We start from the raw sequence: 58,827 nt of genomic DNA on the forward strand, positions 1-58,827 counted from the left end.
CCGACTGTCTGGAGCATGGGGCTGCTTTAACCAGAGGAAAGTTTCTTCTTTCCTGTGGGGGAAACGACGCTTAAACAGCTCCTGGCATTTGTGTGTCTTCAAAGGAGAGGCAGAGTCTCGATCCGTGTAGGCGTTTAAAGTTCAAACTGGCACAAAATACGCACTTCTAAACAAACAGTAGCCGTAATCTGCCCTTTTCAGTTCGAGCAGCAGGTCACGCTAAGTGCCCATCCGTTAGTTAAAGTGTACTCATTGAGTTTATTATCCGTTTACGGCCAAAGATAATTAACTTGTCGCACCTCTTGACGCGAGCCCCGTTCGCCGAGGCTGCCCTTGTTTCAGCTAAGACGCGTTGCGCAGACTCCGCGGTAATTTACACATTTACAAGCGGCTGAATTTTAACCAAACAAAGTCTCAGCGGAGCATCCAGGCATGTTCCAACACAGTGATGGAGCGCTGCCCTGTGTGTCACTGCTCATCACATCAGCACTGTCTGTTCCTCATGAAGCTTTTCCTCTCCCTTTTTTCTCTCCCTCGCTTTCATGCAGACATGACTACAGCAGCCGATGGAGGCTCACTTTCACAAAAAAAAAGGCAAAAAAACAAAGCCCGAAGCAAGAGTCAAGCTGGCTATTTCTTCATTAAAACCGTATCTTTGCAGTTAAAAAGATTTTTAAAAGGAGCTGGAAAAGGCAAAAGTTTCATCACGAGAGTGCCAGCGTGTTATCTCTGGTATTTAAGAAGCAGCAGTTATTGCTAAGCAAAGAAATGTCTAGCCTTGGGCTTAAAAGGATTTAGTCATAAGGAGTGGGGATTCCACCGGGCAGTTGCACAACTAATGAGTACAGCTTTTGACATTTCATCAACCTGAGGCAAGATAAACTAAGATAATAATCCTTTAATAAGCCTGGTGGCCTGCCGGGATGGTGCCCAATTTAAATGCAGTGGCTCATTAAACATAACAGCTGCAGATGGACAGTACGTACGGAGAAGTCTGAAAAAAAAAAAAAAAAGGCTGCACGGAAATCAAACTTACACCTGAGACTGAGGGGGCTTCTGAATGGAGGCTAAAGGAGGCTGCGGGCCCGGAGAACGAGATCTGGTGTGGGTGGACAGCTCGAGGCTGGAACACTCAGCTGGCACAATCGTTCGCCAGCTAGGCAGGCATTTGCTGTTCGCCCACTCCTCATCGAGACTACACCCATCCTGAACTGTCTGGGCGGAAGGAGGAGGGAGGAAATGGAAGAGGGGAAGAGAACAAGGCCGCCAAGAGGACTGTAAGATTTTACTGCAATGGCTTGAAGACATGAAATATCTTTTTTTTTTTTTCCTCTTCCTGCACACTTTAAAACTACCCAGCTCTTTCAGAGTGTTTGTTTTTTTCAAATGCGCAACTGCCCCATGGCAGATGTGCATTTCAAGACTTGCTTTTTGCTTTATAGGTATACACATAGCCTTCTTTAGCATTTAAAGATGGCGATGTGACAGATTTGGCTGGTGTTTGCAGGCTGGAGTGTGTCCTGTGATGCAGCCTGACTCAACAGGATCTTAAAGGAGCAGTGTGCAGGATTCAGTGACATCTAGTGGTGAAGTTGGAAAGTACAATCAACTCAATATTCCACCCTGACGCCTCCCTTTCCAAGCATGTAGGAGAGCCTGCGGTGGTCAAGACTCTGTCATGAAGATGTAAAAGGCCCTCTCTAGAATCAGTGTTGTAGACACGTGGCAGGCTTCCAGGAGGAGGACACGCTCCCCGTGTAGAAATAAAGGGCAGGTGAATATACACCAATATATACACCATTAAAAGATAATCATGATTCAATTTCTGCTTATGAATCCCTCTAAATCCTACACACTGGTCAAGTTTTCCAACATCATCACAAAAAAATTAAATTGCTTTTACTGGCCTCAAAAAAAAAAAAAAAAAAAAAAAGTTATGCATCCACTGAGACCACAGTAAGCCAGTTTATTCTTCAGCCGTACAATTCTGTCCAGTCTTCATTATTGCAGCATTGAAAGGCTGCAGAAAGAAAAAAAACAAGAGCCATTTCAGCATCTTTTCTATGGTTCATTGATCCTTAGGGCAAGGCCGTTCATGACGGTCTGACAAATTTGTTTACTTAAAGAGCAAAATAGGTTGCTGGCATCCTTCCAACACAAAGACCATTAAAACATGATGGAAATGGTTGTTTCGCATTTAGACGCTGGATGGAAATTGCGATTTGTGTCAATGCCCTAAACTGATAGATATTTAAGAAGGCAAGAAAATAAAAGAATTAACACCTTTTATTTATTTATTTTTTGAATATATATATATACCGATCAAGCATAACATTATGACCACCAACAGGAGAAGTAAATAACATTGACCATCTTGTGAATATTCAGTGTTCTGCTGGGAAACTTTTGGACCTGGCATTCATTCATGTGGATGTTACTTAGACATGTGGCACCCACCTAGACCAGACCAGGCACACCCACCCCATAGCAATGACACTCCTTGATGGCAGCAGCCATCCCTAACAGGATGCAGCCTGACACACAAAATGAAGAACAGCACGAGGTGTTGACATGGCCTCCAAATTCACTAGATCCCAAACTGATCAAGTATCTGTGGGATGGCCCCACCTACTAATAACAACATCCTGTTGCCAGACACCACAGGACACCCTCAGAAGGCCCATGTCCATTCTCTGATGAGTCACAACTGTTTTGGAGGCACAAGGGAGACCTACACAATATTAGGAAGGTGGTCATAATGTTATGCCTGATCGGTGTATATGTATATCAACATTTTTCATTGTTATTGGTTATAAATGCTACACTTTTTAAGATGTTGTTGTTTCCTTGCTTTAAAAATGGGTATTTGATAGCAACAAGCCCAAATCACTGACCCTATTTTATGAAGCCTATTTGTCTTCCTCTCTCTTATTTGTGTGATGTGCCACTATGTATGTATGCACCGTAGTTCGGAACGCAATTAGACATTTTTTTAAAGCATGAAATTATTTCCAGCATTTTCAGACTGAAACAGTCAAAATGTCCAAAAAACGTGCCACGGTTGGAGCAGGCAGATCAAACCGCTGCATATCAGGCTTGTGAAGCGGAGCAGCTTGAGGCAGGGATGTTGTGACAATAGCTGTCTTTCCCAGCAAAGAACACCCAAGGTGGGAGAGTGATGGCTCCTGCCTCTCTCCGTAATCCCTTGCAGGGAGGGAAATCCCAAACTGAATTCGCATTAATTGGACTTCAGTGCCCAGAGTGACAGGTCAGAGGCTCAGCGGCGAATGCCTCCCCGCTGCTGCTTTGTCACCTTGTAATTGATGAGGAGCTGGAGACTGATAGAGAATCCGAGGGTGCAGAGAATAATGTAAAACGGTGTTGTAGTATTCAACTGGACGTGACAAGGCCAAGTTTTCCCTGACAAACAATGCGCAGCGAGTGATAATTGCATGCATGCAAACACATTTTGTGTTCATCCATCAAATGCAACCTTCCCGGCGTCCAAGGCTCGTGGCTGATGTTTCTAATGAGTCCTGCCGAGGGTTTACTGAGGACAAACAGGTTAGCTACTGCTTGACAGGGACAAACATGTGCCTTTCATTATGGGGAACTCAAAACTCTTGGCATTAAACAAGCGCGACAACAAACCCTGCAAGCTAAATCTCGGGGCTCTGAGAGGCAGTCATGTTTAATTTCCACACAAACAAGAAACGGTTTGAATTTAGTAGACAAGGAATACTTGGACTGTTACCGGAGTGAAAATGGATGCTTAAAAGGCACATATGAATCATTACAAACATAATCAGCATGCTACGCGGAGTGTCCAACTTTTTATATTCGCGAACGTCACGGCTTTTTAAACCCACTGATCTCTTTTTGCGTATTCTTCTAAAATTGGCTCAATTAGTCTGCACACATTTCTGATAACTGTACGATCAGAGGAAAAATGCAACAGCCCGGTGTCGGATTTTAGCAATATTTCTCCCGTGTCCATGGAAACTGTGTGGAGCCAGCAGTGGTCAATTTGTGAGACTGGCACACATGCAGAGCAGTCTGCTTTGAGACTTGAGAAGTCTGTGTCAGCTTATGTTTTCACGGTGTCCTTCTCAAAACTCAGTCAAGAGATTAGAAGAAATCGTTTTCATTGGTGCGATTAACGTCCTTAGATCCGGTAATGAAACTTGATCAAGGTAGCAGGGTTGCGTAACAAAACAGGTGGTGGTATTTCTTTGTTGTTGTTCTTTCTCTTGATTAGAAACAGGTTTGGGTTTTTAGTTTCAATAGACGTTGTTTATTATATGTTGATTGGGTTCATTACGTCCCTTTCTTTTAATAATAGTATTTATGCCAAAGAAGAATTTTATACTTGATGCAGAATAATGTAAGGAGGGACTCACTTGGAAGTCAAGTCAGTTGCTGTGCTGGAACGTCTTGGACTGGAATTTGACTCCTCTGTGGAAGAGGTCACAATGAAAACACCCTCTAAAAGGGTAATTCAGTTTATTTGAACTGTGTGTTTTCAGTAGCTGCAAACAGCTACACCGATCAGGCATAACAGTATGACCACTGACACGAGAATTGCCTTGTGACAATTCAGTGTTCTGCATTCATTGGTGTGGATGTTACTTAGACACGTAGCACCCACCTAGACCAGACCAGGCACCCCCTACCCATAGCAATGACACTCCTTGATGGCAGCAGCCATCCCCAGCAGGATGCAGCCTCAACAACGGTTTAGGAACAACTCAAAAAAACATGAAGAACAGCACAAGGTGTTGACCTGGCCTCCAAATTCACTAGATCCCCTACAGAGCCCCCTCCCCTCAACCCACAGGACCCAAAGCCCCCCCACTAACAACATTTTGTTGCCAGCCACCACAGGACACCCTCAGAAGGCCCATGTCCATTCTCTGATGAGTCACAACTGTTTTGGAGGCACAAAGGAGACCTACACAATATTAGAAGGTCATAATGTTATGCCTGATCGGTGTATATGTATATCAACATTTGATCGGTGTACTCACTTTTCTGCTCATTTCAGTAAAAGTAACTGTGGTTGAAGTTCATTAGCTTACACAAAGAAAATCAACACATAAATGTGCCATAAATGCTCCCCACGCCGTCGATGATTAGATCCGACGCAGAATCACAAATCCAGCCTCAAAGCCTGATTATACAATATGTCGGCTTGTTTTTGCTGCTCCCTAACGGGCCAACAGATCAGTAAATCCACGTCTCTGATGGCTAAAGATTACCGACCTCAAGTCGAAAATCCGTGAAAGTTACTTTTGCTCACATTTTTAAAGCAAATCTTTTCACTCAAGTGTGAATTACAGCTTGTCATCGTGCACAGTGAGCTGTTTATTCAGGCCAATTGAGAGAAAGGTTCTTTGGAAATCTGTCTTTTGCACTGGCTGCAACCTGCCTTATATGGTTTTCTACTTTCTTTGGCTCCTGTGTGATCCTTGTGGAAACTATTACATTTATCATAGCTCCTCAGTTATGGACAATTTATTATTGTCCGTGCAGTGGCTGCTCAGACTATCGCCCCATCAGAGACCTTTGGCGAAGCAAAGGCTCTTTATCTATCCATCACGCACTCAGACCTCAGGCTGCTCTCAACAGTTTAACTACACGGTGGCCTCGGTCCCGATTCAGCCCGGGCCGCTCCTCAGTTTCCTCCCTGAAAACATTCGCTTCCTGAGCACCTGCGATTCTAATTCTATTGTCCACATTCACCGCGGCTGGGACAGGTTCCAGCTGGACGTGGCCGAAACAGGCCAGATGTTCGCGTCTAATAACAGCTTTTAATGTGAATGGCACGAGAATCCTGATGGAATAATGAATATGCATATGAGCGCAATCAAATCCAATAAAAAAAGGTTGTTTGTTCTTTATTGCCAAGCTGTTTGTTTGCTTTAAAACGTTTACAAGCGGGGAAAGGTTAGCGAGGATGCCTTCAATTCGTCATCAAGATCTGTTAGTACAGCTGCATTCAGGAAGTTGGCGGTAAAGCGGGGTTGTCTCACGTCCTGCGGGCATTGTGAAGGACACCTGTCAGCTTCAAGACGACGGTCCGCACAGGCGCGGATGTAACCACATTAGAATTCTTCTCTGTCCCTCTTTTGAAATGCTTGGCTGGAGTCTGAGGTGAGAGCTAACGCAGAGCAACGACCCCGCGTGCAATGAACCTTGCTGAACAATGACACAACCACCGGGGCTGCGAGAGGCCGCGGAGGACGGAACAAAACACGGATGAAACAGCTGCCTCAACACATCCCCCATTGTTGAGAATTTGCTCCGATAAAAATAGCTGAATCGATTAATTCAGCCACGTGAAGACCTGCCAGCGCTAAGCAGAACCATCGGGACGGGTAATTGGGACGCAAACACGCTTGAGAGGACTTTCTCAAGGTTTAAGTGCGCCTTTTATTTTGATGCCGCGTTTCTAAAAGTTTTCAAAGAATCAACATTTACGAGAGCACGGAAAAAATTCTCACTGCCTGAAACCATCACAATAGCGTCTTAGCTTAGCTTAGGGAGGCTGTGTGAAGAAATAAGCGGGGCAATCAGCGATCGCGAGCTTTGCCAGGGGACCTTTTTCTGTTACTTCAGAATGCGTCCAAAACAGATAAAACTGCATAGCTCTTTATATCACAAGCAGATGGTCTGAGTCCTTCTAACAAATGTTTCGGAAAGAGAATTGAACAGGGCGTGCAGGAGTCTTACTTACTGGATTACTGCAAATAATATAAAGGAGATTGATTGCTGATTCCTTCTCATCTGTCTGATGCATGATCATTTTTATTTATTTTTTTTCCTCTCTGTGTTCCTCGCTTGCTTCATCATCAGTGGGCATGACTGAGCCTCACACGGCCTCTCCGGGTATAACTGGCAGGCTATCAGAGCACTCAATCAGCATGATGGATAGCAAATGTTTGTTGCATAAACTTGTTTATGCGGATCTTTCTTTCTTGTTATCTCAAGAAAACGCACCATTAATCACTGACAACAATAAGACACAGAGCTGTGATACAGAAGGGGATTTATTTAGATTTTTTCCAGAGGTACGTGCGGATGCTGGTGGTCTTGAAGGCATTTTCTACTCTGAGTCTGATCCCGAAACTGCCCTCACAAGAAGGATAAGATCCACGGCACGCCGGAACATCATTAACATGTAATCTGACCCGAGCGCGATGAGATGGAGGAGGGCAGACAAGATACTTGATGAGGAGCCACCTCTGCTTCAAACCTTATCCAAACTGACAGAGGAGAAATCGACCTGGAGTAAATTTCGCCCAGTCACATCCAACCTCCTGTTGTGACTCACATAAGTGTGACCTGAAACGCTCTCCCAACATGTTACAGGTTCAGGGACTCAATTGCCATGCTGCTGGCGTCGAGACAACTTTTCTTTTCTAAGGGGATTCATTTGTTCCTTTCTGCAAAGAAATCACACAAAAAGACCAAAAACAGCATATGCTTTAACTCTGCATTACTTTCAAACCTTTCTAGACTGTCTGCAGCTTAGTCACCAGCCCACTGGTTCCTTCTGAGGACATGAATCTGTGTTGCTCACATTGATTAATTCCTCAAGGGACAGTCTGCTTTCTTTGAAGTGGGGTTGTATGAGGTACTTATCCATAGTCAGTGTGTTCCCTGCAGTGGATGGTGGTCAGCACGGCCTCAGTTTGGAGGAGCAGATAGGAATAACTGGAGGGGGAGCTTTGGAGTCAGCTGCAAAAAAAACAACTATATTTTTGCCAACTAAAGCAAGTCTTACTCGAAAATAAATAAAAATTGTTCTTAAGTGTGCTGTATATTTGGATTGCTATCACAACTTTACCTTCTCTTCAGATAACCATGAAGTCAATATATCTCCTAAATGATTGTGTGTATTCTGAGGGTGTCCTGTGGTGTCTGGCAACAGGATGTTGTTAGTGGGGGCCTTTGGGTCCCATCATGGGTTGAGGGGAGCGGGCCTCTGTGGATCATCCCACAGATACTTGATCGGTTTGGGATCTAGTGAATTTGGACATAGGCTATGTATACATGAAAATATTTAATTTGTCACTCCTTTGGCTTTAATAAAATGGACTGACATTTGCTGCACATGACATTAATTAGGTGTACCTACATATATTGAACGCACCTTTTACAGGCAGTCCATTTAAAATGTTGTCACTCTTTTAAGTAATACAGCTAAATGCTAAATGCTAAATGCTAAAGACTAGCTGCTCTATGGACATAATATTTAATTAGAAAACTAGCCCGCTAACTGTCCAAATAACCTACACTATATATGTTGCTGCCGGACATGTTTGAGGAGGAAATACCTATGTTTGTGTTTTCCTGTTGCTTTGTTGCCGTTAGCTAGCTGTCAGTTAGCCGTTAGATGGCTGTCAGTTAGCCGTTAGCTAGCTGTTAGTTAGCCGTTAGACGCCCCTGTCACTCAAAGGTCAGGATTTACTGTTGCCCGGATGTAAGCAAGGTAAGCAAGGCTATTTATGCTAACATTAATATTGTTAATATTATTATTGGGCTACTATTTAAGTGCATGTTTGTTGTGTTTTGGGGAACTTAGCAAACAAACAAACATATATTTGAATACTGTTGATTTATGGTGATTAATACTAATAACTAATATTATAATGCTTTGGGTTTTGCTGCATATTTACTGCATGGACTAATCTTTTTGGGGGCAGTTTCCTATTTTCTTGCTGTAGTAAAGAATCATATTTGGTTTTACAGACCTTATGTCACACATGTGATCACAGTCAGAGTTTCTATTCATCTTTTGTGCTAAGCTTTTGTCTTGAGCTTGAGTTATGACTTACTGTTAATGATCATTATTATATTTTGCTTGAGCTGCTCTTTGTGGTTTACACTGCCCCTATATTCACCTGCATTATTCGAAGTATTATCTGCTGCAGACGGCACAGGTTTTGGCAAGCTGAGATGGATTTGTGGGTAGGTGGGGGGGATGCGATTTTGTCAATCAGGAATCAGAGTTCTAAATAAATTGTTCGGGTAAGATATATGCGTTTACATGCACCAAAATATCCATCTGAACTGAGTTTTTGGTGATGCGCAAAGTGGTTCTGCCCCCCGCTGAGTGACAAATCTGAGGGAAACAGAAGTAGAAATCGCAAAAAACATAGAATTAAATCAGTAGAACATGACCAAAATGGAGCCACGTTTTCAAAGTTGCTGCCCACATCAATTCCAGCTCGCTTCATCTTTCCAAAAACACCCGTTTTAACAACTTGTTTTTGCCGCCTCCATCTTTCTGTGCCTCCTGGAACTCGTCACGCCACCTGACGTTTTACCCCATGTGGAGCAAACGTGCAGAAAGGATGGATTTATTCCAGCCAGACACACATGGTTATTCTGCGCTGATGTTTCCCCGCTGAACAGAGCACCAAAAGATTTATACCGTCCCTCGCTCTCATTATCCTTCCTGATCAGCGCAGTCTGTTCTGGTTGAGGTGGTGACACGAGGCATTATTAGAACTGGAATATTGGTGTCCATTCGAACGCAACAATTTACAATGTTCACCAGGATATTTCCTTCATGGTCTGATGTGCCCTTTGCTCTGCTAAGCTGCTTCTGTCCGGCTCTTCCGCTGCACACGGCCGCGGCATTTCATAAGCTACACCCCAGCATCCATCTGCAGGATAACTTCTAAAGTTCCCCCGGGGTGAAGTGTAATATTGTCTCAATATGATATCATCAAGCGATGAACCTAAATGCCAAAAGCTGTATTACCGTTATAAATCCGTTCCATGTGAGCCTATTGACAATACTGCCAGCATCTAAAATGTTCCCCATGACAACATGTTGTATTTTTAGCCTGCTGAAGCCAAAACACACACAGACTACGTAAAGAAATGTGCATCTTAAGGCTAAATATGGGTTTCAGGAAGCCTCTGGAGTTTTCTTACTCAGGGCCTGTAGTTGTCCAGTTTCCTGTCAGTTGCTGTGTTCTGATACAGCGCAGACTAGGATGAAAAGAGGCTCTGATAATATTTGCGAATTCCAGTGAAATTTGAAGTTGGTTTGGAGACGTTCATTGAAGCGTGGTGGGCCTCTTCGGGGCCGCCAGCTCTAAACAAAATATGCAAATGATTTGCCGTTGCTTCCCTTAGGTCAGATTGTCTCTTGATTCCGGCGAGGACAAAGTGGGTTTAAGTTTCCTGTTAATTATGACAGGAGGTTTTACTTTGGTATTTGGGTCAGTTTGTCTTAGTGCGAATGTTAGGGAGGAAGGTTTAAAGACTGCGAGAACGAGGGACATGCAGTTTTTTTTGTAAACCTTGTTTAAAACTCTTTGGCCTCTTTGCTTAAATCACTTCAGGGTTCCTGCATTGTCCTTATTAGGCTCTAATACAACTAAATGTCTTAAGTCTGAATTTCAGCTGTGTATTGTTAAGCATTGTCTGCCCTCTGGTGTAGTGAAAATGTATTTTCCAACTTCAGCACGCTCGTCATCATTTCTTTAATTTGAATCTTTTTGAACACTTACAAATTGCACGTTATGCGTCCCTGGCTTCCTTTTTACTCGCGTTTAGCTGTATCTCTGTCCAAGAAAGGTCTTTTAAGTTGTTACGTAAATGTCCCAGATTTCATAGCCTCACATCCAGTCACAATCATTTTAATTTAAACTTGTCACTAATTTGGTTCATATTCAGTGTTTGCGGCAAAAATTTCAACGGGAAGAGAGGAGATTATTAGATCAGAACTGCAATTACAGCAAATTGACTTCAGACAAATAAAAAGTGATAGTCCTATTGTTTGCATTTAATTTCCTTTTAAACTCTTCTTGCATCCAAACGCAGCATATTGAATTTTGCATTTGAAGATAGTGTTTATTCCCCTGGATGAGTTTATTTTTAGCCTAATCTGTGTGGAATAAGACAGATTTCAAGATTGCAGCTGCATGTATTTTCCAGCAGAGGGTGGTGTTGTTTCAGTAATTGCACGGCACAATTAAAATCTTTCAGTCCTAAAATAAAAACTGGTAATTGTTCTCAATTCTGGACCCAATCCAGTCAACGATTTATAAAAGACGACACAGCTTCGTTTCAGTATCTTCTTTGAATTCACTATTTAATTTTTTGTACATCTGGCCACAAAAAAATAACAATCACTTGAATTCACTCACTCTGTCTCACACACATACACTCAAAACCACCACACTCGCTTGTGCTCTTTTCAATCTTTGATTCATCTCTGCTTTTATAACTTAAAAAAATAATTTAAATAAAAAAAACAAAAAAAAAAACATTGATTTTTTTTTTCTTTTCTTTTCTTCTTCTTCTTCTTCTTCTTCTTCTTTCACGGGGCACTTGAGAGAGATGAAACACCCAAACAAAGAGGGCTGGCTGACGACGCATCAGTGGTTCTTTACTGAAGTGAGCCGGGTCCGGGACGGTCCGCTCAGAGTCTGGAGCCGCTCTCCCAGAGGAACGAGTCATTACGCAGCACTTTCGCCAGTTTCTCATTGAACGGCGTGTAGAAGTCCCGCAGGATCTCTTTAGTGATGGCCAGCATGGGTCCCAGGTTTTTGTCGGCCGGCCTCCTGGTGTTCGACGCCGGACTTCTCGTGATTTCCGACTCTATTTCTTTTGTCAGCGGCCCTGTAAAACACACACACACACACACACAGACCACTTTAGAAAAATGGAACCAAATACTGTGAAAGGACTCTTGAAGCAGAAGAGTCCCTGGGAGGTGATTGCACCTTGGATGCTGTTGGGCGGCTCTTTGAAGAGCTAAATCTGAGCTTAGGGCAATTGCACTGTGGAATAAACCACTGAGGAATAAGTAAGGGTGCTTTTATGCCTACGGGGCAGAACAGATTTTTTTTTTTGTACCGTCATACCCTCAGGGAAGGTTCGCATCTTCGGCAAAGTTTAGAATAATACCGGGTGGAAATTGAATTTTCTTTTCGAAGCTGTCGGTGCATACATAACTGAAGCACTTCATAATTTGTTAAATTAGATAAATGCACTGCTCTTGATTACAGCAGAATGCCCTTTCTTGATTATTTTGCCTCAGCATGCAGACATTTGTGGATGAAATGCACTTCAGAATCGGGTCAAAGCATTCAAAACACAGGCAAAAGAATGCTTTTCCCTCTTTTTCACAGGCTGACATTCAAATCCTAATGTTGACATGCCCTTTTAATATGAAAATGACTGACTGGTATCACATTTATTCAATCAGATCCGTGCACCCCTGCTGCTGATAATCACCGCCGTTGCCGCATTAACATATCCCCTATTTGTATTCAGCGAGCTCTTTTGCCTCGCGCTGATCCCGAGAGGTGGGGGGGGGGGGTTGATTGCACATGCAGCCGTGGGTCACGTTTCACTCACCCAAGTTTAGGAAATCAAAGACTTTGTGCATTGTGTATTTCCTGTTGGAGGCGTGGTCTTCCAACCTCAGGACCAGAATCTGTTCCCTGCCGAAGACGCTCAGCCAGTCCGTTAGGTACACTATGTAAAGGCCAACTTGCAATCTGACCTGAGGGCACAAAAAACACGAATCAACATGAGATAATACTCCTCCCGCAGCAGAAGGACAAGGTGGTGCATGCACATGCATCTTTAAAGAGATGATGAAGGGGGATAAGGACCGAGGGAGGGAGTTTCAACAGCTTTCTCTTTCATCTCCACCATGAATTCTTCTGGGTGATGCTAGACGCTGCGTGGGCATGTGAGCCTGTGCTCGTGTTATGAGAAGTGGTTGAGGGATACATAACATCAGGCATAACATTATGACCACCTTCCTAATATTGTGTAGGTCTCCCTTGTGCCTCCAAAACAAAATGGACATGGGCCTTCTGAGGGTGTCCTGTGGTGTCTGGCAACAGAATGTCGTGAGTGGGGGGCTTTTGAGGGGAGGGTCCTCTGTGGATCATCCCTCAGATACTTGATCAGTTTGGGATCTAGTGAATTTGGAGGCCAGGTCAACACCAATTGTGTTTTCGTGTGTGTCTGTTAGGGCTTTGACTTCGTTATTCGAATATAATCCGATTATTTTTTTAAATTGAAGATATTCGAACGAATTTTAGGGATCTCTTAATATTCGAACCTGTATGGGAATTATTTTTTGCTTGTAAACGTTGTTTTCAATTCAGATTCCGAGTTTTTTTGTTTTTTTGTTTGTTTTTCACGCCTGGTGTGACAGTGTTTTTCTTCCGAAAGCGTCGTTGACTTAACGAAAGGTTCCTGTAAGCTTGTGTATTTCCGATGGAGCGTTAACTGTGTCGTAACAGCGTCTTCTGTTATATTCTGCTCGTTACATCTTCATATCCCGACACTGCATATCTTGTTTGCTTAATAATAAAAATTTTAACACGCATAAATACTCAGCCTTTCGTGCGCGTAGTCTATTAACATTGACTGATACACTGCCCTCTGGTGGACAGAACATATAGAACTTAAGTTTGATACCAACATCAGTCTTACTGAAGACATTTAATGGTCAAAATATAATTAATAAATATTTGAATTTTAATATTAATAAACAAACGAACTTCGAATATGATTTTTGGGCAAAAGTCAAAGCCCTAGTGTCTGTGTCAGGCTGCTTCCATCAAGTAGTGTCATTGCTATGGGGTGGGGGTGCCTGGTCTGGTCTAGGTGGGTGCTACATGTCTAAGTAACATCCACACCAATGAATGCCAGGTCCAAAAGGTTCCCAGCAGAACATTGAACTGTCACAAGATGGTCGATGTTATTCACTTCGCCTGTCAGGGGTTTTAATGTTGTGGCTGATTGGTGTATGTTAAAGATGGGGCTTCCTACATCCAACCAAATACTCATATGAACATCTTCCCTCTTTTATATAAAGAGTAAATTCAGCTAATGTTGTGTTCTGAAGCACTGATCAAGCCAAGCGAGCTATTTATAGACGTCATTTCGAGCTCTGAGACCTTTTGTGGCATTTTTCATTATTTTTTTTTTCTCTCGACGTGTTGTTAGAAATATAAATTGAACCATTACACAGTTCATTTAAACAAGCGTTAGTCGCAGCCCAACAAGTAAATCAGCCCACAGATTTCCAGGTAGCGCAATTGTCGTAGAAATGGATTTTCAGACTTCCTGCCCGACGGTTAATTCTTTTCCTTCTCTTCTTCGGCCTTTTTAGAAAAGCCGAGCGACCATTTAGAATAAATAATTACGAGCCAGGCCAGCGAGTCTGTCTTTGTTGACTCGGTGCAACAGTTGAGGCCAGTTGTGTTTTCTTTCTGGTGTTTATTTTATTAGGTTTTTTTTTTTTTTTTCCCCCTCCCCGGACTAATCTGAGCTCTAAAACTTTTTATCGAGGAGCCACAGGCTGGAGGAGACGCTGCCATAAGGACAGCTGTGGTGCTTTTCACACGGGCTAATAACTCTGATAGATATTCATGGATGGACAACTGGGCCAGAGGCAGAGAGCATGCACGCTCCCAGAGGGCCGTAAAGCTTGTCAGTGGACTTCTGAGTACAAGGCAGCCTAGAGCGTGAGGGAGGCAAAAGAGGACAGGCCTGTCTCCTCCTCCTCCTCCTCTTCCTCCTCCCCTCTTTCACCCAGTCTGCTCCAGGGCACTGTGGGAAAAGCTGGCCGGGGGCCTAACACCGGGGTCCTGCACTGGCTGACACTTCGGGCTCGTTCTGTGCGCGGGAAAGAAGTTCACAGCGTTGGCAAACTAGGTTTTGTTGTAAACACAGAGAGGCTCGAGGCATTGAGCCGCTCCACAGCGTTGTCAGTCGCTTTCTTTCATAAAGTCCGTCCGGCCCGAGCTTTTAAGCATGTGGTAATGAAGCGTCGGCCCCCTTTTCACTCCTTTTCTGTTTCTTCCTTCCCACCCCGCTAATAAACTGCGCGCTAAGTGCCGTTTTTTTCAGCAGGGCCGTGGCACAAAAGCGAGAGGGAGGCAGGGAGGGAGGGGAACACTCACGGGCATGGCATTGTTGACAGTAGTGTTGTACACGCAGGAGCGCATTGTGTACTCCGTAAGGCACCCCTCGAATAACTGCAGCGACTCCGACACCTTCTCGTGGAAATCTTCCGCGGACTTGTTGGCGATGCCGAAGTAAAGGTAGTCAGAGTAGAGCCTGCGAGACGACAGTTAGTACATGAACAGCTCGTTATTTTTCAGGTTTTACGCCGGTTTTGAGGCATTTCAGCTCAATAAAACCTGTATTTTGTCCTCATGCATTAAAAATCTATATGTTTTTACAGCTGAAACATTAACACAGATCATTATAATTTACAGTAAATAAGGCCTGACAGCCTCCACTAGTTCAAAGAGAAGCTGATTATGCAGTCGCAAAAAAAAAAAGAAAGAAAGAAAAAGCTGCACGTCAGCGATAATTTAATCCAGTTTCTAACTTTTTTTTAAATAATGAGCCCTATGTTCTGGACTCGTATCAAAGTGAAGTCGCCGCTCAGATGATGCCTGCGTGAAATGGCTGCAAACACCGAACCATACAAACGCTCCACTGCAATTTAGTTTGACGTGTTAGTGTCCGTAGCGAGGAAAAGCACGAGCTGTAAACAAGTTGTAAATAAATAAATAAATAAATAAATAAAAGCCACGGTTAATCTATACCGAGCGTGCAATTCATTTCCTCCAGGAATTGTTCTAGGGAAAAGGCTGGGGGGGGGGGGACGGGCTGCGATTTGACAGACGTAGGCAATTACAGAGGGCATGTTCAGACGTTCTCTGAAGTAAAAAATCAAAAGCATGAAGTAATCCCAGTTTTAAACAGAGCGACCTCACAGGCGTTCAGCCGTAAGCTCTTTTGTTGTGTCTGATAAAGGCGTCAAAATGAAACTTAGGTGGCGGCAAACGCGTCTTTCTGTGACGAGTCTTTTGTTTCCTGTAAGCGGGAAAACTATCACTCTGTGCCAGCAGTGTGAACTGCTACGATAAGGGCGCAGTGGTGTGTGTGTGTGTGTGAGGCATATCTGCATCATTCCTGGAACTCTGCAACTCTCCCACCTTTCCACCGGGTCCCTGAGCATGACGATGAAGCGGGCGTCCGGCTGCAGGGCGTGGATGAAGTCCTGGATGAGGAAGGGAGGCTCCCCCTCTGTGGTGTTGTCATAGAAATACACCCAGGCGTTGTTATCCCACATGGTGGATGCGCTGGCTTCTCCTGCAAAATACGCCCACGGTGGTTCAAATAAAAACACACACACACACACACAAAATGAAGCAGTCGCGCAGAGACAAAACAAAACACACCCCTCGCTATTTGGTATTCAGTTATGTGTGTAGCTCATTGTTTTGTTTTGTTTTTTATTGTAAAGTGGCTCAATTAACGGTCTAGTCCATCAACAGAAAACTTAATTAGCTCATGTTTTGACAATCCATTAAGTGTTTCATTCTTTTTTTTTTTTCAAGCGCAATTGCCAAATATTTACTGGTTCCAGCTTCTTAAATTCGAGGATTAGCAGCTCTCTGGGTTTTTATATAACGTTGTAAATTGTGTTTTGGATTGTTGGTTTTGCAATTTTTTGACTAATTTAGTTCAAACTCGGCGTTCATTTTTTATTTTTTATTTTTTTGCCTCAGCTGCATGCACGCTGGCGACGTTTCACGGCTGCATCTTGCACAGTTGTGGCAAAATCTGTCCACAGCCGGATGAACACCTCGCAAGGTGAACACGGTATCGAATGATCTTTGATAATGAGGATAGCTGTTAATTGCAGGTCTATTTCAAACCGGTTTTCAGATGGATTTCATGTCATCCTGCATTGAAAAGTTATGCTTTCTACTTAGAAAAACAATTAAGGAATGGTTAATTATCTTTCCAGCTACCTCAAGTAATGGTTTACTGTAACTGCTCAGTTTATTGCAAAACATTTTTCTTAAGATCCCATTTTCACTGATAGTTTTCTGTTATTTATATATATTTTTTTCAATTATTTTTTTAAATATCAACATAAGCACATATACCGAGCATCTTTCTAATAGTGTGTAGGTCTCTCTTGTGGCTCCAAAACAGCTGTGACTCGTTGGAGAATGGACATAGGTTCAATGTTGTTAGTGGGGGGCCTTTGGGTCCTATGGGTTGAGGGGAGGGTCCTCTGTGGATCATCCCACAGATACTTGATCAGTTTGGGATCTAGTGACTTTGGAGGCCAGGTCAACACCTTGTGCTGTTCCTAAACATCCTTCTGGGGATGTCTGCTGCCATCAAGGAGTGTCATTGCTATGGGGTGGGGGTACCTGGTCTGGTCTAGGTGGGTGCTACATGTCTAAGTAACATCCACACGAATGAATGCCAGGTCCAAACGTTGTATTGTCACAAGACTGTAAGTGTTATTCACTTCTCCTGTCAGTGGTTTCAATGTTCTGGCTGATCGGTGTAAATCCCTTGATATTATTAAGTGATGCATATGTAATTTCTTTCAGCTTCATCGTGTAATTTTCTCTTAAATTGGATGTCTGGAACTGACGCTCCCAGCATGGTCCTGGCACACATGTCACAGGTTAATAAAAGGAGAGATCACGAAAAACTCAAGTGCACAAAGGAAAAAAGCAGGAGCGGTCGCACCTCTAACTGAGAGGAACAAATTGCAGGATGACGGTGACAGCACTCGTGCTCATAACGTCATTTCTCGTACTAATTCTGGAGCAGAAACTTTATCGGGCCGTGGTGAGAAATTACATCCTGGATTCATTAGGCCGTCTGTGCCCTCATTATCCTCTTATCTGTGAAGCAAAGCCGCCCATGTATTTGGACGGAACACAACATGGGCCTTATCTGCCTTCTTTCCTTCCTTCCTTGGAGAAAGGGATGATAGCCAGGACCTATTTTCTGTGATGACAACAGCGAGAGTGAAACAGGATCGCTTGCTAATGCTGTTACGCCTGTAACGATGCACACCGTGATCAAGCCCTTTTTTTTTTTAAACGTCTCCGTGTCCATTTAAAGGGCTTATTTTGCTCCACGGGGAGAGAGAGGCAGCAGTAAAGGCAAACAAATGAAGGAGCCAGACCGGCGTGCCTCTGGGGTTTCACAGTGGCTTGGACTTGGCCGGGCGTTGGAGAAAATCAGAGGCCCCGAGATCCTGGCCGTAGGCCTGCACCTTGCTGGGCTCTCCCAGGGCATGGTGTGAATACTGAGCGGGCCTTTGGCACACTCCCCCCCCCCTTATAAGGATTATTTATTTAAAAAGGGAAACAAAAAAAAAAAGGCAGCATGCTAAGCTGCACTCAATGCACCGACTCAATCCAGTGTGAAAAGGCTATTGTTGAGAACTTAAATCAGTTCTTCTTCGCAGCCGAGCCGTTCCTTTGAAACTGTGTTTGGACGACAGGAAAAGACAGGAACAGATAGAAGTAGAGGGGCTGAAACAGGATATGCAGATAGAGGAAGGAGGTTGTAAGACCTCTCTGCCCCGCTGCGGATATTATTGCTGTCCTGACACAAAAAAACAATGATTCCTTTATACGGTGCTTAAGTGAAGATGCTAAACGAGGTAGAAGGAAGTCCGGTGTTATTAAGCTGTTAGAGCTTCTCTTTAGGTCTGAGTCACCAGCACTCTTAAAAATTACCTTCCTCCGCTGGAGTGAAAGTGGCGGCTACAGCTCAGCCCCGCGCTCCAGCCCTCACTACCTGCTGCTCTAATAGCAGCTCTGTTATATTGGAGACGAGATCACAAGTGAAGTTCCAGGCAAATGTCAGGTCACCCCAAGCTAACCGCTATTGGCTGCAGCCTGACGAGGCTCACAGAACAGCATTGGGGGCCGTGTTTCCACACACAGATCACGGCGCCTTGGACATGACCTGAGTAACTAACATCGTTCGGGCAGAGGGAGGGGAGCGAACGTTCATGAGATGCTCCGACGAAAACAGGAGGAGAGATAACACCGAGCCGGAAATGTTTGTGCAACTAAAACAGCCCTGGAGATCTGATTAGCAGGATGTCGAGTGGGGCAGTCGTTTGTTTGTGTGGTGGTTTTTAGCTTCCCACTAGCTTGAGATGATTATTGTGTAATAGACTCGTGGCGTTTTATGAGAACAGACAAATGCTGATAAGGAACTTTCTGTCACACCGTATCACTCTGTGGTTTGCTGAGTTTGACGTCGTGCTTTACTTCGCTTGCACTGCACGACGAGCAGAATACGATATTTCTGTGTCTGGGTCGCAGTTAATCTCAGGGCTGGAGTTCATATTGGATGCAAAGTCTGGTTTGGTCGCTTTCGGATTATGGGCTTTGGGCTAGGATAAGGGGTCAGACGAAGGTTAGATTTAAACTGGATTCATGCAGTGCTCTGCTCCAGAGGTTGACAGCAGACCAGTAAATAAAACGCCATTGCCTTGTACACTGAAACGCCAGCCTTGTTTCACGGTGTTTGTTTTGTGGTCTCCACACGCTACTTCCTTTGCAACTGTAGTCCTTTTGATTCATGTTTCAACATTTAAAAAACACCTCAATTTAGTCCCTTTTTAGTCACTGGTCATTGCATAGTTGCATAAATCTGACCTTAAGGATGCCCACTAACCACATTCAAGTAGTCTAGTAGCTTCTGAAGCCCGTTTGGTGCAAACCATAGCGGCAGTGTAGCTGTTGACTCGACACGTGGAGAGTTTGTTGCAGTCCTTCCTAATCCCTCAAAATGTTTTAACCCTAATTTGACCGACGAGTTAGCTGTTGGTAAGAATACATTACTAAACCACTGTTTGACTTTGAGTAGCTTTTAAAGTCTGTGGTTTATCAATCATCAATGAACGTTGGTTAATTCATTGTGAAGATTGTAATTTAGCTACGGCACGCTGAGTAGTTACCACAAATGAAATGAAACTCACCAATGATGACGCTTGTGTGTCTCAGGGATCCGCTGGCATTTGCCGTGATGTTGCCCTGGATCTGGAAGGCGGCCTGATCAAACAGGTCCAGGTAGTCCTCCACCGGGTATCGATCATGAAAGCCCTCGCTGAGACGAATGATGCCTGGCAGAGAAAGAAGACTTTGAAGGTAAATACACCTCATGGTGAATAGTTGTAGCTGTGGGTATGTTTGTTGGCGAGTCACTGAATCACAGCTTTACAAGGCTGAAAAATGAGTTGGAGTGGGTTTATAGCAAAAGAATAAGGGTGTGTATTCATTAAGCGTGTATACTCTCTCCATGTGACACGAGGGGAGGTCATTAGGGCTTCATTGTTGTCCTGGCTACAGAGTGACTCAATAAAACGCCAGTTCAGATCTAGTCCGTCCATACTCATCTGGGAATTCTGTTCCTGTTAGTGTTTCCAATTAAGGGCCAATGTCAAGTTAATGCTCTAAATGCAGGACTAGCAAATGTGTTTTCCATCTGAGCTGCTGCAGTGCACAGAATAATTATAATTTACAAGGCAATTGTGGAGATTCAGTGTGGGACTTAGGAGTATCCGTGCAGCATGGGGAATAATGAGGTAACTCGGGCGTCTGTTGCTTTCAGAGATGCTTTGATGGCGTCCCAGTAAAAAACACCTTCTCCGGTTAGCGGGGGAAAGCATGATTAGAAAACTGTAGGAAAGTCTCCAAACAACGCGCATCATCATTCATCCAGAACGGTCACACTCGTATGAGGGGTGATGGCTGTGCTGTGGCGCGTCTCGCTTCAGGGCTTTTTCCTTTTTTTTTTTGCTTTTTGATATGAATTAAGCAGGAAGCAATTTCCAAATAGGCGGCGTGTCTTGATGGGGATTGTACATGGCAGACACATCTGTTTAAGATGCAAACGGTTCCTCCAAGAAAGTTGTGATGTGTTTGCGGATCGCATCACATCACCTTTTTTCCTCAGCCCCAAGGGGAATAAAAGTAAATAAATACAAAACAAGCCCATTTGAATTCAGAGCATTCTCAAAGGAGGTCTTAAGAGAAAGGCGCTGATTACGAGCGCATATAGCCTGAAGTACGAGACTGCAGGGATAGAGGGAAAGAAAACACGGGGAATGGGTAGAGACAATAACTGAGAGGGACCTGTGTCCTTGGGATACGGCTGCATTTGCTGCTACGCAACATCACAAGCTGCAGTGAAACACAAGCATGACTCAGACGAATCAAAGCAAACAACTCATCCACTTCCCACAACTTCATGACAGCTTCAGATAATTCTCGACTCAAACTAAACACAAGGCATTAAAAAACAAGCACTGCACGCAGACTGATCAATCCACCAATTAAGGTTTGGAAGTCTCAGAGGGATTAGCGGTATAGTCAGCAACTGGATGAACTTCAAAGGGATCGCTTCGGCTGCGAGAGTTAAGCCTCTTTGATTATCTGTGCCGAGAATTTGGATGAATTTCTCAAAATTAAATTGTGGCCAGTAACTATATGTAACACCCTTAGCGAGAATTATACCAAAGTCTTAGGGGCCTGTTCAGACCTTGCATCAAGGTCCGATCTGGGCGATCCGACGGGCGGGAACACCCCCACGTCGCATTGAGATTGCATTTGACGGATCCGATCCCTGACCACATGTGTCTGCATTCCTTTGGTAGTGCGAACACATTGAGTCCTGAGTCACATTAAAGACCACCTATACTCAACAGAGGTGCTATTGCGTCAAAAGAGTGTTGCCTCATATGACCACTATTACAAATGATCGCCAGAAATGGAAAAAGCACAGTAACTGCTGTTTGTTCATTAGTAATGAGAGGCTTTTAAAATATTCTGTCCTTGTAGCTGTTAACTAACTAATAAATAAATAACTCTAAGTAAGAATCTACAAATTTAATTATTTACAATGAGCGCATGAGTGGGATTCTGTGTTAACTATTGATGCGATCATGCTGACGTATGAGGAGCCGCGTGTGGTTAAGTATTTCCTCAATAATCACTGATGTCTTTATCTTTATTATCAGAGATTACGATATGAATAGAAACTTCCAGGGTTGGAGTTATAATCTGAGTTTTGTGCAGGTCTAACTAACGTCAGGACAGAGATTAAAGTCATGACGCATACACATTAAACAGAGCTATTCTGGATTCTGGAGCAGCAATAGAGATCCATTAGAGACATCAGCTGTTGCAATAGATGATGTCGGGAGTTTATTTGCAAACAGAGCACGAAACTGAGATCGGATCTGGAGACGCATGTTAAAGCCAGGTCTGAACACATGTACCTAAAGCTGGTCACTTGCAATTGGATACTCCAGATCGGATCTTAATGCGAGGTCTGATCAGGGCCTTGGTGTAATTATTAAAATCATTAAGTAATTTTTAGAAAGACGGCCCCGAGCAAAAACAAAATGTACGCATCAGTAGTTTCTAAGCAGTAGAACAGCTCGCAGCCGCACCGAGAACTCACTGTGAAAACTGAGCCCTCATACTGCACTGATGTGATAGCGCAGCTGCCGTTCTTAAAGGAGAATTATGAGATTATCTGCGCACTTTATGTGTGCAGCGCAATATAAAGCCATTATCCAATCTGCTCTTGATTTTGTAATCAGAGCTGACTTTGAACAGAGCCATCAGTCAGTACGGCTGATCTTGGCTTTTTTTTTTTTATCTTAGTATTTCTTTACAAATGCAGACACACAGTAGAGACACAAAGGCACACACTCGCACCTCTGATGCCTGCCTCTCGTGCTGCTGAAGCTGCAGAACGCCTTCCATTATTCATGAGTCTTAATGATTGTTTCCGTTGTAAAGGAAAACAAAAACACATAGGTATTTTTGATGATGATTCGCTTTTTTCGGGGGAACAGAATTAGAATCTTAGCCTACTTAAAACCGGTACCGCCAGCATTATTTGCTGAATTTAATTCATGAAAACCCTTCAGATCAAAGTGGAAAACAAAGTAAAGACGCTTGTTTTGGTGCCACATGACACCTGCAAGTTAAATAAGTGTTGGTTTTGTTTAATACGGAGGGTTTTCAGTTCATTCTGGGCAAATACTGCCCCACCCCCAGATCTTGCGTTGCTTTTTATCCCATCTGCGGTGGCGTGGTGGTTCTTTTTAACATCACAGATGCTCATCGAGAAGAAAAAAAAAAAGAAAGAAACGCGACGGCAGCCATGCTTTTAGTTGACAGAACTGCCATGCGACCAGATGTCTGCTGTGAGGAGGCTCTTACTTCTCATCGCACAGGGTTTGTCTCTTTGTTTGAGTAAATGACTTGTTTGCGTTGCCACCTGTTCAAACTCCTCGATTGCCAGCAGTGTAAGCCAGAATTGTGGCGGCGGGTTGCGTGTGTGTGTGTGTGGCAAAGAAATTAGAACTGAAACAAGCCATTAATTAACGGGTACCATTAACGTTTCCACCAGCTAAATTGGCGTGTATTTCCAGAGAGTAATATCCAGAAATAAGCCCCTAAAAGTTAGAGTAAAATATGCAACAACTTGATCAATTATACGTTTATTTAATTACACAGCAAATCATTTCAGTTTATGAACTGTTTCCTTTTTAAATGAGAGTATAAAATCCAAGCGTGTGCTCGGGTTGAACAGCTAGAACACTCACAAGGGGAAGTTCATGGTGGAGAGATGGCGTGTGCAGTGGGTGCAACTTTAACATTTGCTTAACAAGTGCAAGAAACAGTGCACCCACACGTGCGGCTTCAAAGTGCGCGATGAGGCTTCAAACGCTATTTTTCAAGTGGTTTCGACCACAGAGACAAATCTATGTCACAGATGAAGGCGACGTAAAGTTAGGCTGGATCCTACCCGTTAATGAGCATCGTTACCACATGTACTGTACGTGCTAACATGAGAAAGCTGCAGTGGTTAAGAGGCTAATGATGGCGCACAGGCTCACGGGTTAGAGGGAAGGAGAAGAAAAGATTAGCATTCAAAATGTTGAATGGAGCAGGCAATAAAGATTGAAACTACGCCATCGGAGCTGTAAATTTAAGCCTAACAACCCTCAGGTAGAAAATAAACAGTTTAGGGTTATTCTCATGCGCGGCACGAGACGGGTCTTGAATATTCATCTCTCAGTTAATTGCATTTGAATTACACTGGGAGATTGAACTGCCTGCTTCAGAAATACTTGATGAATGCCACATTTAGGGCTCACATCCAGCAATGTATCACACACACACACACACACACAGATGGACACACAATAACTGTTAGGTGTTTTGTAAATTTGATGTAGAAAACTCTTCGTTTGACATAGTGTGAAGTTGTCAGTCAATGCCCAGAGGACTTTCTCCCCAATTAAATACTGAAATGAGTGAAAATGATGGAATTTAATTACCACAATCCGCACATCTAGCAACAGCAAAAGTGTATGAGGAATATTTAATTATGCACATGGAACATACAGGCCTGTCTTCTTAGCCTTGTCTCTGTCAAAATGAGATGCTGTCACATTTTGCACTTAACAATACTCCCAGGCTCTCATTATCGTGCACCAGCCTGGAGGCTTCTGCCAAAGGAAATCACAGTGCGTTTTACTCACCGAACCTCTTGCGGGTCCACCAGTGTGGCTCTTTGAAAGTGGTGAACTTGACGTCGGGGTGCAGCCTCAGTCTGTCGTACAGGTCTGTTGTGCCGCACTTTGGTTGTCCAATGATATAGAAATAAGGAAGGCACCGCATGCGGTAGAGTTTCCTGTTGCTGTGGAGCAAGTGTTCCTGGAACGTGTACCTCAAGTGCTGAAAAACCGTTCGGAATCGCCGCGAGTACCGCCCGTACAAGTTTGTCCTGTATGGATCTGAAGTGATATTCCCAGTGTACTCCTCATACCAGCAGGGGTTCTTGACGCCAGGCAGGAATTTGCGAGGAATCACGGAAAACATCTGCAAAGGAAAAGAAAGCAGGTTTTTGTACCTACAAAATAGAGTTGTTTTTTTTTACTAGGCAATAGGGTTGACCGATTGCATTGTTGAAGCGCGTATTTAACCATTTTGCCCATTCAACTTGGTTGATAGGTAAGGTGTAAAGTGCAATTCAAAGCATGTGTTTATAGGAACTAACAATTGTTGCACTGATTTCATCTTTCCGTGGACACAGTAGTCACATTATGGTAATTAAACCTTCTTTAGTGGCTGCTCTCCAATCGACCGGGCCTGAAAAGCAACAGTATGTGTGGTTGTACACCCTGATCCTTTATTAGCGTGTATTATCCCAACCTTTTTGTTCCTTGAGAGTCTGCAAGTGGAGGCGTGCTTCAACTCTTTCCATCGGACTATTTTCCAAATAGCTTTTCGTCTCTGTAGCTCATTGCTTTTCAAAATCTCAATGTGATTTATCATGTTTAATTGATCAAGATAAAAGCAGATTTTAACATTAATTTTGAACTGAAATGTCAGAGGGTCGAATATTTATTTGGTCCACAAAACCAACATTAAATAGTTCAGAACAAAGAATTATATAGAAAACAAAGGATTCTGTCAAATCCTTTGTTTTCTCAAGTGAAGTAGGAGTAGGCTAAGTACATTTTACTTTCCACTTCTTGGGACCAGATGCTGATAATTAATAACACTATCTTAAATGTTCTCTGATCGTGAGTTACTGCAGCCATTACCTGGAAACACAACTTCTGTTCTCTGTGCACTGATACTATCTCTACTGAGGTTTTCTTCATGCATATCAGATGGTAAGAAGTTGAACCTTATTGTCCTTACTGATGTGGGTTTACTAGGCTTGTACTGTAGTCATATTTCTTTGTTAATTTAAAAGGGATTATTGACAATATTCGGGTCTTTAGCAGTTCAAACACACATCAGTTGAATTGACGTCAAAGGGCTGTTTTGGCAAATCAAGAACATTTTATTTTGTAATTTGCAAAAACTCAAGCTTAAATCATTGTTCTAACTACCGTATAAGTCCTTCACTGTTCCTCCTAGTATAGACGTACAAAACTCTTACCTGAACCTTCATCTAGCCTAATAATTTCAGACAGCAGTGTCCATGCTGTCTGCTTGGGAGGAGTAAATCTGATTAATCCTCAAGTGTAGTAGCGGGGTAACACATTTCTTTCTCTGTTCACATTTCAAAGAGTTTTTTGTTGATCAAACCAAACAAAGAACCGTGTTATTATGACTCGCGCGTCGCCTGCGAGAGACACAGCTACTGTAGGGACAATTAATGCCGGATCCATCCGCAGATGCCATATTGATTGTCCCCGCAGCCACACTACTCCTATTCATTAGCTTGTTCAATAAGAAATTAGTTATGTTCCAAATAGCCCCGGCACAAGCCATTATCATTAAGATTAACAAATAATTGAAGCGGGCTTTGAGGTGAGGTGGACGTGGAGGAAAAAGCTGCTGGGCCGATGCGTTGGACGACTGCGGGCTGAGCTTTAAATCTCTTCGGGAAAAAAAAATCCGATAGGGGCCTATGCAATTATCTGGTGTGACATAAAGTGTTACACAAGGTGTTCAGAGCAGGTTTATCTCTTGTATAAATTAAATTAGACACCGCAGCCAGTGGAGAATTGCACCAGTGTGGCTGTATAGAACCGTGTGAAGACGGCGTGCAGTCACAAATAGTGATTTGAATCGCCTTTTCACAAGCATTTAATTAAGCTTTAGGACACATCTGTGATTGTCCATTAAGGGAGAGATCACTATCATACTGAGGCACACTTGTTATGATTATAATAAAGAGATAACATTTGTATTATAAAATACTGAGGCGTTAATTACACAATTGATCTGATACCAAATCAAATTTCTTTGACAAATCTTGCCTCCTTCCTTCATCTGGGTATATAATATAAGAACCGACAGTATGGTTTGGATACTCACATGTGGCTCGCTCTTAACCAGCGCTTTAAGCTCTGGAAGCTGTCGACTGCTGCGAAACTCCACCTTGGATGTGATGGACTTGACCACCAGTTTGATATGTGCGTAGTCCTTGACCGAGGAGAGGTTGAAGGCAAAAGGTCCTGGGCTTACCAGGCTGCTGAAGTGGTAAGGGGAAGGGGTGAGGAGGAGACCCTTCTTGTCCCCTGTCAGAATGTACGAAGCCATGATGAGGAACATGACGGCCAGGCCGAACAGGAAGCTGTAGAGGCGGATCTTGCGGAAGCAGCCCAGGGTGCTCCAGCGCCTCGGTAGTTCCCGTTTCACCTCGAGGACTGCGAACAGGTTCATAGGCGTGTCGTCCACCTGGAGGAGCAGCGGCCTCTTGCGGTAGTCGTCCACCGTGGAGCCCAGCAGGCTGTATTTGTAGTCCATCTGTGTCATGGTGTCCACAGCCAGTGAGTCCTGGGTGTCACAGCTCAGACACAGGGAGACGTTACGGAGCCATCCAGAAAGGACATCTTGGGATGGAGGAATGGCCAGTTGGTGATATCCATGATGGGTTGTGGAGAACAGCCCATCTCATCTATGGACACCTCCCTACTAAAAGGAAAAACAAGACAAACTAAGAAGGAGGACGAGCTATCAACACTGTATCACTGTTTTCATCTCTGGCTTCTGATGCTGAAATAAAGGCAACTGGACTTTCTAGGGTTTCTTGAAACAATTCATTTTGATTGTGGCAACAGAGCAAAAATCATATCATGCGGTTAAACTGTCTGACTTCCTCTTCCCCTTCCTGTTTTAATCAGACAGCACAGCAACACCCTCCCCCACCCCTCACTTCATCCACCCAGTGAATCTGAGTCACAATATGGAGGGAGCGATAAGGACGAGGGATGCATTCAGCCTAGGAACTACCACGCAGCCTCTCCTGGGGAGGGACACAAATATAAGAGATACCCCCGCCCCAACCCGAGGAGGGATTATATTATCAGAAAACAGTATTCCTCCGTGTGAAGTCACATGGATCAACAGTCACCCACAGATAAAAGGGAGGGCCGGTGTCTAAAGCGTGAAAGAACCTGGGGATCTTTAATGCAGCACAGTGACAAAAAGGCCAGTAGAGACGAGGGTCGAGGACACTTCACAGGGCGAGCAGGATGTTCAGGAATTGGCCGAAGGCTCCGAAAAACTCCACTCTAGAAACTGCCTGGAAACAGCCACGAAGTATGATATACCTGCAGCCTGCTCCTGCATGCATACATCATAAGATAAGGGCGCCACGGAAGTGAGTCATCGCTCCTCCTCGCAGCTGCTGATATCGTGTGGCCGCCCTTCGCCATTGGTGTATTCGTGCAGCTTGCAGCAGGACTGATAAGAAGACCGCTGGAGAGTGCCTGCCACGTTTGCTCAGGCGATGTCATTTACCTCCAGCTGAGCCTTCAGCTTCACCCCGCACCGCAATAGTATTACTATGAGAAAAAATATATATATATCTCTTTCAAAAAGGGTAATCACTGAAAGCAATACATTTTAAATTGTGATTACTTCAATTAACGTTTGATCACACATTTTCAGGTGGTGTATCGGAGCTACCTCAAAGTTCACCAGGAGAGGAAGCATTCATGTACTTGTCGTTAAATAAACTGTACTGGCACGGCGTCCCATTTACCAAACTCTCAAATTTTCCAAAGCTCCAAAGCTTAGGAAAGGACTGAGAGGTTTGCTTTTAACAGGAATGTAATTACCGCCGGTCAGATGTTCCATCACAGAGATGGACGCTACGCTGTAATCAAAGCCTCAGCTGTAGGATGACATTTTCGGGATTATATTTAACAACAAGCCCGCTGTTTGCTATTGATGAGCATATGCAGTCATCTGTAACCGTAGCGTCTTTAGCACTTATTGACCGACTGCGTCCTTCATCGGTGCCGAAGTCAATTGGATGCTCTTGCTCGAGGCTATTTAAGACGGATGGAAGGAAGAAAGGGGCCATGAGGGTTAAACGTGGAGAGAGAGCGATAGGAAAAGGAGTTGAGAGATGGAGGGAAAATGCAAATAGGAAAAAAAAAAAAAAAAAGGGGGACTGTGTCATTGGTGGGAGAATGTCATTCTCAAGGGAAGTCGCATCTCAATCAATCAGTCCGCTAACCGCAGCAGTGGCAGCTTGTGACAGATCTGCTCTATTCATAAAGCAAATACGTTGCTCTTGTCCATCAGACATGAGGAGATGACTCAGATGAGGTATGTCTAGAGGGCAGTGGACAAAGGGGACGCAAGGTTGAATCTTTTTCACTTGACAGACCTTCGAATCTTTAGTGCGGATTTTCACATATTCTGCACAGAAGAGAGATGTTTACCACATTCACGCTTTAATTACCTCTCAGCGCTGCCTTCAAGAGGGAGCCTACTTCTAGAAAGGTTCATTGTTGGTTCAGTGATTAGCAATAAATAATTTATCAGCGCGTTATATGGCATTAAGTGACGATGAGGCGAACATTTGGTTGTGAGCTTGATCAATATTAATCAATCTCCGCGATTCTTGATTTGTTTGTCGTTAAGAATATTTTTATATGGTACTTTAACATACACCGATCATGCGTAACATTATGACCACCTTCCTAATGTCTCCTCTGTGCCTCCAAAACAGTTGTGACTCATCAGAGAATGGACATGGGCCTTCTGAGGGTGTCCTGTGGTGTCTGGCAACACCTTGTGCTATTTTTCATGTTTTTTTCAGTTGTTCCTAAAGCGTTGTGTCAGGCTGCATACTGCTGGACATGGCTGCTGGGGGAGTGTCATTGCTATGGGGTGGGGGTGCCTGGTCTGGTCTAGGTGGGTGGTACTTGTCTCAGTAACATCCACATGAATGAATGCCAAGTCCAAACGTTTCACAGCAGAACACAGAATTGTCACAAGGTGGTCAATGTTATTTACTTTTCCTGTCAGTGGTCATAATGTTATGCCTGATAGGTGCATGTTATGTCTGTAAGACATTCCCAAATGACACAGCAAGACATCCAGGAACTTGTTAGCAATGTCCGATGGCCTGGTCAATTCCTCACATTGATTTTAATGCTTACAGCAGCAATATATTCTATAATGGCATACAGTACAACAACAAAGACAAAGTCATTACTGACGTATTACTGATAAATAAATTATTTCTCAACAATAATGTCATAAAGTACGTATTGTGAATCATTTATTAGATATGTTCTACTAGAAAGTGTCACTAAGAGAGAAATTATTGCTCACTTGGGGAGTCTACAAGTGAAAAAAAAAAAGTGCCATTAGACTGCAAAGATCAAACTCATTAACCACAACGATAACTCAAATTCATAATGATTGTAATTAACTTCAAATACACAGGCACCGGTGGTAATGGCCCGCATGCTGGGCTGATGGCTCCCTCCCCCGTGTGGCGCAAATGGAATTGGCCACGGCCTTAATAACTCATCAGAGAGAGGCCTCTCCATACTGTCTACCCTGTCATTCAGGGGCAGATCAGTGAAACAGGCAATCAGGCAGATTTGTTTTAAATCTCCAGTCTGCTCCGCTCTGAGCTGTCCATGCCCACTCTGGAGAGAAAAAAAACAAAAACACTGTCGTTCTCTTTTGTACCTTGCCTTCCTTGTGTAACAATTCTTTTCTTCTCTGTGTTTATTCCTGTCAATATGAGATGTGTCTGTGAAAGGCTGCGTATCTCTTTTGTATTTTATGAATCTGCCATTCTGAATCTATTGTTGCTAACCACCATTAAGCCATCTGTTACAGCAAATCAAATATCAAACTGGTTATATTAGAGCCTTTCTTGTGCCTTGAAGATAAAAGTTTGCTTTCTTTGGCATCGATTGTGTAGACTCGAACGGCTAAGCGGTAACACAAAAATAATAGGCAAGACTTCAATGGCAGTGTGTTAATATTGTTCTGTTTTTTGTTTGTTTTTTTCCCGTGAATCGTGGTCGTGTCCATTGTGAATGTTCCCAGACAATAGGGAATGACATAAAAAAACACTCCACAGCTCTTAAATCATTCATCAAACCACAGCAGTGGTTTATCATTATACCTGGCTGGAGTCTGTGCAGCGGAGAGCTCACTGTCCTACTTCCTCAGCTCCCTGCTATTTCAAATGGAGGAAATTAATTGCGTAGCCTGCTGATGGGCCCCTGAAATACCCTTTTTGTTTTGATTCAAAGCAAAGCACCGGCTATCTCTCAGGCGAACAGAGAACTCCTTGTTCCCTGTGACAGCAAACTGTTAAAATGTCTCAGTTATCCTCGCGGACCTCTCCGTGTTGTTGTCTTCATCTTCGACTGCTGGAGAAGATTAAAAGGTTTCTGTTGGGCTTAATGCATTTTAAAAGGCAGTCAAAAAGTTTCCCTGCTTGTTTCCTCTTTGAACATTGTACAGGACGATCTTGAACGCTCTGCAGGTACAATTTGTCTCGGAGTATACAGTACGTGTTTTTCTTCTTAGGAGAACTGTCAGACTGCTTTTTTTTTTTTCTTTCATTATTCGGTGCTGTGTACACTGCATGACATCTTAAACTTCACTTATCTGCGGGAGCAACAGGAAGATTACAGCTTACACTGGAGACTGGAATGCAACATCAAGTTGTGCACAGGGCGAGACGATAAGCTCAGGCAAGTCTGATCCATATTACCATGACGACTCGAAGAAGAGTCGCTAAATTCTCAAAGACACTCGATTTATGACCGTGAGTTAAATCATAATCTGCTGAAACAGGCACTCAATAGACAAAGAGACTAAAATATGCATACCTTAAAATGCACGGTGTGGATTACATACTGTACAGACACTGTGAGCCATGTGCTCTTACTCAAAGACAAGGGAACACAATGTAAGAACGTTATTATCTCTAACTCACTGAATTGAATGTTGCTGTGTTACATCTTCCCTTGGTCTTATAGACTCAGTCACAGCCGTTAAAACAAGAGTTTTAAGAGTGCACACAGCATAAACGCAATCTACTGCTAGCTTTCCTTGGCAACCACAGGGCTGGAGACATGTAGAAGAATATAAAACATGAAAAATGACATGACGGATTGGACTGAAAACCCTGCAATATACAGAGACCTGGGAGACCTTGAGAATAGAACAGCACATTCTGTCCACAGAGCCCTTGTAGGCAGCTACCCATGAGTACTCTCGACCTACTCTCACAGACTGATTTCAAACGTCCACTGTCATACTGAGAAAACAGTTTGTCATTCACAGACAATCTTGTCGGCGAACCATTATCAAGTCATTTCCCCCATTGGGACCACTTACAGAGCCTTCTCAGCAAATAAGAAAAATGAAGACAAGAACAGACAGCTAATGACTCAGATCTGACTGTAAGCAGAATGTCTGCGCTGCCTGCCGACTCGGGCGGTTTCCCGTTATGGCTTTTTCTACAGAAACGGCTGATGAGCGGACTGCGAAAGCCAGTACCAGCGGAAGCGACGCATTTACTGTACGTTCTCGTCTGTGAAACCATCTGCTCATCTTCGCCGCCACGACCTCTTAGAGGCAGGAAGTGGATTTTGGTTGACGTCCACCAAAAACACAGGAAGTACTGTCGGGGCAAGAGCATGACAGAAGCAGTTGGAAAGAAGAACAAAGGGGTTGTCTTTGCTGTGTCAGCTGGAAAAAATAAATATGTTTTTTTTTTTTTCCACCAAGCCACTCAGTAATTAAAGTTCAGCAGGAGGCCACTGCAAGGGTGGTACACTCACTCCGACATGTGACACTGGAGCAGCCTCTCGATTGGTGGAGGAAGACTGGTGATAAATAGCGGATGATGACGCTGACACTGCCTACTCTGGTATCAAGGTTATTTTAAATTGCCAGGGGATCCCTCTGCAGAAACAATTGATATAGAAGTACATGGGTATGGTATGAATTATTTATCATTCCTTTATAACTAGGGTCATCCGTTGCTGCATTCATCTACTTGTACTGTTCTGCAACTGACCGGGGTTATAATCAGTAACTTAGCGGCAAAGGTGTAGGTGCGGTTAATGCACCTCAAAGCAGGAACAGAGAAATCTAGGTGGTGGTAGTCAGGTAAGGTGGTTGCTAGAAAGTCGGAGATGCAGGTGCCACTCAACCAACTCGACAAGACGTCCCAACCCGTTGGAACGGCATGTATTGCATGTAGTAGCACGTCACGCATGTTTTAGGATGTTTCAGTTCAAATATAACCTCACCAGTGTACACATTTGGAAAAAACACTGGTGAGTGGCTCCATTTAAGAAGAAAAAAAGTAACACGTAGGTACTGCACCGTACTAAAGTTGTATCTGTACATCCCTAAGTGCAGGCAAATAAATTCATGTTGATCAAAACTGCCATTACACTCTAATTTCATGCTGTATGCTGCACCTATTTTTTTTATTCCATTTACCCCCTATTTTTAGAAAAACACCAATATGTAGATTTATTTAGATTTACATGTATTTTGATAAGTAGGCAGCACTGTCAAGGATAACAAAGAATTGCCTTATCTGCATCTGCTTTATAGTAAAAGCCACTGTGTGTTATCACTTGTGAAATGCTTATTGTGTGAAACACCCGCGGTAGGACTCGGTGAGAAATGAGTCACACTTACACATAAAAGTGTTAAACTCCAGCGTGTTATAAATGCTTGTGAAAACGTGATAAAGTTCCAGTTAAAGCTCAAATGTAAAGTATGAGCTTTAAGTGTGGAGTATTTATTTAAATAAATGAAATCAATTGGAAAAAAGCATCACTGGTGAGTGTAAATTAACCGAGCACCCAAGCGAGCTGCTGAGGCGTGAAATTAATCCTTACACCAGCTTGAGAGTACAAGAGCAACATCTGGAAATGGGATTGCACTGGGCTGCATGTCTACAATATGCCACAAAGGCCGGTGACAATAAAACGAGCCCTCTGACCCGTCAAGTATGTCACTTCCTTCCCCAACCCCCGAGGTTTCTGCAGCCCGGTTCAATCATGTAAATCACAACCGTGAAACACAGGCAACAAAGAGAAGATCAGCATTCACCGTGGATTAGAGTGGATTCATTTGTCATATTACCCAGGGACAAGTCATCCATCACAGCCATCCAGATCGCATATACTGTCGACCAAAAGATCAGAATCTAATCTCCCTTCGTCTTCCACCCAAAGGACCTGACCATGACCTCAGCGATGAGCCGCCGGGTCAGATTATGAACACAGCCGTCCTCGGTTCCTAAGTGCCGAGGAGGCTGTTGAGAAACGTGGCCTCTGCCCCTGCATTCATAACTGCGACTCAGCTGCGATTCTCGGACGGAGTCCCAGTTCAGCACTTTCCTGCAGCTAATCTTTTATTCATTATTTTAATTTCACTGGCACCCTCCCACAGCCTGCGCTCCTTCCGAGGTGGATAAGTGCTTATGATGGCGTCATTAAAACAACGGCTGCCATTTAAATTATAGATTGTGGTAACGGATATGTCGCGAGAAGCGCGCCGTGTGCCGGTCTACGCACACAATGAGGATAGATTGCCACTGAAGATGACAAGAGGGAAGGTGAGAGCTCACGTGTCGTATATCTCGGATGAAGAGTCTTTTACATCAATCAAGGGCAGTAATTTTATTTGAAGTGATGCATCCGTAACACAGTAAACAATCACGGATTTCTTGTGCGAATGAAATGGAGCTTCGTGTTTGAGGGGCATATGCAAAACAGTGCTGCGATCGCACGGCGGTTACCGATGAATAATTTATCAGGATGAACTTAGATGTGTCATGTAACTTATTTTCTAACTTTAGAAAATGTATACCCATATGAGTTCTGGAAATATCTTTCTGGGTGTTTTTCCCTGCGACTTCCTTTCGACTCTTAGCTTTCGAACAGCGATCTTGCCGCCGCTCAGTTTCTGCATGGTGTCTTTTGTCGGTCACATGCTTGTTTATGTTGATTGATAGATATTCTTTGTGTGTGAAATGTTAATCTGACAGAGTGCGAGATGTAGGTTGAGATTAAAAGACAAAGAGTTCCAGAAAAAAAACGACTGACACCTTGCAAAGTCGTCATGAAGTACCAATGTCGGTTAATAGATTGTCAGTGCTGTGCAGGAGGACTGTGTGTTTAAGGGATTTGCAAAAGATGTGCCAGTCACCGTTTCATCTCCTTTCGTCTCTTGCGAATAGAAACCTTACATCAGTGCTTTTTGTCTGGTATAATGAGTGAAATCAGGAAACAGCTGCAAAATAGATACTAGAAGATATCCCTTTACCTAATCTGACCTCTTCCCTCAGACGGCTGGCTTTTTATTTGTCGAACAGTCCACCAACACCTGGGCCTCTTCATCTTGTCTTTCTTTACACTGTCTACACATGGATCAAAGTTCAATCTACTGGTGATCTCCTTTTTTTTTTTTTTTTTTTTTTAACGTGAAGCAAACAGACCAGAGGAGGTGGTTGATAATTAATCCAATGGGAATGTTCACCGTTTCCAGTGGAATGAATCCAAAACCCACAGAGCAGCAGAAATGACTCAGATCCAGATCGGCTCACGGAGAACTTAGGGGAAAACCAGATACTGAGGGTCGAAGAAAATGACGCAGGGAACAACACTTGTGTATATATAAAAAAAAAAAAAGGCCAAATGTTGCGGCAGCACTTCCAAGACTGAGATGTAAAACTGTTTTGCAGTTGTGACACATCTGTAAACACTGTTCTATACTCTGGAATCCCACAGTTTGGTGAACCGCTGCGTAAAAATGTGTCTGCGCATGTAAAAATATGTTCTTTGCGTTGTAAACATTCAGTGGGAATATCATGACAACGTAAGTGGAGAAATTTAATGAGTACATCTAAGTGCTTTGAATGTCTGTGCATTGTTTGCAGTGATCTTGGGGAAAACTAAACATTAGAGTCATTTTGTTTTTGACACCATGTGGGTGATAAATAACTGTAGGGCTAAAAATCGAGCTGCTTTTATAAGCGTAATGTTTTCTGGGCACACCTCCCTAATCTTTTTGGCACACCACTAGAGCTGAATTGTTTTTAATTTTTTTTTTGGGCGGATAAACTGCTACAAAATAAATCTGCTGATAACCAGTCGTTTTTAGCCGTGCTAGCAGGTGTTAGCACAGCGGCGGCGGTCTGTCTGTCTGTCTTCCACTCTGGTCCAGACTCAGTAAAGTCATGTGCCATGACAATGCTACAGACTTTGGTGATACCTGGCTTTTCGTCTACCACCTCCAGCGGGGTGACCTTTGTAGTTGGAAGCGTGTGGACAGATAGTGGGGACAGAATGACATGCAATCAGGTGCTGATGTACATGTCGTGAGCTGTTACACTCTAGACAGTAGCCAGATCAAGGCTACACCAATCAGCCACAACATTAAAACCACTGACAGGAGATATAAATAACACTGACCATCAATGCACTGTTCTGCTGGGAAACGTTTGGACCTGGCATTTGTGTGGATGTTACTTAGACATGTAGCACCCACCTAGACCAGACCAGGCACCCCCACCCCATAGCAATGACACTCCTTGATGGCAGCAGCCACCCCCAGCAGGATGCAGCCTGATACAGGTGCACACACAAAAACGGAGTCTTTAGGAGTCAAGAAACAATGAAGAACAGCGCAAGGTGTTGACCTGGCCTCCAAATTCGCTAGATCCCAAACTGATCAAGTATCTGTGGGATGCACTGGAACAAGCCTGATCCAGAAAGGCCAATTTAATGTCATGGAATCGCATTTGAACAGTCTAATTTATGACTTTTGCCATTTTGTGTGTTATTTATCGCCACAAAATAGCATGGTTAGGGTTGGGCAGGGGTAGGTAGTCCTTCACTGAGACCACTCAGCATGAAAGAACACAACAAAATCACAAAATATGTGGTGGGTCTTCATGTTAGGAATGTTTCAAATGCATTGAGTTGATTTTAAAATATTAACGAATAAGTTCACTTAAATGGTTTGAAAATGTTTTAGAGCGGAGACATAGCCACACATTATACTCAATGCTGCCTCATTACTCAGTAGCCTCAGTTAATCCAGTTAAATTATAGGTTCACCCTTATTCATTTCTGCTCTGTGTAATGCTTGTGGTTTACAGTTGCAGGATAGATTTGTAATCATGCAAATGGCTGTGGTGCTTTTAAATACATCTTCCCATCAGACACACATATTTTCTAAGGTGTAGTATTTGTCCCACAGACAGATAAAGATAGCAGTGGTGTCCTGAGCTGAGAGAAGGTGAAGGATTGGACAGCCGAGTAAGAAATCTCAGAGGAGGCTTGTTAGAAACTTTCTCTGCAGTAGAGCTCTTCCTCTGCTTTTGTACTCATCAAATAAACTTGTATACTCGTGAGAATACGTCTAAATTCGGAGAGAACGTTTAGTGTCTCCCAAGAAACAACCCACAATCTTTGTCAGATCCTGCAGTTGTCAGGATTTCAGGAGTAACTCTGCACAATCACCCGTCTCCTCTCGGTGAACCGCAGTCGGCCGAGTTATTAAAGACCACTCTTTTCCTCCTGCGACTGTGTGATGATGAAGAGACGCGCCACGGGCTGTGATGTTTTCAGAGCAGCTTCCTGTTTCATCTTAATTCCCTGATTTCTTAAGGTTCTCCAGGAGACATTTAGTAATCCTGTGCAGTAGCATTTCACACCTAGTTAACAGCCGGAGCCTCGTCTTTAACTGTGCCGAGCCTCCTGCCAGATAGGGATATGTGCATGGATTGAGTGGTAGACTACGACTGCCAAGAAAATGTGTGAATTAACTAAACGCAGGCTATTACCGAGCCGGTTGGCTTACCGCTTCCCCCGCATGGGAGCGGGACTGATGCAAACAGTTTTAGGGAGGCTACTCGAGGGCATCCCAGCGGATCCATAATATTAACTTGGCCTGTGGATTTCCAACTTATAAGATGCTGCGCCCTCTTCTCTCCGGTTCATTATACATATGACTCCACAATAATGAATCCTTGGACAAATTCTCCTGGCTTAACAGGCAGGCAGGCAGGAGGGAAGGGTAATTCTCCAAATTAAAGGTGAGCGTAAAGAAGGCTCTTTTTAATACGGAGGAATAATTCCATGGTATCACCATTTTTAAGGTTGCCAATATGTTCCACCTCCAGAAGGATTACTTACAATGTAATTTGGGTGTCGGGTAAATCACAATAATCCATCTGTTCTGTTCTACCCTCTCCTGGAGGTAGATTATTCTACCAGCTTGGTCACATCCTGATAAATGACGGCAGGGTGAGAGATGGTCTAACCACAACAGCACATCCATCTTGTGTAACTATTTCTCCGGTGAGCCAGCGGAGGTTCATATTGGCAGCAGCTGCCTGCACAGATATAAAACTCCGGCACCAAATTAACTTGGCAGGGATAATCCTGCAAAATGATAGCTACAGCGATGGAAATAACATTTGTACAAATTCCTTGTGACCCGGTCAGGTCTGAGAGTGCCTCCTCGCTGCCAAAAAGACTTTAAATTGTATACAGCCCCTGCAGGTGCGTCTGACACTCGAGCTGGACATTTCAGAGCCGTCTGGTAAACGGGACTCAATGGTGACCTTTGAACTCGGCCAGACGTGCCGCCAAGTGACACGCGCATGCTAAGATGCCACCTCTTGTTTGGGTTAAACGAGCCTCAGTGCTGCTGCAATTGCAAAACTGGCGCTCATAATCGCTGCATTAACCACATGTTCGGTTATATTACTAGTAAGAAGGCGTAAACTGAAATTGAACTTGTCTTACTTGTCAGCAAACAGACAGAAGAGCAGGAGACAGCTGGTTGAAATTATCGAGAACAACCTCAGCGGTTTGAAGGTCATTCCAAAAATCACAAAGCGGCGTCAGGAATGGCGGCCTAATAGAAAGGCTTCACGGTTTCCAATTTAAAAGGGGTAGCCAGAGGTAATTGGAAAATGAACACATCTCTCTCTGCTGTACATTGTGTAGGTCTCCACAGGTCTGCGCAGGGACCGATTCAAGTGACATCTGGAAGACAGATCCTGGAGACACACACACAACCACTAATACTGGGTCTTTCTGCTAAGCTAAGGGATTCCATGGCAACACATGAAAGCATCCAAAGCCCATATACATACATAAAATGAGCTCCTTTCTTCTAGCCCTCACTGTTTTTCTTTTTTATTTATCTCTTTATTTAGTATGTAAAAAAAATATATATAAAATTGATTGGACAAAATCAGTTATACAATAATTTGGCAGCCTCTCTGCTTTTAAATGACTTCTTAATTATTTATCGACAACCAATTTGTCTTCATTTTCTTTCTTACTGGATGGTTTTTGCTGTTTTTTTTTTGTTTTTTTTCCGACTCATAAAAAGCATTGACTGATTCATTAATTCATGTACATTTTGTACAAATAAAACAACTTGGTAAAGAGCCGGTAAAGACCCTTGCAATGGTTCAATGATACATACACTGACTATATATGTATATATAGAGAGAGAGTTCTAGCAATGATGGGCGAAGTGGGCAACTACCGCAGTGAACTATTCTCATATTTGAGACAATCTGTTTGAGGTGACAACCAGTGGGTTTGACTGATACTAAACTGACATCTGATCCAGATATTTACCACAAGAACCATCCACCACACACCACGCGTGCATCGTTTGTTAGTTTCACTCTGAAACATTTGGGATGGGAAATAAACAACAGGGTTACCTAGGGAAACCAGAGTCTAAAACGTCCACGAGCGACAAAGTGTTGGCAACAAATCCACACACACCAGTCACTTTATATATACATATTTAAATGGAACTTCATTCTGAAAAAGACAATAATCCCACTAAGCTGTTTACAAGACAAAAGTAACTGAATATTCCACTTAAAATTCCCTTTTTGCATGCAGCAGGATTTTGGTTTCTTTCTTTTTTGTTCCCATCCAGGCATGCCAATACAGCCTCCCTTCTTCATTCCTTCAAGCACCTTTTGGCACAAGAGTATTTGAGCGTACCCAAAACCCTGCCTACATCCAAGTCTTTCTGATGTTTTAAAAGTAGGTGTGTTTGTCATCCTGAAGCTTTTGGGCTTGCATCTCTACCTCTGCCTTGCAAGCTGCTGCCTAGTTGGCCTCTGTGCAACTCAACGGGCCGGGCCGTTACCGTGCAAGAGATGAATATTCCAAATGAGCTGTACAGACGTACAAAAAATTGCTCCTAAAACCTGACTAGTGTCGGTGTACGCCACAAGTCTTGATATGAAAATTATGAAAAACGGCTTAACATCCGGATAAAAAGTACAGTTTACATGACCCATATCAAATATTGTCATAAACTAAACTGATCGCCTGTTGCTAGTCGACAGGATACTACACTTTCTATGTCCCTACCTACATATTCCCTAAGTATGTTCACCCTTTTTTGCTTTTGGGAACAACAAACCTAAAACAGTAAGCCTTACATTTAAGATATAAGATTATGTAAATAAGGATATTAATACACATCACATCCAGTCACAACACAGTCCCATAAATCAAACGACTATCTTCGCGTTAGAGGTGCAGGCTGTTTCTTTCGCCAATTTCCATCTATATGCCATAATTGGGTACAGATGGCGAGGGAACTAAAACCCAGTTTAATTTCCCATGCGTCATTAATACAAGCAATGACCCCCCCCCACAACTTGGCGGTGGCACACAGCAACCAGCCAGATTCACCTTCTTACTCAGCACCGCAAAGTCCCAGCGTGATATCTAGATTACACACAGCTTTATCCTGTTATTGAAGAAATGTGTCCCTCAAAGTCGCACACATAAAACACGACGAGAAATTGGAAATGTCACTTTGCAGAACCTGAAAACCAACATACGAAAGTGTTAAGGTGAATTTGTGTCTAAAAAGAACGATGCATTTAAGTTGCTACCACCACTCCCCGTGTTTACTAGAGCCATTAACATTGTTTGAAACCCCCCACCCCCGCCGCTCCCCTATGCAAGTCATTCATGTGATGAAGCAGATGAACGTCTGTTAGTGTGGTAACTTAATCACGGGAAGCTCATCAATCACGATGACAAACGGCCTCAGACCGCTATTTCATACAGACAACATCTTCTGGAATGGTTGCTTCTCCACAGCTGCATAAATCCTCTCCAGTGATCCACTGCTCTCATCAGGAATACATAACAAAACGTCACTGGAGGACCCATCCATCACTGGGCGGCCCTGCATGCTGCACCATTATTCTCAAAGTCCGACTCCCGCACTTGAGCACAGCTCGAGCCGCTACTGTCTCCGGCGCAGATCACTCGGCCTAAAACTGGAGCCCGCTGTCACTAAGACGCAAGTGCTCAAAAAAAAACAGTTGTCTCTTTATGAAACTGTATGTAACAGTGGGTTACTGGTGACATGCGTGAAGCTAAAGATGGCATCTTTAAGAGCTGGCATGTTTTGATCAACTGCTGAATAGCCTTAACTTTCAAATAGACTTATAGAACAAAGCCGCATCTGACAGTCGGTTTGATTATGTTGATGCAAATTCTCTTTGCCTTACTGACTGTGGTTGGTTCAGGGTGTGTTTAACTAACTATTGTTTATTACGCTATCAAGTGTTTCTCTCCTCTGTTCATTTCAAAGTCTCCAAAGCCCGGTGAGATGTCTTCAAATTTATTATTTTGTTCAAATATGGGGAAATATGGGGAAAGCTGGAGGGAATGCCATTTTTTTGTTATGGAAAGAAGAGTATTTTGGAGGGCTTTTATAAATTTACACGTTTTTTCCGTTGTGGTCATTTGCACCAAGCCCTTCTGCAAGAATTTGCGCCATGATGTCTCAGTTCTTTTCAGCCTTATGACACGTTGGAGGTGTGCTAGCTGCAAACATCAGTAACAGCTTGTCATCTGCAGGCCTTTTCAATTCACTGTGCCTGTTTCTGTTTGTGCTACTCCACTCTGCAATAATTAAAAGTGAGCTACTGATCAAATAGTGGTGTCCCTGGCAGAGATCTGCTGGGCAAGTCAAAATTGTTTGGGTGGGCTTTATGCAGTGATGGACAAAATAGCTCTGATTGGTATTTTTTTTTTTTTTCTGTATTGGTTGAAATACAGCCCATAATGTAATCCAAATAGCGTGTTACCACACGCCAGGCCACATGTCTGGTTAACTACACCTGTTTCTATTCAGCACCACTAATGAAGATACGCTGCCGCTACGAGAAAAGATGCCACATTTCCGATGATTTTATCACAATAACAGCATCCCAGCAGACCACCAGTGAAAAGCTGTTGAAGCTGAAACGATAACAGCTGGAAAGCTTTGCTTTGCCTCAGCAGTAACCTAAGACAGCTTCAATATTGCGTTCGGTAAACTGTAAAATAACGCTGATGAGAGAGGAACACGGGATTGATATTAAAATCCAAACCACAGAGATGCAGGGAAAAGCTGCAAAAGCACAGACAGCATTTTTTTCAGAGTTCAGCCACTGAGGACACAGGTAAGAGAGGGAGGGTCAAGGATTGGCTGTGGTTTGCTCTGCAACCAAGCAGAGCAACATCTCTGACTGTGATGCTGCTGTGGAAACATATGTCACTGCAGCTTGGCACGGCACGGCTGAAGCTGACCAACCTGGGTTAACCGGAAAGCCATATTAGGAAAAGCGTTCCCATGCTTTGGAGGGTCGGGTGTCCATATGGAGAGTCTGTGTGCCCCACGCCCCAAAGGAGCCTTGGCTAGAGGCCCCTGACGCATACTTGACACTGAGCATCCTGCAGCAGTGACTGAAATAAAAGACCCCTAAAAGAGGTCAAATGCTTCATTTGAGAAACACAGACTGCCGCTTCAGGCTGTGGGGCTGCAAAAGAACATGTAGATGGAAAAAGAAAAGAAAGAAAAAAAAGGTGTTGGCGTTATCAGAGCAGGGCTAGAATGCATGAATCAGAGGGAAACACAAAGAAACACAGAATATCCCCAGGACTGGTTTTGGGGATCAGACACACAGGCTGTGGGGTCAGTCGGTCGCCCCGTCTGGTGCAGAATGTCCCAGACAGGCCTGTGTTCTCACAACAGAAAAGAAAACGCGGGGCTAAAGCAAACTGGCAGCAAATGAGACCACGCAGCACAACGTTTATTATTGCTTTTGATTTCTAGTTCATTTTGACAAATCATTACACTGCCAGGGCTTTGATGGAATCTATCTGAAGATTTGTGGATGGCAATAAAGACGGCATTCTCCTTAAGAATATTAATGCCAAATTAAAACCGTGTGAATAAACAAGTGCGGCAGTGTGCTTAAATCTTTGTGACATTAAATGCAGAATGGCACAGCCGTTTGCATGAAAAAGTCTTAATTTGGACCCCGAGCGCCTCGGCTAATAAAAGCTGCTCCGCTGCACAAATTGCAGAGTGCGTGTTCTGCAAAGACAAAAAGAAAAAAAAAAAAAAAAACAATCTTCTGAGCTCCTGTGTAGTTGAGCATTTGTCCAGCACGGGAATACGTTTAATCACTGTCAGGGCTTAATGGACTTAAATCCATGAGCCTGAAAAGGGCGCAGTTCTTTTGCGTTTCTGCTGCCAAATTCTTTCCAGATCTCGTGATGTGGTGACCTTAAAACGGACCATTTACATTGAATTCCCGTAGACTTCCAGCGCTGTTTCAATTGAATTTCCTTTCCTTTGGGAAATGTCCAGCAAAGATTTCACTAACAAAGGCATGCCTTTTGTGACTGTGTTGAAATAGTTAAGAGTCCACAGCTGGTCTATTAGTGAAAGAAGCATTATCGCAGGAATCTGTGATGAAATACGACGACGGAAAATTCCTCTTAAGAGCTGCGTCTCCTGCTGGGATCCCATTTACATGTCAAAGTCCGCTTGATAAAACGCTTTCTTCGCCGTAATTGACAAACGATTCAATATTATTCATTCATGGCTCAGTCGTGTGTTAAAGCTTTTATGAATTACTACTTCATCAACCACATACAGAGAGCAAAGTTGACGCTACACTGAAAACAAGACCAATCAGTCGGAGAAGTATTATGTCTCAGCTTGCGTTGGACAGAGTAATTCATCAAAGTGCTTCAGTCACTCTGTAGAAAAAAAAATAAATAAAAATCTGCGGTGGGGGAGATGAAATGAGCTCAAACAACTGAGCGCTTGCTGGAGGCCACGCACGCTACACCCAGTCGCAGCATTTAAATCATTCTAATCATCCATCCCACTCACTGTATAATAATATATCGCAGTGAGAAAGAGGATCCCCACTACATTTACAGCGCCCACGTCTCAGCTTCCCACACACACTCTGTGTCAACTTGCAAACAGCTACACACCCTGACATGATACACAGAGCGTGCATGTCTGGCCGCGGCACGTAAACAGCATCGTGAAATGTGTCCTTTAAAACTGTGTTGTAATCTTTACGGCTACAAGTAATTGTTATTTTCATCGTGTGTTATCTTGTGAACAATGGATTGTTAGTCTATAAAAAAATATATTATTAATATGTACTCCAATCAGCCATAACATTAAAACTACTGACAGGAGAAGTAAATAACATTGACCAACACAATGTTCTGCTGGGAATCTTTTTGACCTGACATTCATTCATGTGGATGTTACTTAGACATGTAGCACCCACCTAGACCAGACCAGGCACACCCACCCCATAGTAATGACACTCCTTGCACAAAAACGGTTTAGGAACAACTAAAAAAAAAACAAAACAAAACATGAAGAACAGCACAAAGTGTTGACCTGGCCTCCCAAACTGATCAAGTATCTGTGAGATGATCCACAGCGACCTACACAATATTAGAAAGGTGGTCATAATGCTATGCCTGATCAGTGTATATACATATTTAAAGTCCATTACAAGTTACTTAGTTGTAGTAACCCACAAATATTAAAGCTACAATGCCAAATGTCTATCTCCCCCTTCTGGCAGCGAGAGAAATTACACCAACTGCTCATCACGTATGCCTGCAGTCTACAGTCCCTCAAGGAAAACTAATTCCAGTGCTAATCCATGTTTGTTCTTGCCATTGATTCTTAATTTATTCCTGACCACCAGAGGCAGGGAATTCAAGGACACTTGGCTACATCAGTAACCCTTGTTTCTCTTGCATACCCCTACTTATGTAGGCTACTCTGTGTCCGTCGCTACAAATAATCAGTTGTATCGCTACCGGATCACCAGCACACAGAGCTGTCACCACAGACGTTATATTTAACACACCATACAATACTGATTGAGCTAGTACCTGATTAGCTCAACCTTTGCTAGGCCGATTAATGCCGCCTGTGACGTCAACCCTAGTTGTCTGTGTCCGGTCCAATGAGTTGCATTGCAACCTCCATATTTGTTTCTACTTTCTTAGACTGTAATCCTTCCTCTGAGCACAGTTTATTTTTCATGTGGAGCATTGGAAACCTTTCTTGGCCACTTTCTAGATTCCAGTGTATTATTCCAGGTCCACCAGAGACGGAGAATTCATAGAACCTCAGTTACATTAGTAACTCTCGTACACACTTGTACAGCGATTTACAATTTACAGCGAACGGCCAGCTGACGTACCTTCTGCACATACGTAAGTGAGAAAATGACTCTCAGTAATATAGCAGGTGGCAGTAGTCTGGTGTTCTCGGGTTGTGAAAATCTTAATGTACTTGAATGTTTAGATAAGGATAACATATGACGAGATACTTCTGTGGGCCCTCGTCTCTGCTGTTTGTTCACTTTCGCCACTTCTTGTGCGCTGGTTCGTTAAGATGAACAGCCAATCAGAATAATCCTTCTCATAACATGCTGAAATGGCTAAAAGGCTACCGTCATAGGTATGACTAGTGGCAGTGGTTGTGGACAAAGTAGGGCCACAGCACATATGTATTGCCCGACACCAGCAAAAAGCCAAACGCCATCTTCGTGTACCATCCGCCCTCAGATGTACCAACAAATCCTTCCATTTGATAAACTGGGACCATTTGCATGATATATTATTTGGGCTGATTTAAATAGCTTCTGAATTTCCTGCATTTGACTAGCCCATTTACCTGCTTTTTCTCCAACTGAGTTTTATCAAAATCTTTGTGGCAAATGGCCGACGGGCAGCTACCACAATTAAAATCTCAAGTGAAGTTATTAAAAAAAAACATACACATATTCACCGTGTACGCATTAACTTAAATCGGCATGAAAGTAAAGGCACTGCATGTGTTGTGAAGTGATGTGATGAACCCAGAGGGCATGTCTCAACCATTAGCCCTCACATGACTCCATACTGCAAGGACACACTGAGGATATTCTCGTCTCAGGGATGCATCTGAATGCATCTGAGTCCAGAGAGAGACACGTTTGATCTGTGATGTGTTTAGAAGTTCAGATCTGCAGGAAGATTAATAAAAAAATAAAATGCAACGATCTGATCTTTCAGTGCCATGCCACATCCAACTGGTATAAACCCAACCCCGAAAAAATACACACTTTCTTGTCTGTTCATCTTTCCCCCAACAGCGATTTGCCTCGCAGCAGACTGTGGTGCGTTTGAGGGTTGGACAAAGAGAAGAGAGGACCACTCCGTCCCTCCTGAGGATCCCCCAGCTCTCATTGGTCAGTGGGAAATCCTTTTGTTTTGGGTCTCACGGTTGAGAAAAAAAAAATCCTGCGATTCATTCATGGGAGCCAAATATAATAGAAAATGCCTGCTTAGTTTAGTTAATAAACGCGATCACTTATTATAACTGGCTGCGATTGGCTTTTTATTTATTTATTTTCTGATTGGTAATAACCTCCACGACGCGGCGTGCGTTTGCGCTCCGACCTCTTTCTTCCACTTTAAAGCGGAGAAGAAAAAACGAGTCAACTCCGGAGTTAGATTAGAATACATAGTGACCCATTCATTCTCTGCACGGGCAGCGGGCGCCTCTTCGCTGAAAGGAGCCCGTTATATGGGTGATGTCTCTGGTTGTAGCCCTGCGCACACACACACACACACACACACACGCAGTCAAATCAGCCTCAAACTTTTCCATTTCTGCACCAGCTCCCTTCACGGACGCGAACTTCGTTGGCACGGAACCGTTCATTCATGCACCATCAAAACGCACGAAGGAGAAAATAATAATACTGCGTGGAAATTAGAAAAAACCTTACCATCAGTTATTCTTTTCTTTCTTTCTTTTTCTTTTTTTATCGGAGCCGGCAGCGCTCACACGACCAGCCGGATCAAGCAACTTCTCATCGTCGCCTCGTGTGCGTTATTTCCATTCCGGTTGCTGCTGCTGCGCGGATGAGTGTGCATTTCATTTGTAAATCCGTATTCTTTCGATCTCTCTTGCGATTACACGAGAACAAGTTGTTGAGTCTCCGCTGTGTGACAGTCGGTCTCTGCCTCTCTCCTGCGCCTCTCTCAAGCTGTGCGAGATGAACTGTGGGAGTCAGCCTCTCTCTCTTTCTCTCTCTCTCTCTCTCTCTCTCTCTCTCTACTGATGGGGTGGTAAGGGTGAAGGGGTTAGAGCGAGGAAATGGGGGAGGGAGCACAACTATTGTAATCTCTGCAGACTGTAATGAGAGCAAACACAGTTTTCACATTTAAAAATGCACGTCGTGCAAATTCAAAATCACATTTCCTCATTCCCCTCCAGATCAGATGTCAGTTTTGAACATCTCGCTCTGCCCAAACACACCGATCATCAGCCACAACATTAAAACCACTAACAGGAGAAGTGAATGACATTCATTGACCATCTTGTGACAATGCATCATGCTAAGCCACCCACCCAGACCAGACCAGACCAGGCACCCACACCCCATAGCTATGACGCTCCTTGATGGCAGCAGCCACCCCCAGCAGGATGCAGCCTGACATAACTCCTTACACAAAAACGGTTTAGGAACAACTAAAAAAACATGAAGAACAACACAAGGTGTTGACCTGGCCTCCAAATTCACTAGATCCCAAACTGATCAAGTATCTGTGGGATACTTGCAACCCATAGGACCCAAAGTCCCCCCACTAACAATATCCTGTTGCCAGACATCATAGGACACCCTCATGACAGTTTTGGAGGCACAAGGGAGACCTATACAATATTAGGAAGGTGGTCATAATGTTATGCCTGAATTTAGGGTAGCTGGAATTTAATTTGCGGTGCACACAGTGGGTCCGTTGAAAGATTACATTGAGGGGAAAATTCAAGGGTCGTTCCAGTCCCCGTGCCATAAAGCTGCAGCGTGTCCCAGATGGATTCCTGCCACAAACCCTTGTTGCATGTCACGTCGCTCCCCCCCCCCCCCCGTAATAAAAAGACGATATACAGCCAGCCGCCAACAACGGCGTGAGCTCACAAATAAAAATAGGTTGTAGAGAAAGTGTATGGATTTATGAGTCGTTTTTAAAGTCCTCGTGAAATGTAACTCGACGTTTATCTTTAACTTTCGTTCCCTACGTCACCTGTTTCTGGCATTTTTTATTGGGATTCTGAATCATATTTAACAGGAAAACAATCACAAAGGCATGTTGATGACTCATCCCGCACTCGGGGACCGTTTACTAATTTTGCGTCCAATAAAACGCTTTCAGGAATTTTCACGTCCCGCTCCCTGCGTCTCTGCGTTACCGGCAGCTCTATAGGCTTCGGCTCTGCAGCGTTCATGGGCGCTGCCTGCCTCATAGGAAAGGATCAGACAAATCAGAGCAGACTGGGGCGGCCTGCAGAGGGACTTCAAAGACTGTTTCCTCATAGGGACCAAAGGGCTCGAGGCAGAGAGCCACAAGAAAGAACTGAGAGACTGATTAATATACTATTGGTTTTGGTGTTTCGATTCATGCATTCATGTGCATTACATTTTAGTTGAAGTGAGCTGAACTTTTAGGATCGTCATCTACAGCACTGATCAAACTGTAGATCTCTGTAGGAACCGTATAGATACCTTTCTATTGTTCCAGCTCTATTGTACCATCACTAAACTACTGAGGGTGATTAAAGGATAACAGAATGCAGTGCACATGGTGAAACCGTCTGTGTTTATCGGCTGAGGTTTCAGCAGCAGACACGCAACCGATTTTAGCCTGATGAGGTCCAGCAGGGAGATGATTCATCGTGATGCAGCCGTATGATTCGGAGCTACACCAATCGGCGCTCGAGCTGTGGCGGCCCGGCCGTGCAGCTTGTGGCCGCGGTTCTGTCTGGGAGCGGGGGTTTCGCTTAAGAGAGCGCGGTCAGCCGGGAAATATGTTCTCCAGTATCACGTTGCAGTGACGCTGCCACAGTTCTGTTGCTGCTGTCGCTGAGTCAGTAATCCTCGGCATCATAAAGCCTGCAGTGTTTTCCACAAAATTTCATGAGACCCTGGTGTTTTTTTTGGGGGGGTCGAGAGGTCATAACAGCCCCTAATTATAATGGTATCCCACTATTAAAAACTATCTATGGCACATACAATAAGAGCATGGGTTTTTTATCAGTCCATCTTTAAATTACCGTAATAAAGCAGGTATTGGATTTAGCGACAGTAGCAGCTACAGGAAAACTAAACATAATGCTGTTGAGACGTGGTATTCTATGGACAAATTTATGTAAGTTTAAATAAACCAACAGTGAATAAATCTATTTTTGATTTACAGTAAACAAGTGACTTACAATCAAACTTTGCTAGCTAGCGCTCATAAAGTTTAGCTAGTTCACCTTACGTCTGTAGTCGTTCCTCCGGGTTTTGAACAACTCTCTTTAAATAATTATGAATATACACGGTTTAAAAAGATCTAGAGCACAAACATCGGGTTTTAAAAGCGTAAATTATTTGTCGTGAGTTGCCCGAGCCGCTTTCTCCGTCAGTTTAAAGTCAGTACAGCATAGCAGGTGAGCAGACAGTGTGTTTGGAGACTCTGGGGCGTGACGGAGTCGGGGAGGGAAGGGTGGGAGAGATGCTTTCGGGAGCAATAGGAAAAACAACGCAAGCAGAATGTTTGTTTGAAATGTGCAAAAATATTTCCAATCTGTTATGAGAACACGGCAGAGTGAATTAGACCCTGGCGGGCCGCCATAGCGTTAACACTGTATGGGAAACTCTGGATTGTAATGGATACCGTTAGGCCTTCGGTTGCAGTTTTCCACGTACTAGTTTCGTAAGCCTCCAACATCCATTGTTGCCAGTATACTGTTTGTGCTTTGCTTTATTGCAATTCATAACTAGCCCGAGGGGATGTTATAGATTTTCAAGAATTTCATCTTCTTTGCAATATGAATTTTTGTGTCTGCTTGCTTGCATCCCACTCATCGACAATCTAATCAATCGGAAAGACAAAGCAAACACGGCGATGATAAAGTCATGGAGTAATGGCTGGTTGTCTCTTCGGACAGTCATCCAGAGCACATGAGTCACGCTGCCGGCAGTGTGCCCCGCGTCTGGAGCCAGACATGCCTCTCAGCAACAGCCCGTCTCAGCCTCTGTTTCTGTTAAAGCTCAGTGGAAATAACAGAAAAAGGAAACAGATACGACAAGGACGCTGGCTTTTTTTTTGTTTGCTTTATCTGTGTGTGTGTGTGTGTGCGTCCTCGAGCTTAGAAAATTGCACTCAGTTTGCTTTGTGTGTGCTGTCATCGCACGCATTACGAAGGCGGCGTTTCGAGATAAATTCAGAAAAATGACGGACCACATATGTTGACGAGAACCTCAGGCAATGCAGTTTTTCCGAGGCATTCAATTTCTCCTTTCGTCACACACATCCCAGTATTGTTTTCCCGGAAATTGCTTTCAATTTAAAGTGTTGACACTATTGCTAGAAGTGATTACTTCCTACTCAGACATTGAGCATTATTACATCTTACAAATCAGATTTCTATTCCTGTTTCCACTGCACCACCGTGTTTTAAGACTCCGAATGCGATGAAAGAGCCGCAAAACACAGTCTCAGATTCATGTGTTCTCAAAACTGGAACTAAAATGCACATGCTTTTATTTTGTAGAGTCAAACAAACTCATGTGTAGAGAGCGTTTGTGGTATTTTAGTTTCTGTCTCACCCGGCTTAGACGTGAGGGAACCGCTTCCATTGCAACTTAAATTTTGAGAAACGCACTCGGCATAGAGTCTCCGCGCGGAGCGAGACCTCCCACTGTTCTTCCGTTAAGGAGCATTTTTGCGAACAGCGCCCCATTATCATATCTAACAGTTTTTTTTTTTCTTTTTGTGGGGTGGGGGGAGGTAGCAGTCTGCATAATCGGAAGAGTTTAAAATGCTGCAAAGAACTCAGCAGGACGGTCAAATGAGATTAGACGTAATAGCTTTTGCACATGGCTGTTGGTGGGGGGGGGGGGGGGGGGGTTGGAAAAGATGTCTGATAAAATCATGTTGAGGATTTGTAAGGGAGGGGGGAGCATGCTGACCTCACGCTTGAATGACACACAGTTTCCACTGAAGACAATATATTTCCAGTCTTGTTTGGTTGTGAAAATAGGGAAGAGCTGTCTATATCTTGTCCACAGTGGAAAAGTGTTGCAAAACCTGGTTTTGAAATCCCAGGAGCTCAGGCAGCTACAGCTGTATTCTTAGGAGTATTACTCATCTCTCATGTTCCGTCAAGGCTCAACGGTGATTAGACAGCCTGACCCTAATGATATCTGTACAAGCACAAAATAAAATGATTGTATGCAATGTTATATATTTAGAAAGACTAATGTTTTTATATATCTTTATATATCTGTCTTGAAAAATACACAAAAGACAAGAATATATAGAGAATATTATCACGGAGTGTGTTGACTCTCAACGGTATATTAAAACACAATAGCTGATGCCGAGTTTCTTTGGCTTCATTTTTCATTCTGTTCAAACAGCTTTATATCTCCGTCAAAGTGGCAGCCTCAGAGCAAACAAATGCCTGCTAAGTCACTCTCTGGCAATATTTGTGTCGCATTAAGTTACCGCTAATGTAATATGTATAAAGAGTTATCTCGAAATGAATGCGGAATGCTAAATCGACACCAGGCAGTAGCCGGAGATTGCTGCTCACGTAAACATTTCCTGCTGCTGCGGATCCTCCACTTGACTTTTATCACGACAGGAAATGCAGTGTGATAGTCGCTCATTAAAAATGAACTGGGATATTGAAAGATTGCCGGGAATGATGGAAAAAAACGAAGGAGCAGCCGCAGTGAGCTGTTAGATGAAGAGCTGCAGGCGACAGATTGCACATCACACTCCAGTTTCTCGGAGAATTTCTTTCACTACGCCCAGCTTTTCACAGACTCCCGAGCACGCACATGCCTCCTTGCTGATGCTACCGTATATCTATCATTAAATCAGATCAGGATCACTCACCAAATGATGGAAAAAGGCCAATTAATGCCCGGGTCCTTGCTGTTACCACTAGTAAATACAGCTGTCAACCAAAAGTTTTAAAAAGTTAAAGTTTTGCTTTAAATGTAATTGAAATTATAGCAAAACTAATAACTACTCAAAACCCCATTTATTAGTACTGAAGACATATGTTCAATCTTTAAAAGAAAACAGGTTGAAAATGTATGGTTTTCATTTTTAAAATACCCTCTCCGCAATCTTAACTTTAATGTGTATTTTATATTCATCATGCACCCTGGGCGCCTCTCTCCGACTCACATGCATTTCAGAATGGAGGAAAAGGTTCCTGCTGAGTGATTATGTTCATTTTAAATCTAATTGTTTAATGTTCCACCTTTCTAATATTGTGCAGGTCTCCCTTGTGCCTCCAAAACAGTTGTGACACATCAGAGAATGGACATGGGCCTTCTGAGGGTGTCCTGTGGTGTCTGACAATACAATGTTGTTAGTTGGGGGGGGGGGGGGGGGGGGGGGGGCTTTTGGTCCTATGGGTTGAGGGGAGGGTCCTCTGTGGATCATCCCACAGATACTTGATCAGTTAGTGAATTTGGAGGCCAGGTCAACACCTTGTGCTGTTCTTCATGTTTTTTGAGTTGTTCCTAAAGCATTTTTGTGTGTGTGTCTGCTGGGGATGGCTGCTGCCATCAAGAAGTGTCATTGCTATGGGGTGGGGGTGCCTGGTCTGGTCTAGGTGGGTGCTACATCTCTAAGTAACATCCACATGAATGAATGCCAGGTCCAAAAGTTTCCCAGCAGAACACTAAATTGTCATAAGATGGTCAGTGGTATTCACTTCTCCTGTCAGTGGTTTTAATGTTGTGGCTGATCGGTCCATATCCATACAAACTCGATTTATTGAGGACACGGTTGTGCACTGTTTGCAGCTGCAAGATGACGTTTGTGTTAAATAAACTGCATGAAAGAACATTGATGTTTTAGTACTTTTAATTTAGACAATAAATGATTTGGTCTAATTGTGTCTGTGCCACAGAGAGCAGGTTAATATGGTCATGTTCTCCTTTAAGCATTTTGCATCTCTCAACACATATAACCTTCTAACCCTCAAAGTGCTTGTTTTTGCCTGACAGGAGCAAATTTGTCATATCTGGTTGAACAGATGTGACATTACAGAGGACTATAAGGCCCTCACCAGTCTGGTTTGATATGGACGAAACATCGTGTGAATAAGTGATGGAAATGCCCTTATGGCTAAAATGTTAATGTTTTTATCTTATTGGATAAAGAGGTTCCTCTCAGTTCAGATGAATAAAGCCTCAGCCCAAATCAAAAGGGACAACACTTGTTAATCTCCGATAATCTCTCTAAGATGTTCGACTCAACCATCACAGGGAGACATCGGAGCCTGACGCCACAATGCTGCCTCAGCACTTCAGAAAACCGGGCCTTTCGATCGAATCTGCCACACTCCATCGTCTTCGTTTGCAGCTCTCTGTGCTTTTCTGGGCAGCAGAAAAATTGAATATTTCTGCTGCAATACTCGATAGAATCCGTAAGCCGCGCGCCGCGTGTCTGCTAAGCTGAGCTAAAATAGTCATTGGAGGAGAAACAGAAACATTTTCTCCTTGAAATACAGCACGTTTGATTTATGAGGGCCTGCTTGTGTTTTCCTTGAGGAGGTCCTGTCTCTGGAGAGGGCCAATAGAGCCGAATCCCACAGTGCTGGACAGGATGCTATACATCAGTTTAACAGGCAGGGTCAACGCCCCCTTTTTTTCTCATAAGTGTACAAATACACACACGCATGCTCCCAACACGAACAAACAAACTGTATGTAAAAAATCATAGATTTATACATATAATGCATGCATGGAAACTGGAGAGAAAATCACAGAGGTGCTAAGAAATCAGTCGTTTTTTCTTTTCTGACAGAAAGTAGAACTGCCATCTGAATGAATTATTCAGCCAAAGAAGAAAATTAATAAATGATAATTATAATAATCCTTTCAGTTATTTTCCAAGTAAAAGTCTGACATGTGTGGCATTTCATGAATATATATGTCAAGCAACTGCACCTCTTGCACCGAGACAACAATCAAAGTAAAGGCGTCGCCGTAGGAGTGGCTTTAGGTTTTTGGAAATTGGGTCAAACCAAACAAGGAGTATAAAGACGTGACTCTGGGCTTTGGGAAAATTGTGAACGACTCAAGTATCGTGCGACGCTTTATAGACGAAGCAATGAATCCAAAAAAATGAAGAAACCGTGCCAGAATACTTCATCGCACCGCCCGTACGGATGGATTTATCTAAAAGGCTTCAGTGAATGGAGACAGTTGAAGTGTTTGCTTCTTAACCTTGAGCTCAGCCTCTTTTCAAGACTTCCAGTCCGTTGAAAGCATTGCAAAGAAAATGATCCACTGGGTTTTTCAAAGTACAGATAGTGCAGATGACTGTCGAGGTAAAGCTCAAGGCAGATGACCTCACGTCAAATTCAAAGAAGCCTCCCTATGAACGTGACTCACTCACAATGCTCCTTGTGTGGTTCTTCGTCTGAATAAAAGGAATAATACTGGCGGTATCAGGTCTGTGGTTTTCTTTGCTGGGACTTTCGGACACATATTTCTACAGAAATTGCTTTGTGTGCATTTCCAGGCGCAGTAACAGGACATAAACTGTGTTTTAATGGACAAGAAATTCTTCCTCTAGCGCACTCACGTCTTCCTGAGAAACATTTTCAAACGTGCCGTGAAACAAACACCATTGGTTTTGTACTGGAGACATTTTAATGAGCCGACAAAGGAATTGAAACTGCAACCGTGACGCAAACATGAACAGAAAGATGACTGGAAGTAAATAGAAATCCATATCATTTTTTCCCATTTGCATTTTTTGGGGATTTAATGAGATTTTAAATGGCCCGGTCATGTAAATAAACTATAGACTGATACAGGGCTATAATGAAGTAATTATTGCAGAGTAATGGAAAGCTGTCAGGGAGATGTGGAATATTTTCAGCAATTGGCTCGATGGATTGCCTTACACGTTTGACAGGCAACAGCAACCCCGTGCTGTCGGTTCAGTCGCCTCAGACGCGTACGCAGGAGTGTGTTTTTGTGATGTTTGTGTTTGAAATGAGGGAGACTTTTGAACTGATGTCGAGCTGTGAATTCTGCACTGCACCGCTGCGTGCCAGAGCGTGGATGCACATGTTATTTTTTCATTCAGCTCACTTCAAATCTTCTGCTCCGAGTTTCAGGTGCTCCGCGGGGGATCGCATTTCCACGGCTTCACACGAAACAGTCTGATAGCATATCCAGTTTTGATGTTCTCACCTTTTGCATACCTTTATCCTGCCGGTTGAAATTTATGTTGAGGAGCGTGAGTCTCAAACTCACATATTCATTTTGTCATTGTTGTGTTCTCTGAGAGAACGGAATAAGGAGCGGCAGCGGTGGCTCTGCTGCATGTCTATTCCTACCAATCAATATCAATTTCCATGCAAATAAGTGTGATTAAAGCCTAATTAGATTAGCCTCATCGACATTCTGGTCACAGAATAAACACAGATAACTGGTCCAACACAAAAGATTTGCACTTTATAATAGAATGAATGTAACAAATTGCATTCATTCATTCATTTTCTGTAGCTGCTTGTCCTATGGAGGGTCACTGGGGGGCTGGAGCCTATCCCAGCTGTCATTGGGCAAGAGGCGGGGTACACCCTGGACAGGTCACCAGTCTATTGCAGGGCTAACACAGACAGACAGACAACCATTCACACTCACACCTACGGCCAATTCGGATTCGAACCCAGAACCTTCTTGCCGTGAGGCATCAGTGCCAACCACCGCGCAACTGCATGATAATTTATAGCTCCACATTTGACCATTGAGGAATGAATATGGTTCTGATGGGTTGACATACTTCAGGACGCCTCTCTGAACCTATGCATGCAGATGAACCATGGCAGCCTTGTCATTAAACATAAGCGCCTACGTGAGGAACCTAAATTGGATTTTTTAGCTCTGTCATCACGAGAGCTTTTCAAGGAGCACGAGGTCACAAAGCCCATCAATTTGTCGAGGATAACGCAATGTGCAAATTGAGCGCCGAGGTAAGTTCCATTAAAGAGGATCGTGTGTACTTACGAAACAAAGCGAGCTATTATATCTCTAAACGGCAGTTAAAGTGATAGCAGGTGCTATCAGCTTCGTGCACAGCGGTGCATGAACAATTGAAGTTGTTCATAAAGTCGCACTAGTTCTAAATGCGTGATGAAAAACTAAATAAACTGAGTTTTTTGTCTTCAAGTGCTGATAAAATGGCTGATTCTAATCGTTATTTATAATAACTTCAATAATCGCCCCGAGCAAAGTACCTCAAGGCTTTATTCAAGAGTGACGGTAAAATGAAGTGGGAGGCAGACAAGTGGATTTATGTGGCGTCGGCCTTAATGCAGGTGAACTGTTGTAGTGAAGAGGGAGGTTTAAGAGAAATCTTTTGCTATATATTTCAACCCTCACATGTGGTCATGAACTTCCGGTAAAGACCCAAAACAAATTGAGTTTCCTCTGTAGGATGGCTGTGCATAGCGTTAGAGAAAGAATGAGGACGATGGACATTCAGAAGGACCTCGGATTACAGCCGACAGGTAGGATTACAGGTTAGGGTTAGGGTTAGGATTACTTTTAGGGCAGTTGGGAAGAGGTCCCAGTATTTGATGGCTGGATTACATATTTTATCTGGCCTGGGAATGACCCAGGATCCCTCATGAGGAACTACAACACATTGCTAGGGAGGGTGGAGTCCTGAATACCATGCTTAGCCTGTTTCCATCGCAACTTGACTTTGCACGGGTGGACGGCAATAAATATTCATTATATATTTGAAATAAACATTTGGGTGTCTATATCCATATCAATCTTCCTGGGTCGCCAGGCAAGCATCTGCTTCCATCTCGTCCTATCCTCTGTTTCCTCTTCTCTCACCCCAACTGCCTTCATGTTCACCACATCCATAAACCTCCTCTTTGGTCTTCCTCTAGACCTCCTGCCTGGCAGCTCTAACCTCAGCATCCTTAGACCAGCTTTATCTCCGAATCATCTCATGAAAACCTCGACATCTTCAACTCTGCTACCTCCAACTCTTTGTCCTGTCTTTTCCTCAAAACCACTGTCTTTTAGCCACACGACATTGCTGGTCTCACTACTGTCCTGCAAACCTTTCCTTTCGATATGTGTGGAAAATGCCAAGCAGAAACTTAGCTGGCTTCTTGTAAGTTGCCTGTTTTGTCCAACTAAGCAACAAATAATCTCGTTTGAGATTCAGTAAACATTGAGTATATTTAATAGTTGATTCAAAAATCAACGAACCCTTCGATTCTTTCAGCTTTCTAAAACGTATCTTATGTCTGTGCATGTTTCCTCCATCATTTTCGGTATTTCAGTCCAACATGCCAAAACAAATGAAGAGTGTCTTGGGCCGGCAGATTGACCGACAGCGCATGCATTTATGGAGACATACGTTGTAACTCTAGATCATGAAAGAGTCCTGAGGTTAACGATTCAACAAAAAGCCCAGCCAATCACATTCACGCAAGAGCCAAGATCAACCTCTGTGCAACAGATTATTTGATCCAATTGCAGCAGAAATACATCCCGTTGGACTTAAGTTATGGAACCTGTCAAACGTCGTTCAGTTGAAGTAGAGAGACATAGATTTAATTCAGCGTTCCGGCTGCATTGTTGAACCATTTGGTTTCGGGTCTGTGTTTCCTTGGTTGTAGAAATGGAAACGGCTGATGTTTGTCTGACTGGGCTCCACTCCTCGAGTCTGGAGAGGGAACACAGGTGAATAAATCTGCACCAAAGTAGCAGTTGAGCCAAAATGGCTGTGAGGCTGATGGTGGTGGAGATTAATTGAATGGCTGCTGTCCAGGGCGCTGTCGGTCTGGCTGTGTTTCTGCTTGTCCGGGTTCCCATACTGCAATCTGTCAGTCACAGGCAACGGGACAGCTGCTCCGTCCAGGTGCCAACCTGTTTTCTCCAGCCAAGGGGGTGACTTCACATCCTCCAGTAACACTGAGTCCCTTTCAAACACAACTGGACAAATATAGTTGTAATGATGGGAGGATCAGGGAAGAGCTAAACAAGGAGGTGAAAGAAATGGAAAATGGATTATCCATCACAACAAAACTGGCAAAAATATGTATTATGTTCACTTAAAATGGAAAAGACTGGTTAGGACTCTACTCAGCACACTAAAGAGCGAATTAGGGCTGCAGCAAATGATTATTTTGTATTAATGATTCATCTGTTGGCAATTTTGCAATGAAATGATTAACGACCCTGACTTTATAATGTCAGAAAACAGTGAAAAATGCCACCACAAGTGACATCTTCAAATTGCTTTTCCAACCAAAATTCAAAAGACATTCAACTTCCATGAGCCATTAGCAGTTTATTCTCTTCTGATTGACTAATCGGTCAATTGACTTCATTATTTCAGCACTAACGATGTATCTGCCCGTTGTTCTAGATCAGCTGATGTCCGGGACAGTGACCTCTCAGACAGATGCGACTCCCCTCGGGACGGTAATTACAACACAGCTCAAATTAAAACCCGCCACAGGGGGTTACTTCCCATCATCGCAAATGACTTGTGTCACGCTGACGTGTCGGCTTGTTTGGAGGCAGGGTGAGTAATGCACTGATGAGATTCATGAATCTGTTTCCTCGGCGCTGGCTGTAACCTTCAAGTCAATTCTCCCACAACAGCACACATACACCTCATTCGCACTCGTTCGGGCGTTGTAGCGGCAGCGCTCACAGCAGCACCACACAGTCTGCTGACTGAAACCAACGCGGGCA

The 58,827-nt window shown here is 43.5% G+C and overlaps 1 protein-coding gene across 1 annotated transcript; it reads right to left on the reverse strand.

Moving 5' to 3' along the window:
• Positions 1–11,347: 11,347 nt before the first annotated feature.
• chst15 (carbohydrate sulfotransferase 15) lies at positions 11,348–46,992 on the reverse strand. Its single transcript, XM_084567112.1, has 8 exons — positions 46,798–46,992; positions 26,703–27,302; positions 24,407–24,746; positions 19,823–19,966; positions 16,002–16,158; positions 14,955–15,111; positions 12,385–12,532; positions 11,348–11,643 (listed from the first exon to the last, which is right to left on the reverse strand). Exons 2-8 carry the CDS (start codon positions 27,141–27,143, stop codon positions 11,444–11,446), a joined length of 1,587 nt encoding a protein of 528 aa, XP_084423238.1. The 5' UTR covers positions 27,144–27,302; positions 46,798–46,992; the 3' UTR covers positions 11,348–11,443.
• Between the last annotated feature and the right edge of the window lie 11,835 nt (positions 46,993–58,827).

The sequence above is a fragment of the Chelon labrosus genome (assembly GCF_963514085.1).
Source record: "Chelon labrosus genome assembly, chromosome: 19".
Classification (NCBI taxonomy): domain Eukaryota; kingdom Metazoa; phylum Chordata; class Actinopteri; order Mugiliformes; family Mugilidae; genus Chelon; species Chelon labrosus.

Excerpts from the sequence above, each read along its gene's own strand:
- chst15 (XM_084567112.1), bottom strand. The coding sequence starts at position 27,143 with ATGACACAGATGGACTACAAATACAGCCTGCTGGGCTCCACGGTGGAC. Across the intron at positions 16,159-19,822 it reads ACACACAAGCGTCATCATTG|GAGAAGCCAGCGCATCCACC; the intron begins GTGAGTTTCATT and ends CGTATTTTGCAG. Across the intron at positions 15,112-16,001 it reads CTCAGGGACCCGGTGGAAAG|GCTCTACTCTGACTACCTTT; the intron begins GTGGGAGAGTTG and ends GTCGTCTCGCAG.